This window comes from Cupressus sempervirens, chromosome 7 (assembly GCF_028749045.1).
Source record: "Cupressus sempervirens isolate cs-2001-9-10 chromosome 7, ASM2874904v1, whole genome shotgun sequence".
Classification (NCBI taxonomy): Eukaryota; Viridiplantae; Streptophyta; class Pinopsida; order Cupressales; family Cupressaceae; genus Cupressus; species Cupressus sempervirens.
Genome location: NC_143124.1, coordinates 428,024,197 through 428,096,285, shown reverse-complemented (window position 1 = coordinate 428,096,285; position 72,089 = coordinate 428,024,197). Strand labels below are relative to the sequence as shown.

Sequence of the window (72,089 nt, the reverse complement as noted above, 5' to 3'; positions counted from 1 at the left end):
GGATGATGTATGCTTCATGGTTGACTGTGATACGGTGTACATCTAGGTAGTCAGACCCCGAGTTGCATGGGTAAAACCTCTTCCCTATGGGGTAAATATTGATGAAGCTAGGGACATCATAGAAGCACTAGTAAATGAGCCAGTAGACCCAAGGCAACAAATTTTTGGAACTTATGATCAAGCAAAGGCCAAAATTGAGCTTGAAATCAAGCTACCACAGGCCATAAGCAAAGGCAAGAGGAAGATAGCAAAATTGAAAACTGCATCTGACCCTCTTATGCTAACATAAGGAAAAGGTGAGGATGAAGGAGATGATGGAGAAGGAGGAGAAGAAGAAAAATAAGAAGAAGAAACTGAAGAAGAACCTCCGAAGAAGAAGGGTAGGGTAATAATTACCAAACCTAAAAAGAAACCTACTACAATATTTACCAGAAGGACCAGAAAAGGTAAGCAAGAACCTATGTTGGTCAGGTATGCACCTACATTTGAGGAAAGGCTCAAACAATTGGAAGAAGGAGCTGGCATCACAAATTTCAAAGCATTGAAATTTGAAACTAGAACAGATGTTGAGAAGATGCAGATAGGGGAACTGGTACTAAGCAAGATGGGTAAATGGAAATACTCTCCGGACCAGCTTGCTTCCCAAATCTCAAAGGAACTATTGGAGAGATTGCAAACGAGATGGGAATCAACAACTCAAATGGTAAAAGATATCTATGAGCAATCCCTGAAGAATCTTCAACCAAGTCTCATTGAAGCAGAAGTAAAAATAGCAATGAAAAACCATGAAGGTAAAATGATGATCAGATTCCACACATCTTTAATCAAAGACATTGAGCATGTTGTAAATGATGCTACAAACATGTGGAAAAATATCTATCATCTGCATAAGCCCAGTGAAGACCCAGTGGAAATCAAAGATGATGACAGTAGTGACAGTGATGATATTGATGGCACTCCATCCATCACAGTTTCACTGGGTGAGCTTCATGCATTAATGGGAGAAGACAAGGAGGAAGAAGCTAAACAGGAATCTAAGGAGGAAGATGATCTAGTAAAAATTGCAGCAGTAGTCATTGCATCCCTTCCTCACTCTCCACCTAAAATTGTCACATCATCAAGGTTGGAGTCAGATTTAGCAGGTTTGATAGCATCCACATTAGATTTATCATCTGCACCTGCCACATCATAGCTCCAGGTATCATCAATGGAAGTGTCTACCACTTCATCTACTGAGCTGCAGCCCTCTCCTTCATCTACCGAGCCAGCCTCCTCAGCTCCATCATCTTTAGTCGGTATAGCAGTAAGTTCCACAATTTTGTCAGCTACATTAGCACCAATTTTTGCACCAGTTAGTCTTCCTATTATAAATATTCCAGCTTGTTCTATAATTTTGTCTACATTATCTGCATCTACTTCAAATCTAGTTAGATCAGATACTGCATTACCGAGTGTATCACCATTTTTGAGAAGTACTCCAGTTTTTGATCCTGTAAATACTCCTATTGGCACTCAACCCTTAAGTATACTAGTCTTCAAGTGCTGTTAGTCCTTCCATCTCCACTATTCTGCGTTTATCTCCCATTTTAGTGTTTCTATGTAAATATATATTGTTTAATTTGGCATTATTGTCAAAAAGGGGGAGATAGAGTACCAAAGAAGAGATAGAGACATATGTAAATAATGAAGCCATGTGTATAGATAAGAGATATTTGTAAATACTATGTGCATATTGTATGGGGGAGATATATGTAAATCAGGATGTCAAATTTTACACATAAGTTTTGGCTCATAAGTGTTTTTGTCACTAATGCCAAAGGGGGAGATTGTTGGAATTATGATATATTTTTCATTAGTGCAAACACTTATTCAATTCTGAATGCTTATCGAGCTCATCAATTAGTCTATAGTATATACCAAGCATTTAGTGGCTACCTTGTAAGTTCAGTAGGTAAACAGTTCTTATCAAGCATTCCAAAGGATACTGAGTGAATGGGTAGTTCAACAATGTTTACCAAGCAAAGGAAGGTAAATGAAGAACTCAGTGTTCACCAAACAAAGGAAGGTAAATGAAGAACTCAATGTTCACCAAGCAAAGCAAGGTAAATGAAGAATTCAGTGTTCACCAAGCAAAGGAAGGTAAATGAAGAACTCAGTGTTCACCGAGCAACACAAGGTAAATGAAGAACTCAGTGTTCACTGAGAAAAGCAAGGTAAATGAAGAACTTAGTGTTCACCAAGCACAGGAAGGTAAATGAAGAACTTAGTGTTCACCGAGCAAAGCAAGGTAAATGAAGAATTCAGTGTTCACCGAGAAAAGCAAGGTAAATGAAGAACTCAGTATTCACTGAGCATAGGAAGGTAAATGAAGAACTCATTGTTCACCAAACACAAGAAGGTAAACGAAGAACTTAGTGTTCACCGAGCATAGCAAGGTAAACAAAGAAGTTAGCTTTTACCGAGTGACACTATATCTATCAAGTCACCAATGGTTATCGAGTTCCAAGCAGTATTGTGTGGCTAGTAAGAACCGAGCCTCTACTTCTACCAAGTGCATGACGATGCCGGGTAATCTAGTGGATGCCGCGTATCAAAAGGTCACCGAGTCAGCTTGAGGAACCCGAGTTTTCTACTATCTGACTGACTCAGTAATGTTCTATTCACTTGTGTTTTGGCCGACCTTGTAGTTGTAAATATTGAAATGGTATATATGTAATATATTATATCATTTTGTAGCATGGTATGGTGTAAAAAAAAAGGGGGTAATTTTTGCATATGAAGAAGGTATTGATATATTTTGAGAAAAGTAAAAGCGAATCAGTAGCAGAATAAAAGGGAATACAACAAGGTCAACATAAGAGCAGAAAAGTTATACCTATCACATCAGGTAATCAATGCAACAAGGATCTTATCAGCAAACAGTTGTAAGAAGATTCACTGCTTCATCCTAATAGGTGAATCAGTTTATAAATCCTTTAACCGGGTGGACCTAATAATCTTTTTGTAAATCTCCTAACAGAGTGCATACTTCACTGTATGTTTGTAAATCCTCTAACAAGGTGGATCTAGCAGTCCTACTTGCTCCTAACAAGGCAGATTACCAGAAGTGATCACTGTAAGCCTTAATAGGCCAACCTTATACTGCAGTATTGAAGTTTTGTGGGTATCATCCCCACCCTAGTTTTACTTTCTATTTGGAAGGTTTCTGGGTCACCAAATCTCTATGTACATGTGCAATAAATGTTTGTTCCTTCAGTTATGTTGTAGATTAGATGAATGTATGATGAATGGGTAAAATGTTGAATTGTTTAAAAGTTTTATAAGTTATTGATTCACCCCTCCCCTCTCAGTAACCTACCTTGTCTTGAATATTTCCAACACTTTTTTTTTATCTCATTCAAAATGTTAGTCACTCAAGGAGGTCAATTTAATTATCAAGAGTTAACATTTTCCTTTGAATTTATGATTCTTTAATTACATCTAGATCATGAGTAACATAAACAATCATTCATATTTGTCATCTAACATGTGATTTTCACAATTGAGTTGGTGTCCACGTCAATAGCCTAGTGTTCATGATCACATAATCAAGTAATGCAATCATATTAAATCTATTTTATCATGAATCAAATCATCATGAAATACAATAAAATCTTCATTGTACTCATTTAATCATCATTATACATACAAATCTATGCAAAATTTGACATCCAAATCTATTTAAAACATAATGCATCAATTAGCTCAAAATTAGTGACATATATGTAACCAATATGATAAGAAGATAAATAATAATAAACCACATAGTCAAATATATCAAGCAACATTGACCCAAATTTGTACATCTAATTAGATCATAAAATTAAATTCAAAGCACATATATCAACCAAATGTCTAAGTTGAATACCTAATGACTAAATTTATTTCAAACAACATATAGACTAGGAGTCCAAAATAAACAACTCAAGAGCTCCAAATTGTTAGTCTATGTTCATTGACGAGGTTGAGTGAGTCAAATGTGTCAACAATGTCCCTTAAAATAGGGGTCATGCAAGGTGGATCATCACATGTAGATAGATCCAATAAAAAATATTCTTGAAAATAGATAAAAGAAGAGTCTATACAAACCTTTTTGCATTCTCATAGGAAGACTACATTTCCACAAACTTGCCACAAAGACCAAAAAGTGAAATCAAATCAAATGTTAAATGTCTATTGCACATAGTCAAATAAATAGTAAATAAAATATCTTCCAATTAATTTTGCAACTTCATTCTAGTTTTTGACCTTTATGTCAAAATGATAGATACAATTGTAATTACATTTCATATGACAATCATCGACCAAACTGATAAACAAAAGAATACACTCAAGAAGTTTACTGACACATTGAACTATATTTCACCATATGATTATATCAAACATAAATCCAAAGTGTCACACCTCAATGAAATTATAGAAAACATCATCCTACACATTAGACATGGAATAATAGGTACATCATACAAATGCAATACATTTTTCTACATAATTAAGAAAATTATCCATGTATGCTCACCAATCATCTTTAAGGATTAGTAAATGGAATTTTCTCATTCATGTGACCTAGGATCTCATGCATATCTCATTACCACATAGATAGAAATTTGAGTAAAATAATTGTTACAACTTATCATGATAAGCATTCATACTATGAAAGTATGCTTAACTAACATAAAAGCACACATTGTGATGTATGACCTCACCATTCAGTCATCACATTAAATATGGTTAAGGTGCTTGACTACCCAACAATGAATATTTACCAACCAATTGAAAAGTGGGCTACATTACATTGGATTTCCATGAGAAATTTTGGACCTAGAGGTACTTTTCCATAGTAACAATCCATGCTTTAGTGTATTCCCTAGTTGTAATGTTTGATAGAACCCATAACATGATGATTTTGTGACATTTTAATAATTGCAATTCATAAATCAAAAATTAAATTGTGAACATATCTAAAATAAGAAATGTATCCAATAGGTTAGAGTCTTAAATTTTGTTTTATTTTTGTTGAGTATTTTGTGACGAATTAATCATTGAAATTTAAATGTATATTTTGTACATGAGCATACTAAAAAATTTAGGGGTCCTTGACCTTCAATTTAGTGCATTCCTAATAAAATGGGGTTTGTGATTTAGTCTTGATCCTCATTCGCTACCACTAAATGAGTAAATTCTATACATACGCCACATGCTTCAAAGTTTCTTCACTTCCAAACTTAACTGACAATGTCCTAATAAGATCGAGAATTCCAAAATAGATGAAAAAATAAATAAAGAGAAGCTAGGTCTAAGATTATTACTTCATCCCTAAGGGCCCATTTGGCTGCAAGAATAGGAATAGGGGAATAGGAATAGCTATTTTGGAATAGAAAATGGGGTTACAATTCTTATTATGTGTTTGGTTCAACTAGAATTTGATGGGGAAATTGTGGACCCAAAAATTTATGTTTTTTAAAATAAATAAAACTAGAATAGGAATGCGTATTCCAATTGCATCTATTTAGGTGGAATTGCAAAACCTCATTTTTGGGCCAAAATTGGAATGCATATTCCTATTTTATTTCATATTCCAATTCTGATTTGCTGCATCTAAACGAAGAATTCAAAATTTTAAGAATTTACATATGCCTATTCCACTTGTATTCCCATTTCCAAACGGGCCCTAAGGAGTATGCAACATATGTATACTTGTCATTCATAATTAAAAAGTGAATTCTGAATATTACACATTTGTGTCCTAATAAATGTAGGTTGTTGATTGAGAACTTGGGACTCCTCACCTCAAATGATCAAGAATGAATCTATTAACTCCAAGGGTCTTTAGTCATGTAATTCAATAAAATTTAAATGTGTATTTTGCACATAGTGTGTGCTTCAAAATTTATGGATTCCTTAGATTCAATTCATTGTTCTCCCCATATACCAAGATTTTCCTTATATTGTCTACATTGGAAGTAACTTCCCTATTTTTGGTGGAATAGAGAAATTTAAAATATCTACTTGGGCATAGGTTCTAGCCACACTAAATGTGAATTATATAAATGCGCCCTTTTCACTTGTATTATCATGATCTGCATCACTTAGTTCCCTAGCCAAGCAATGTGTGCTCCTTTTGGTACTACCTACAACATATGGCCTTTTCTTATGCTTGGATTAGATGTACTCCACAAATCCCTTGATTCGCTAGAAGGGAAGTGAGTTCAAACCAATGACCTCTATTCCATTCCTTTTAGATACTGTAGTACCAATTTCAAAGTTCCCAATTCATCGTTAGCTTTGTTCATAATACAAAAGATTTAGAAACAAATTTTTAATGTCACTAGACATAAATAAAATCATGTAATGTTTAAGCATAACTATTAATTTGACTTCATCATCAGCCTTGCTCATAATACACAAGATTCGAAAACAAAATTTTAGTGTCATTGGACATAAACAAAATCATGTAATGTTTGAGCACAACAATTAAAAATGACTTTCTTACCATATCTCAATCCACATTATAATCCACACCCTCATTCTAAATATCCTCTAGAGCCTTTGGTCTAGAATCTTCCCCATGAAATTCATCTATTAATATCTCTTCTCCAAACAATAAGTGGCATCTATGTTGTCAATTCAACAAGCTTCCACATTCAAAATACTTTGAAAGATTTGTAGCATTCATAAGATACATGAACTTTTGAAAAGATGTTCATATGATGGAAGCATCATACATGGAAGAAGTGTCCAGGTAAATTTGTGAGAAATTAGGGAGCTACACCTATTTTCTTCAACTTTGATCGGTGCCTTGTAGGCCCAAGTCTCTCATAAATCGAGTGAGATTCATGTGTGTGGTGATGAGATCGACCAAGGCTTGTTTACATAGTAATCATTAGTTTCAATCCTATTTGGCCCCTTTCTTTATTATAGTTGGATCAGAAAATGGGGCAACATACGAGCCAGGATTAACCAATGAAGCCATGGAAAATGTATGAATCACCAGCTACTCTTTTAGATTTGATTGTATTTTTTATCCAAAAAAATTCATTTATTGGAAATAGCTCTAGTTTTTCAAAGTATTAAGGCATGGGATAAAATAAACAATCTGGTTAATAAATTGAAAATAAAAAATTACAAATACAAACAACTCACTCATTATAATGCAACATTGGGATAAATTTAATGGAATTGAGAAATTTGGAAAATACTGGAATAGACAAGGTTACACTAGCATGATAGAGCATAACAACATTTTTCGTTTCTCTAAAGAATTGAAAGATGAAATTGTATTAAGACTTATCATTCATTTCCAAGTTCTCTTTTTTATTTATTTGTATTTTTAAAAAAATCATAAAACTAAATGTTCTATTGAATCTTTTATTTGAAGACATGACACATTTTGCCAAATCTAAACTCAATATTGCACAAAAATTAAAATTTCCATTCAATTTCATTTAAATTTTAGTCGTTGTCTTCTATCATTTTCTATTCTCCTTCATAGTGTGTGAATTCAAAAGTTTTTTTGTCTTATATGGTGTGTGTTTGTACACACATGCGTGTGCATATACATATGTGTATATACATACGCAGATATATTTTTATGTATGTATGTATTTATGTACTCATTTTACTTTAAATCCATTATAGATCATTGAACTAATAAATCATTCAATTAAAGCCGACAAAAATTTCATAGCAAGTCATTCTTGCATTACAAATCACCAAATCGGTCTATCCTTTGCTCAGAATGAGCTGCAATATCATAACAAGCAATTCTAATACACACACACACACACACACACACACAGAGACACACACACATACATATAAAATTTTGATATCATCTATATAGATTTCTTCAACAAAATTACAACCTCATTAAATATATTAACAATTAGAAAGGGACATGATCAAAGAGCTTAATTTTTTGCTAGAAGAGTATAGGATCCCGAGAGGGATAGGGATGATGAGTTCATTTGGAAGGCCACCTTGGTGGGGGAATTCTTAGTTAAATCTTCCTATAAGCTAATGTTCGACAAAATTTTTGAACATAATGACTAGGGAAACATTTGGTTTAATCACTTAATCCTAAAGTTCTATATTTTCTGGTGGACCACCATTCATGGGAAAATTCTCACTATTGACAACTTGATGAAGAGGGAGTTCCAAATACCAAATAGATGCTATATGTGTAAGAGGGGGGAGGAGGGCATCAACTACCTATTCCTACATTGTATTTTTGCTTCTAAAGTGTGGGGGGAGATTCTTCAGAAGGTGGAGGTGAATTGGGTGTTTAATGTGGATATGGGGCATTTGGTGAACTAGCAGAGCCCCTTCACCCACCCCCTACTTATCAATTTGTGGAAGATCATTCCCCCCCATGTTTGTTGGGGTATTTGGAAGGAGCAAAATAATAGGGTGTTTAGAAATGAGAAGAGGGAGGTAAAGGTCATGGTGGAAAGGGTATACAAATTGATAGTAGAAAATGTTAGTTGTAGCAATTGGAGAAAACTAGTGTTCCCCCCTTCCACCATAGAGGTGAGAGTGGCCAAGTGTTGGTCATTGGTGGAAGGGATTATGGAGATTGATAACTCTAATCTTATGGCTAGAAAAAGAACCTGATGGAAACCCCCACCTACTAACTGGGTCAAACTTAATTTTGATGGAGCTTCCAGAAAGGAGGATTTGGCGAGTAGAGTGATAGTCAGGGATTGTAAGGGAAGGATGTTGTTGGCTTATACTGGTCCATTAGGGAAAGTTTCAAACAATATTGTGGAAGTGATGGCTCTATACTAGGGTATAAAGTTAGTCATTAGTGTGGGATGGAGGGATGTCCAAATTGAAGGATATTCTAAAGTTATTATTGAGACTATCAAAGGCAATATGTGGGAGGGATGGGCTACCTATTAACCTATTAACCACCGTAATTGATGATATCTAGTACCTATTAACCATCGTCGGTAAGTTCAATTTGAATCACATTTTTTTGGAGGGAAATAGTGTAGTTGATTGTATGGTGGCAATTGGTTGAAAGCTAAAGGGGCTTAAGGTTGGAGGAATTTGAATGCTCTGCCAAATTTGGTGAGGAAGTTAGTGAGTCATGAAATGAAAAATTATGGATCCTAGCTTGTTACTTTGCATTTTGTTGTTGAGATGGCAGGGTCGATATATCCTTGATGCTTATGTGGTGGGGAGTAAAGGCTTTAGTATGAGTAATAATTATTACTCGTGGCCCAAAAATTAGAAGTTTGAAATGGGGGATTTTTTATTTATTTCACTTTATGTATCATTGTACACCATGCAGAAGAAAGAAGGATTTTTTAAAGAGTTGAGGTGCGTTGGGAATGATGGAAATGATTGGGGGATAGATCGTGGTGGCCAACATGTGATCTTTCTTACTATTTCGGTAGGGTTTATTATTACAATTAATTGTGATTATCATCTCTACTTATGGGTTTTACTACCTAAGTGTGAAGTATTTTTTAGAAACTATGTCTAGGCTCTAAAGAGAAAGAGAGGAGAGGAAAAAATTGTAGAGATGGAAGGTGATTTGATGCATATTCAACTGGCTATGATCAATGATAATGTGAGGAAGCCCTTGGTGTGGTACTTACTAAAGGAGGGCAGTTTTTTCTCATTCATGAAGGCTTTCAATGGTCACGACGAGAATTTCTCTATGTAGTTTGTTAACTCATGGGAGGATCGTAGAGTGATAATATATGGTATCTCGTTTCATGTTTAAGAGGAGATTATTTTTATAGCGATGGGATTGGCTATAAAGGGTAGGGAATGGTAAAAGGTGACAAGGGTGATTGATGAAATGAGCCTGCAATGTCTCTTTGTGGAGGGGGAGGAATTGATTCGGCATAGAGGAGGTTTCATAAGGGAGAAACTCCCTGACCTATGGAATGAGGTTTGTTTGGTTCTAATGAAATATCTTACCCTAGAAGGAAGGTATGGAGTCTGCTACTACTATCACTTTCCTCTTCTTAATCATTTCTATCATCATGATTTTATTTCACTTCCTTTCTTCTTGCTACTTGATCTTGAGGATATTGTTGTTGATGTGAAAGATAGAATGAGAAAGGGGGTTAATTTTATTGTTTTACACTAGGGTCTAATTTTCAGGCCATATCAATTTCACCTCACCCTGGTCCCCCCTAGGATTGTGAAAATTAAGATTCATGTTCACCTAAACCCCCAAACCCAAATGGTCCCCATTAGGATCATAGGTCCTAGAGCCCCTATCCCACAACCCTCTCCCAGTGGGTCCCTGATGATTCCCTACCCTAGGGAGAAAAAAGGGAGATGGGATAGAGGTACCAAGAAGGTGTTGGTGGAGTCAAAGGAAGAGGGGAGAGGGGCAAGGAGGAGGTCAGGGAGGTTGGCTAAATCTAATGCTAAGAGGAAGTTGGGGGAGGGAGCCTCACAGGAGGAGGAGTCAAATTTTGAGGAATCAAGCTACCCCAAAAGAAGAATGAAGGAAAAAACTATTAATTTTGGGGTGGAAGGTATGGAGGAGATGGAAGAGGAGATTTCTTACTCCTCCACATCAGACCTGGGAGATGGCAATGAGAATAAGGAGCTATTGCATGCCTTGGCGACAGTTATATCAAGATGTGTGGACCTAACAAATGATTAGTTCCTCGATACAGTGGACAGGATGCCTTCTCCCACTACGATCTCCTCCCCTATTAAGGCAGTTTCCATAAAGGCTAATAACCCCCTAGTTGCGTAGGATACTACTCAGGATGGTATGGAAGGCCATCTGGGCGAGTTGCATAAAGCTAGTAATGAGGTGTGGGAGAGAATCCAGGTTTTGGAGGAGAGAATGCAATTGTTAACCAAGTTCACAATTAAAGTCACACCTTTTTTCATTTCATTCTACTAACCTACTAGTTTATAGACATTTTTGGTTGCGAGGCTATCACACCTTAGTTTTTTTTTAGTGACTTAAGTTTGTTAACATGCATTTTGTTTAAAGCCCATCGTTACTTTTTTAATTATGGTATAAACTTCTTCTTTTTTATTGAAAAACATTAGGGGTTAGTTATGTTCGAATGGTATTCCACTGGTAGTTGACCAGTTTGTTTGTAATGGGCCAGCCCCCTAGTTTCAATTGCATTTAATTCAAAAATAATTATTTTCTATCGTATAGGTCTAACAACATCCTTTCTGATGTAGGTGTGCATCTAAGGGTCAAGGGTGTTGACTCATATGTCAGTTTTGGTTGAAATTTACTTCCGAGGGTCATAACTTTTGACATAAAAATCATTTAATCATCATTATACATTAAAATCTATGTAGAAGTTGACATCCAAATCTATTTACATCCTAATGCATCAGTTAGCTCAAAATTAGTGGCATATATCTAACCAATATGATAAGAAGATAAATCATAAAATGCCACATAGTCGAATGTATCAAGCAACATTGACCAAAAGCTCTACGTCCAATTAGATAATAAAACTAAATTCAAATTGCACTTCTCAACGAAAGGCCTAAATTGAATACATAATGACTAAGTTTATGTCAGACAACATATTGACTAGGAGTCCAAAACAAACAACTCAAGACTTACAAAGTGTCTATCTATGTTCATTGATCAGGTTGAGTAAGTCAGACATTTTTTTTTCTCTGAAGAATTGAAGGACAAAATTATATTAAGACTTTTCATTCATTTCCAAGTTCTCTTTTTTATTTATTTGTATTATTTAAACTAATCATAAAATTGAATGTTCTAATGAATTTTTTATACGAAGACATATCACTTTTTGCTTAATCTAAACTCAATATTGCTCGAAAATTAAAATTTCTCTTCTATTTCATTTTAGTTTTAGTTATTGTCTTCTATCATTTTCTATTCTCCTTCATAGTATATAAATTCTAAATTTTGTTGTCTTGTGTGTGTGTGTGTGTGTGTGTGTGTGTGTGTGTGTGTGTGTGTGTGTGTGTGTGTGTGTGTGTGTGTGTGCATATATACATTGATATACATATGTAGATATATTTGTATAGTACGTATGTATATATGTATAAACCCATTTTTCTACGACTCCATTATAGATCACTAAATTGATAAACCAATCACTCAGAGCCAACCAAAATTTCATAGCAAGTCATTTTGGCATTACAGATCACCAAATCAGTCAACCCTTCAATCAGAATGAGCTGCAATCTCATAACAAGCAATTCTAATACACACACACATATAGACATATACATGTACAATTTTAATATGATCTATATAGATAGCTTCGACAAAATTACAACTACCTTATATATATTAACAATTATTTTCTGTCTTAAAGCTTGGACAACATCCCTTCTAAGATGCTATATAGATACATTTTCCAATTAAACTAATTTTTGATCTTTCATATGACTGAGTTTGTAGTATAATTAATACCAACAATATTTGAAACTACTAAACATTATACTTATATTTTGTATTTCCATTTTTCTTTGGATGAAATTACGGTCTTATGTACTAAATACTCAGATAAATCAAAACAACTAATTAATATTTTCCTACTTTAATTTAAAAATTGTTAAACTAAAATAGGAATCTCTTGTTTCTAGATAACATCACAAATTCATATTCTCCGAGTCACCCGGGTTGGTGGTCTTCTTTCCGTTCAAAATCACATATTCAAAATTCAACATCTCCAATAGCCGAAAAACAAGCACTTGACACGATTCTTCGCCAAACAAATTTACCTATGAATGGACTCTTCAGATGACTCTAAACATACTCTAAACATATATGAACGGAAAATTTTATTTTAGAACAACGCTGTAATTCTTTCCATTTTCTAGATGGGATAGGGCCCTTACCAGTCAGAAATGGGGTGACGCCAGCAACAACCAGTCATAGGCCTTTCGATGGAATGCAAATTCCATGCAAAACCGCGTACGGTAAAAGTCGACGTCGTCTTGACCTCTCAGGCTACAAATATGATCATCTGCCAAGCTCTTATCAACATTTAAGCTTTCCTTATCTGTTTTACATATTCTCTGTAGCTTCTTTCTGTGATTCGTCGTTCACTAGCATTAGGAGTCATGGAAATACAGAGCCCAGTTGAAATAAAAATTGCTGAAGATCGCTGGGTTATTCAAATCAAGGAAGCCATGCAAATTCAGGAGGTGGAAGAAGAAGATAATGCGATCTTCGTATCAGTTTTCGGCGTGCCCAAAGAGTTGTTGACAATGAAGCCAGAAGCATATATTCCGCAGTGCGTTTCCATTGGGCCATATCACCATTGGAAATCGCAACTGTATGAAATGGAGAGATATAAAGTGGCTGCTGCTCGAAGATTTCAGAACATGCTAACCGGTGACAGCAAGTTCGAATACGCAGTGGAAGAGGTTAAGAAGTACGACTGGCGGATCAGGAACTGTTATCATAAATATCTTGACTACAGTGGAGAATCACTGGCATGGCTCATGGCGTTGGACGCCTCCTTCTTTCTTGAGTGTTTGCAGTTCCACGTCAAACAGGCGGATATTAAGGCTTCTTATTCACAAATGCCTTCCCAGGTGAGGCGATTGGATGGAGTCTTGGATCCATCTGCTAGGAGTTCGATCCACAATGCTGTTATGAGAGATCTGATGATGCTTGAGAATCAGATACCATTGTTCCTCTTGCAGAAGCTGCTGGAAATTCAGTTGGGTTCTCGAGATAAGGCACAAGAAAGGCTCCGCGATTTGGTGACTCTCGCTTGCAAAGAATGGTCGCCATTTATGTTGAAGAAGAAGGGGGATAGCTCAAGGGTGTGTGTAAAAGAGAGGGGTCACATATTGGAGGTGCTGTACTACTCTATTGTACCTGCAGCAGCCACAGAGTTGGGCGACAGTGTTTCCGAGAAGAAGGAAAACGAGGAGGTCATGTTGCCAGATTCAAACTACGCAATGCGTGCTCTGAAAGCGTTATGGAAGGCGTTTTCCTCGTTAAACATCAGCACTGATCAAATTATCTCAGCGCTTCCTCAGCCTCTCCTCAAAGGAAGGCCTGTCCAGTTTGTGGCACAGTTGTCCACGCGTCTCATTTCCACTTTTCAAAGTCTTTCAATTAAGCGCAAAGATGGAAAGGAAGAGGAGAGGAATGAGAATAGCGGATCTTCATCCATGGAAATTCTTCCTACACGCGACGAACTGGAGGTTCCCTCCGTCTCCGATTTATACTCTGCAGGAATAAAATTATGTCCAACAGACGGAGATCTTACCAGAATCCGTTTCGACAAGGCGACTGCAACTCTTTATCTTCCCAAATTGAGGTTGGATTCCAACACAGAAGTAGTTCTCAGAAATCTGGTGGCGTTCGAAGCTTCGGCAGCGCCTGGAGAGTTGATGTTGAGTCGCTACACTGATTTCATGAACGGCATCATCGACACAGAAGAAGATGTTCGGGTGTTGAGAAACAGTGGAATTATTTACAATCGTCTGGCAGACGACAAGAAAGTCGCGAGTCTGTGGAACGGCATGGGTAAATGCGTGAAATTGACAAAAGTGGAATACTTAGACCAAGTTATAGCGGATATCAATAAGCATTATAACAATAGATGGAAAGTTGCTGCGAAGGCTCATGTAAACAGATACATATTTGGTTCATGGCAGGTCCTGACTGTTCTAGCCGCTGTCATATTTCTGCTTCTCACCTGCTTACAATCTTTTTGTTCCGTGTATGACTGTAAAGGTTGGTGAAGTGATTGTAGTCTTCTTAAGCAATAGGAGGAGAGGGAATGTTTCCGTGCCTGATGGTCGTGTCTTCCATTGATTATTGAATCATCTGATTTCCCTTTACTTTAGGTTTGGCCGTATTACACAGTTATACATTAAAGTTCTTATCTAAACTAGAAGGCCGGACTTCTATAATCACAATAAATGTTCTGTCAATACATGTATAGACATATATCTATCATTCCAAATTCAATAACTGTAATACTCTTTTCATTAGAAACTCCTGAAATTATGTCCTGTACCTACAAAAAGTATCCTATCCCTGCCGGGTTTCTCTTGTCGAATGGAATGAAATTAGACAATGTTCCGGTCTTATTTTAATGTAATACTATTGTTGATATATTGTTGTTTATCTGAATCTTTTATCAGATGTATTATTTTTAACTAAAATCCAGAAAAGATAAATTAGCATTTGCACATAATCATGACGCAGATGCACTTATAGATTAGGACCAAAGAGGATGGAAATGGGTGACTCCAATATCATCTTCTTAGTGTCTATGAAAAAAATTATATAGATCGTCATTAATTCTTTTGATAGATATGAACAATTTGAAACTCAAAGATCATATAAAGAACACACTTATGATCGAATATAATGACTGATAATATCAATGCCTAATAGAAAAATGCAAAAGGCTATGTAACAATCCAAATAAAATACAAATGATTACAACGATTCAAATGAACTCCTTTATACCCTTGACAAATATGAAGAGCGAAGGCAAAAATATTATGCCTAAAAGACAATCTCTTCGTCTCTCTGCCTTCCACAATATAGAAATTTAAAATTCTCAAAACTCTTTTCGAGTCTCACTCTTGCCTCTAACCACTTGCCATATCAGAACGTCCCAATCCTTTCACCATGTTTCCTGATCTTACATTTGAAGTCTTTTGTTTTCCTCTTTGACTTTTGAGTTTGGGCTTTTGTAATTAAATCTTGAAAATTAGTTACAATAATTAAAGATGTAATAATTCCCTTTTTGAATTGAGATTCATCATAAAAATTTATACTAAATTTGTCAAGAGATTCATAATTTTTTTCTTTGAATTGCTAACTATGTCATTCTTTTACCATAGAAAACTCTTGTCTTTATAGGTCCACACAAATCTATATGAGCAATCTCTAACTTTTTTGATGTAGTGAATAGTTTTCATGGAAATGAACTCTTCTCTTTTTATTCATCACACATTCCTTATTAACCATATCATGAGGTTTCATAATCTCTAGAAAAATCTTTACTGTATTACTCTTACTTATCTTCACAATATTATTAAAGCTTATATGATGAAACCTATTGTGCAACAATGAGCTATCATCAAGTATAAAAATTGAATAAATTATTTAAGTAGGATTCAATTGAAAGACATTACCTCTAGTTCTTGTACCTATTCCAATTAGTTAATGTTTTATGTTTGTATTCTAGATGTTGCCTCAGTGAATTTCAGAAGATATCCCTTATAAACAAGTCATCCAAGACTCAATAAGTAATTTTTTGATCCATCACCAAAATAGACATCTTCAATGTTAGTCTTACCATCAAGTGTAAAAGATCATTTTCCCTTAATAGGTTATCGAGCATTATTACAAACTCAGACTACTCCACCATCATAGCTACTAAATTTAACAAACATTTCTCGATCTCTATTCATGTGAGTGAACATCCACGATCTATAATCCAATCAGCCTTTTCCTTTACTACATTTGATACAAGTTAATAAAAATAAATCCTATCTCATCAATATTTACATATAGGAAGAATGGAAATCCCTACAGAGGGATTTAATTTTTAAATTTGAATTCTTCCTCGATGGGGTGGGGGCGGAGGGAATGATAGCTAGGTGGTTTATCTTGGTTCCCCTGTTGTCCACAAGGTTGCAAAGGTATTGTTCAATAATTTGGGGGACCCAAGAGGTGTTCTAGCTATTTTGATTCCTTTGAAGCCTTTGCCAATTATGCATCCATTGTCAAAAAAGGTTTTGAGGAATATTTTTACAGACTATGGCTCATTCCTCAAAGAATGAGGCTTCAGTCTTTCAACTATTGCAAATGGAAATGATGAGGTACCGAATGACTGGAAAGGGGTAAATAACATTTCAAAATAATGACATGGCATGTTTAGGGATCCCAAAGTCAATTCACCTCTCCCAAATGAGGATCCAATTTAGGTGGGTTGTCAAGATGGTGAGTTTTGTATCTTTTTCACAGATCCCATCCTAGACCATTTGATTGCATCAATGGCATTGACTCTGCTAGCTATATTTCTAGGTTCAAGGCTAAATATTGAAGTTATTCATAGCTTTGTTAAAAGGAAATGACATCTAAATGACCATGTGGAGATAGTTTCCTTTCCTAGGGTTTTCCTATTGTTTGATTTTACCAATAAAAAGAGTGTGACTATGTTCTATGTGGATACTCGTAGATGCTTGGAAAGATGGCACTCTCCTTTAAAAAATGGTCACCCTGGTAGAACTACAATGACTCATTTTTCTCCTCTTTTCACATGTGTGTTAGATTCTAAAGTATTCACCTAGATTTTTGGAACTTGGAATATTTTAAATGATTGGGGAGATTTTTTGGGGAACTAATTTCTATTGACCTGAAAATGTGTGCTAAATCTAGGCTCCTTTTTGCTAAGGTCATTGTCAAGATAGGTAGACTACATAACCTTCCTTTAGTGATTTCAATTAAATCGAAGCAAGTCATACTTAAACAAAAAGGGGAGTTTAAATTTTTCCCACTTTTTTATTTTTTTCATAAAAAATAGGTCACTAGAGTTTCTAATCCTCCTCAAAGTTCATTTCTATTGTCCCTATTTATAATCGTGTCTAGCTAGAAAAGGTGTATTTAGAACAAAAAATATATATTGGGGTCCATTTGGCAATGGGAATACAAGCGGAATAGGCATATGTAAATTTTTTTAATTTTAAATTCTTCATTTGGATGCATGAAATCAGAATTCAAATATGAAATAAAATAGGAATATGTATTCCAATTTTGGCCCAAAAATGAGGTCTTGAGATTCCACCCAAATAGATGGAATTGGATTATGTATTCCTATTCCAATTTTATTTATTTTAGAAAACATAAATTTTTGGGTTCATGAATTCCCCATCAAATTCTAGTTGAACCAAATAGAAAATAGGAATACGTACAACCATTCTCTATTCCAGAATAAGTATTCCATAATAGTTATTCCTATTCCCCTATTCCTATTCTGACAGTCAAATGGGCCCTTAAATATTTGGTTGGAGCCTATAGCAAGGTAGAAGTAAGGTGTTTCTCCATCCCCTTATTATTTGGATGGCTATTGCTGAGTCCTCCTTGAGATCTTCTTAGGATAAAATGGATTCCTTAGTATTTCCCTTTGTTGGTGCCTCTTTTTCTCAATAGTATAAAGATCACATTGACATAGTGGTTGTAGATTCAATAGTCCCATTGTCTTTGGAAGAAAGTGATGATTAAAATTAAAGGAAGTTGATAAGGTGTTTATAGAAAAGCTTGAGGAAGGGGAGTATAGGCATCTTTTGAATACTAATGGTCATAGTTCTCTTCTGGTTACTATTTTAGGTTTGGTTGATCCAAATGAGGGGGGTATGGTAGAGCCGCTTGAAACATCTAGATAAAGGGCAATAGAGAACACATTTTGTGACATACTAGTGCTATCAATGCCAATTAGTTTAAAACCTTAGTTTCTCTCTAGTGTTGGGAATGGTTTGGAATTGGAGGATGGTTGTCAAAGCCAATAGGTAGTAGCCAATAGGATGAAGAAGAAGTTCTTGGATAGAATGAGTATAGACCTACCAGTCTCTTATATTCAAATTAAAAATATTTCTCTAAAGAGTTTTCTACAATATTTATGACTTTTTTATAATCACTCATCTCTGTAGAGAAAAATGGATTTGTGCCTGGGCATCAAATCTTGGATTATATTATCAAAGTTCATGACATTTTATTCACTTAATTTCTTATTCTAAAACACAAGGATTCTTACTTACATTTACCTTTCAAAGTCTTATTTCCATGTGGATTGGGATTTCCTATTCAAATTCCTAAGTCATGGAGGAATCAAGAGCGCAAAAATTCTTGGGGAAGAATTTTAGTTTGTGGAAGGTACATATGTGATCATTACTGGTAAAGCATGATCTTGCAATAGCAATTGAAGGTAAAGCAAAGAAGCCTACCATCATGATAGATGAGACTTGGAATAAAACTGATGAGAAAGCAATGGTAGAGATTTTTCTCTCGATGTCTAAGAATGTGTTGTTCAATGTGAAAAATGAAAAGAGAAAAAAGGAGGTATGGGACAAGCTTCATAATATGTACCAAATGACATCTACTGCAAACAAAGTCTTTATCATGAAGAAACTTTACAAGTTGAAGATGAAGGATGGAACAATGATTTTGAATTACATAAATAAGTTAAATACTCTTTTATGTCAGGAAAAATCCATTGGTATGCCTCAAGATGAAAAAAATAAGGTTGTCATCTTATTATGTTCCTTATAGGATAGCTGTGATGGTGTAATAATAGCTGTCAATACTTTTGTTACCAGCAAAAACAAGCTGGACTATGATGAGGTGCCTTCTACATTACTTAGTGAAGACATGAGGAGGAAAAATAAAGAGTCCTCATTCGGTGATGCGCTAATGATAATTAGTACAGAAAATAGAGGAAGAACTCAACATAGAGGCAAAAATAACAATCATTGAAGGTCACAATTAGGTACAAGATCACAATGTGGTTGTTGGTTTTGTGGAAAGGTTGGTTACATTAAAAAGGACTGTAGACATTATAAAAGAGCTCAAGAAAAGGTTTTATACAATGGAGCGAACATCATTCATGATCACTGTGATGGTGTTTTGGTTCTTGCGACAAGTGACACAACTTCAAATTCATGGGTAATTGAATCTAGGGCTTCATTTCATGCATTTTCTTGCAGCAAAGCCTTCACAAACTACTAGGAAGGTAAATTTGGGAATGTTTATTTAGGTGATAACAAAGCTTCTGAAATTGTAGGAAAAAGTGATATTTTGTTATCAATAGAAAGAGGTGCTTAATTATTGCTTCAAGATGTTAGGCATATTCCTATATTGAAAAGAAATATGATTTCCATTAGTTAGTTATATACTCAAGGTTTTCTTACAATCCACGAAGTTTTTGGCTCTTCAATCAGCACTACAGGAAAGAATTGTTGAAGATTTTATTCTTATGTCTTTGTTTAATGAGAAAATTTCTTCATTAAATCTATAATCAATCCTATGATATCTACTCCTACCTCTAATTTAGCTCGATATCTTGGTATCAGCAATGATTCATCTAAAAATATCAAAGAGTCCTCTTCTACTATGTTGCTAATAGTTCAGACAGAGCCTATTTCTCTCATAAATCACTCAATACCCTATGAGAATATGGAGGGACATTTTTATGATATAACCTTTCTCTTGCCTACTGCAAATAGTAAAAATGTAGGTCATATTGGCAATAACAACAATTTGAGGGATTTTTCACCCACATCCGTGACAGACAGGTATTCATGGCAGATGGGACAAGTTGGTTTTGCTACATCCAATAAACATTTTTCTATGACACAAGATACTTTGCATGAGATGAAAAATGAATTTCCTCCATCGTATGAGCTTGGTAGATGATTTTTTGATGACTCGAGTAGTGGAAAAGAGGCAGGAGTTGTGCAGACAATAGTTGGTGGTATGGAAAATGCTATGTACAATTCATTCTAGCCTAGTGAGTACCCTGAAGGCACTGTCTTAGCACCTGTAATTCATCATTAGCCTTTGATGAATATCGAACAAGTGATGGGGGCCGCTCTATAGCATGGTTTCTTAAATCCATGTAGGTCTGAAGTTCCTTGGGGATCACATGAAGAAGTTGTAGTCAAAGTCTGGAGTAATGCTATGCCTTCCCAACACCATTATGAAGTCAAAGGAACATCTGCAAATAGTAGACACCACTTCACTAATAATATGTAGGGTATAGTTTTTCTCGATAGCCAGATGTCTCATGAAGGTGGAAACATTACTTCTCCTACTAATAGACAAGCGAAAAATCATGATTTTGGAGTTAAAGAATCAAAACCCACTCTATCTTATCTTGATGCTAGGAATAATTTGGGTAATTCAATGGATATGTTTGGTCATCAAATTCAACAGAGGATAGGAACATCTTCAAAGGGAAGTGACTATGAATTGCTAAAAATTAATTCTCAGAATGACCAACACATTCTAGACTTAAGGAAATCTAAAAGGGAGAGGAGGATGCCTACCAAGTATTCAGACTATGAGTTACTTTACTCTAAGGAGGCAGAGCTTGAGATTTTAATCTCTAATCAAAATGAACCAGCTAACTTCAAAGACACTTGTAGAAGTATTGATAAAAATTAGTGGATGATTGTGATGGAAGAAGAGATGAATTCTTTTAAAACCAATAAAACTTGGGATTTAGTTCCACTTCCACCCAATTGTAAAGATCTTAAAAAGCATTAGGTATATAAGGTGAAAGAGGAAGATTGTGGCAGAAAGAGATATCGTGCTTGGTTGGTTATCAAAGGGTATGCTGAGGAAAATGGTCTAGACTATGCAGAGATTTTCTTGCTAGTTGTGCAAATGACGACAATCTGGGTAGTTTTGGGATTGGTAGCCATTTGAGATCTTGAGCTAGAATAGCTTGATGTCAAGATGAAATTTCTACATGGTGACATCAATGAAGAATTGTACATGGAACAACCTAAAGGCATTTTTCAAAAAGGGAAGAAAATCTCTATTGTCAGTTGAAGTGAAGTTTGTATGGGCTTAAGAAGCTCCAAGATAGTGGTACATTAAGTTTGATTCGTTGATGGCTAAACACCACTTCACCTAGTGCGAATAAGATCCATGCATCTAATATAAAAGACTTCCTCATGGTGAGTTTTTTATTCTTCTACTCTATGTTGATGACATGTTAGTTGCTGGTGCTTCTCCTCAAATAGTTAGCAAGCTAAAGAAAGAGTTAGCTTCTCGGTTCACCATGAAAGATTTAGTAGTGGCCAAAAAGATTCTTGGAATGACTATCACTAGAGATAGATAGAAAAAGGTGCTTACTTTGTCACAAGAATCATACATTGACAAATTTGTAGAGCAGTTTGATATGGTTGAAGCTAAACATGTTCCTATTTCTCTTGCTCTTCACTTTTCCCTAAGTTCTGATTTGTGTACCAAAACAAAAGAAGAAAAGGATTTTATGCATAATGTTCCTTATAAATGAGCAATTGGTAGTATAATGTATGCTATGGTTTCTACACATCCTATCATTACTCATGAAGCAGGAGTAGTTAGTAGATTCATGAGCAATCTTGGGAAGCCTTGTTGGGAAGCAGTCAAGTGGATATTGCAATATCTCAAGGGCATTCTAATTATGCATTGTGTTTTGGTAGAAATCATGCTAAGACGCAAGGATTCAGTGATTCAAATCTTGTCGGAGATCAAGAAAAATGCAAGTCTACTATTGGTTATGCTTTCATATTTGGCGGGCCTACCATTAGTCTGGCCTTAAGGCTACAACATTATGTTGCACTTTCTTCTACTAAAGCCAAATACTTGGCTCTTTCCAAAGGAGCTAGAGAGATGATTTAGTTACAACACTTGTTCAGAGATCTACATTGTCAACAATATGATTATGTTTTATTTTCTAATATTCAAAGTGTAATTTTTATGCATCACAATTATTCCTCTCAGTGATGCTCCAAATATATTGACAAGCATGCTCACTATGTTTGCTATGTGGTAGAAGAAGGGACACTAAAAGTTTCCAAAATTGATACAAAGATCAATTTGGCAGACATGTTGACAAATGTTGTTTCCAAGGAGAAGTTTGAACATTCTAGGACCTCTCTTGGCCTTATTAAAAAGAACTAGGTCTATATGTAGAGCAAGGGAATGGGTGATCAACTGGTAGATCTATTGTCTTCAGGTGCAAGATTGTTGAATATTGAAGGCCAATAGTCACATGGGTGTCTTTCCCTCCACTTTTTTTGTGTCTCTTTAGTGGACCATTTGCAATCCATAAATGTTGATGGCATCTATTGTAGACTCATTCTATTTCATCAATCTAATTCCTCTGCTCTCAATGTGGATGTAGCCATGATTTGTGGTGAATCATGATAAACATCTATGTTTATGCATCTTGTTGTTCTATATTTTTCATTTTTCATTCTTAATTAACTTACATCTCCTTCACGCCAATGCGTAATCTCATGTGATACTATAGTTGACACCCGCTATCACTTGATCCAAATATTTTACTTGTATTAATTTCACACATTTTCCCAAGCCCTTCCACAAGCTTGCCACTTTCCCATCATCTTTCGCGTGATTAGATATAATCCCACTCTTCCCTAGAAGCCAAACATCTCCATCTGTGTGGATGATGTCATTCATGAAATCTGTGTAGGTAGTGAAGACAAAATCTCTCAGTTGCCGAAGTTTGGAATGTCCGTCATTTTTAAACATCATATACTAAGTAGAAAATGATGCTTGCAAAAAAAATTAAACTTGGACTATTTAACGATTTTAGTGTTAGAGTAAATCTTAGTGTGTGATGTTTAACCTTGCTATGTAGCTTGATAAGGTAAATGCTTTATAGTCGATATTCCATAGAGTGATAGGCCAATCTAATCATAATTACTTATCTAATAAAATTTTATTAAGCATTGAACAATTGCTATTGGGATTTTAGACATTTCACAGTGAAATACATTTTTCTATTTTCTGTATGGTGCATTAATTGGAATAGGGAATAGGATACATATTCCCATTTTTCGTCTAAAATAAGCCTATATCCATTCCAAAAAATACTTGTTATTAGAATAGTCATTCCTATTTCCAATATGCATTTGTATTCTCAATTCCTACACCTCCAACAAAATGAACCCTTATCTATTATTTTTCTCAGACAAACCTATTTAACCTGGAAATCTTGTCAATTACTTATGTGGACAAAGGACCATCGAAATACTTGTGGTGTTGAATTTGATTGTCCCTTGTTTTCATCAAAGAATTTTTTACTCTCTTCTTTCTTCTAATTACTTCCCGTATTTGAAAGGGGTAATGCTTGCATGAGACATTTCTATTGAAATTTTATGCAATTTTTATTTATTTTTAATGTCACTCACATTAAATGGTCTAAATATAGACTTTCTCCGAGTTTGAGGAGATAAATCTAATAATCAATTTAGATTAATAAATTGATATGAAAGGAATTTTCTAATAATAAAATATAAATATATATTGACAATAATAATTAGATATTGACAATAGTAATGGTTCGTACAATGCATTTAGTGATATAATTTACTAATCTATCATTCATTTATATTTATGATGTCGAAATGATATATTTTTGTAATTTTTAAATTATATGAGGTTGAGAGGTTGAATAAATTAAAATTAAGCCTATAAATGTATAATATTTAGTAATTAATTCTTTTATTAAATTTTACATCAAAAATGTCTTGTCTTTAGTAACAACAGCTACTAAGATTAATAGATTGTTAATACCTAACATTTAGATTAATGATAAATAAAAGATATTAATAAACATCCTTAATAGTGAATTAAATCAATTTGTCCATTGCATAATCAGAAACAAATAAAATAACTTTTAAAAGAGACAAAAACATAAGCATTATTATATTTGAAAAATCATACTTCAAATTATCGGATATTGCATACTTCAAATTATCATATAGTGAAAATTTCCCATTAATTTAAACAATTAAAAACACTTTTTAAGAATCCAATTTCAATCAATAAAATGCAGGTCTCAACCTATATTAGGTATGCACTAAAACAGTTGAGTTTCAGCCAGGCTGTCGTAGATTGAAAAGAAAATATATGATAGATTCGGCTTGAGAAGCATTCGGTAGATATAACTATCAAGTCTCTATCTGACCGTGCAATGTGGTGATTTTCAAACGGTACAACACATCTCGAAATTGACCGTGGCCTACGACAATCCATTCGTTTGTGTGAATCAAAGAATTCCATTTTAACCTTTATCTTCAACATCAACGAAGTTAATAGCACATCACTGAAAACTTGATTTGTCAAACAGTGAAGTCAGCGATGTCGTCAAACTGATAGAAATTTGTAGTTTGACTTGTGAGCCGGGTCATACTTCCTGACGCGGCTAGATATATAGTAATATATATAATCTAAAACGAGTGAGCTCTGGAATTTAGCAATTACAGTAGGTAGTAAATATAACTATGCAGCGACCTTCCTGCTTTCGTTGACTGTCGATTTAAAACTAGCTTGCATCCGAAGTAGGTGCACGGGAAGTCGATAGTTGTAGTTGTGAAAACTGTAGAAGGGTGGTTTGTATAATTTCAATTATTTCTAACACAGTAGGGAGAAAAGGATAAGAGAAACTAAGTAGGAAATTAAGGATAACGAATGAAAATAATTTGAATCTTATATAAAGGAAGCAGAATATTTGCATGATCTTATAAAGATAGAAATTATATAATCTTGTGTATTCTTGCCATGTCCTCAACAGACCTTGTCATCTAATCTTATGCAAAAGAACACTATTGTTGTTTCTTGAGCATGTACATTTTTCTTATTTTCTCATATTGCTTGGATAATTAAGCAAGCTTTTATCTTGTACTTAATTTAACATACAATAAAGTATAGAAAATTTTAATGAAAAGATTGAAAACTATACACTGGAAACTATTATACAAAGAACAAAAGAAACATATAAATAAATGCATACAACTAAAAATTAATGATGAAATTCATTTGAATATATAAAAGAGACAATTTATACAAAGAAAAAATCAAGAGTTATAGATGGTTTAAAAATATTTGCATGTCATAAAACAAGGGTCCATGTTTCAAATTATTGTTCATACTAGTTTGAATTTGCATTACTATTTTATAGATATCCATGTTAAACCAAAATTTCCTAGTATCGGTGATGTTAGCCACACCACTTGTAAACCATATTTCCTCACACTTTTCTCCTAGAATTATCCTTATTTGTGCAATATATTAAGAAATGAAGTGTGTGTTTTCATAGTGTGAGAATGTTTGATATGGAACAAGAGGAGTCAATGCCTTATATACATGGCTTTCAATCAAATTGTAGTCCTATTTATTTATAAATTATAAATTAAAATTAAAATATTTAAAAGAGATTTAAACAAAATGGTATTATCATATAAAAATTTGAATGTAGCCTTATTAATTATTGTAGTGGCAATTTTTTCACTAATAGTTTTCAACATCATGTTATGTTCATTGGTTTTATTTACTACAATTTTGTAACATATATTGGAGTTTTACTCATGCCTACTAAGATGGGATGTGTTTTTTTAGAAAGAGTAAGGATTTCAACCACTAAGCTAAGCTTTATTTGTTCTCTTTTTCTATTCTTATAGAGGTGAAAGTGCCTCCTATAAAGTTCAGCACTTCCTTTGTAAAGGAGAATGTTTTTTATTTTTTGTCTTCTTTTCTTTTCTATGAATAATGTGGGCATGGGAAGGATTTGTGGCAGGGTCTCTAGCCATCTAATATTTTCTAATTTATCTACTATTAAGGTGGGATGCCTTTTTTTGAAGCAAAAATGAATTTTACAAATGAGGGGTTGATTTTCTACTGGAAGTGATGTTGTTTTTAATAAATGATGGTTTAAGAGGCTATTGTGTTGCCCATTGTGAAGTTTGGATATCCTTATAAAATGAATTTGTTTGTCTTCCCATCTTATTCTATTGTTAGAAATATGTTTTAAATTGCCTTTTCTAACCCCACTTCTATATATATATATCAATTCATGGCCCCTCATTCCCTAAGAATCATTTTCAACAAAGGTAGGTAAATCTATTTATAGTGTTCCCTGTGTGGCCTTGACTTTAAATGATTGTACCTTTATTAATGTGTTGTTAATCTATTGATAGCCCTTGGCATGTTGTTGCGTAAGGGTGAACACCTCGCTTGTGATGTTAATTTTGATTAGAAGAAAAACACCTTCTTACCTTTTATAATTAAAAAATTACTCTTAATTTCTCTACAATTTTATTTTTTTGAGATGAATACATTAAAAATTAAATAGCTAGCTAATTTTACCATGTTTATATTTAATACTTGTAGTAATTTATTTGTTTATCGGTGTAATTTAGGAGTTTTGTTGGTCATAACACTTGTAATAATTTGAAATTTGTCCTCATATTTTTTTCTAAACTGGAAAATTGTAATAGATATATAACTATACAAAAACATTTAACTTTGATTATCACACACACACACACACAGACACACACATCAAATTTTTGTTTTCAATGAATAAGCTTGCTAATTGAAAAAGGCTAGTTGGTCATGTATGCTAAACCCACATGGTCAAATTATGATGGAGCCCCAACATTGTGTCATTCCAGTGAGTGTACATTATGAAGATCCTCCATATGACCATACAAATTCTAATTTGGCTTAAGTGCTCAGTCTAAAATTGTATTTTGACAAGTATGGTTGAATCCACTCTATTATAGATGGCTATGTTGTGGCATCATAAATATAAATACAAACTTTGAGACCTCTCTAAATAATTTTTACCCTTTAATGACTATAGAGAAAATGTCCTCCAAAGGAATATATTAGCCACTCTCCATCTTCAATGAAGATGAAGAAATCAATCAAAAACTTCACCAAAATCATACTATTAGATCATTTTAAATATTCAAATAAAGAGAAAAGAGTTATAGTCATGAGTGAAACCAACTCTTCTTCTACCATGAGATAAATCATTCTTGCATATTAGATATTATTTGAAATACTAACTTTCCTTTTTAGTAGGGTGACAAGAGTAAAGAAATACTTTATAAGTCACCACATTAAATATAAGATTACAAATATTAGAGTAGTTGAAAAACATTTAATAATTAACTACATGTTGTCTAGGAAGTAAAGTATGTACTTATTTTTATTTCCATATAATTGGTGGAGTAAATAGACCCCTTACTCTATAATACCAATAAAAAAGAACTTATACATCCATATTAAAAAAAGTCAAGTCACAAAATACAAAAGTAACTTATATTCTATATTTATGAACTAATAAAAACATATTACAACTAAGAAAAGTAATATGTGAAGGAAAGAACAATCTAGTCTTTTCTTTAAATAGATGTTGATAGTGATTGATTTTAAAATTTGGGATTGTAATTTAAAGGAATGATTTTGATTCATTTTAGAGGATATTAGAACTATCAGACTATTTTTTTAATAAAGTTATTTTATGGATAGTTTTGTCATACATTCTAAAAGTCAAAATACTAAAACAATAAATCGACATCATATTATATATTAGACAAAACAATCTCATTCTGTTTTGTCAACATATAGCTATAATTAAAAGCAAACATATAAATTGAATAGTAAAATATACTTTCATGACTTATATAATAAAAGATAATCAAAAAGTATATTAGAGATGATTGTTATTATTCAACTCAACTTGTACTAGTCTTAATTCACATTAGAATATCAACTATTCTTTATAATCATAAAGTATATTAGAGATCATTGTTATTATTCGACTCAACTCGAACTAGTCTTAATTTGCATTAGAATATCATATATTCTATAGTTATCTCTTTATTGGCATAATCAATTTAATCCAAAGGCTTGAATGTCATTGAGGAAATTTCATCCTTACCACATAATATACTAGGCTCTTAATGATGTTCTTTAGTAGTTCACAGTATTAGATAAAAAATATGCATCAAACCATAAGAAGGATAAAACTAATTAAGATATTTATACAATATTTGACCATATTCTAAAGTTGTGCTCACAAGAGTATAGATAATCTATACATTTTTTTCTTTTTTTGAATCCAACCATGTAAGGCTTATATAACTCTTTGTTATCAAGAAAAATGTCAATCATGTCTACATATTTTGTTAAACTTATGTTTACCAACACTTATTATGTCTAATCACGATACAATGATTGCTAGCATTTCACTCAACTTTAAAAAACATGTTGAGTAACCAACTGGATTAATATAAAAAAATACAATCTATTACATTTTTAATAAATGTATACATCTTTTCCTAATAACATTATTATGATAAACACTTACTTTCTATCTATCATGCTTGTAATTATTCTATAATTAGCCAATAGGCTACTTCTCTGGGGTCCCTTTTCTGGGAAGTGTCTTGTTCGGCCCGGCAAATGGTTCAACCTGAGATTTGAACGCCTAGGGTTTGACACAGAGCTGCAAATGTGAGAAGGTTTGAGTTTTGTTTCAACAGTGTTTTGGGTGAAGGTTTCCAGTTTCATAATAGCATCTGCAGTTTGTTTGAATGGCCACCGGCAACATGGCAACTCCCATACATACATAGTATCAAAGTACTTAGGTAAAACTATTCAACACCCACATGTAATAGTTTATTGCATCGAACCAAAGCATCCTTGTCTGATTCTGAGCTTACATTTTTAGTCTTGAGTCATTCATTTCATCAAACAGTTTGTCTGCAAAGTCTATTCTGAGATTTCTATAGTTCTTTAGTTTGATATGAGATTGAGTTTGCAGGTATAGCTAGAAATATTAGCTCAAGTGCACTGCTCATAGATTTGGAAAGAAAGGCATACAGTTTTTACATAGCTATTTGCATGCATATCTAATACTACCACCTAGAAATGTGACATCAAGCAATGATATTGATTTACTGCATTAAGAGAATATGCAACTTTGGAAAAACCAAGGAAATGACAACCACTAATCAATGAAAGATCTAAGCTTTACATTAGCAATCTAGAGACAATCTCTATAACCTCCAAAATATTTCATAATATGCTAATGGAATCATTCATGTGCCCAGTTGTGAGAGTATGCATTCCCAATAATACTAGACATGTTAAAAAATGTGGTAGTGTGGGTAAATAAATGATGAACATTGTTTAGGTATGTCATTTGAAATGATAGGTGTCTTTTCTCACCTATGACAATTATTGGTAGCAAGGTGTCTTGTGAAGGTATTGATTCTCATTTGATTCCATATTTCTCTTTGGTCTATGTTTTTATATTGAAGTGAATGGAGATGAGACTAATATTTGATGGTCCGAGGCTCCAATTTGATAGCCTTAGTTATTGGAAGAAGGCATCAATTAGGGAACTAGGTGTTAGCATTTAATTTTCCATTTTTTGAACAACTTAAACCAGAACAATGTCTATGGAAGTGCTCTCATGACTGTAGCAGAAGCTGCTTGGTCTAATCTACTCCTAAAATCTTAACAATGAACACGCTTGCTACTTATGTATACCTTACAAAAAATCCTTAGAGGTTCTACAGGAAAGTAAAAGAGTGTTGAAAGCAAACTTGTCCTATTTCCTTTGGTCTAGGAGGTTTGGATACAAGACTGAAAGTATTGTATCTCACCATAAGCATTTTTGTTTCAATGGTAAACAGTTAAACTATAACATGAGCCAAAAATCAATGTTATCCACTGATTAAAATAGAGATCGATGAATTCACACAAAATGGATCCATTGAACCAAAAATTAAAAAAAAAGAGCAATGGCAGGGACAAAGCATGAGATCAACAAGGAATAATATCCCTGAAACATAAAATGCTACTCCAAATGACGAGGATAGATGTTATGCAAAGGTAAGCATAAATCTTCTCTATTGTTAAGTCGTCAAATTCTCGCAACAACAAAATAATGGTGTAAATTCTTGGTTTGAATGAAAACTTGTGTAGCATAAGTCTAAACAATCATTTCTTCTCAGTTCTCACAATCTATTTGTTCAGGGCACTTATTTATAAGCTCACAGTGATAGCTTTAGGGGTCAAATAATAATGAAGTAATGTCTTTAAAGCTTCTTTAAACCTAGCCTACTCTTTTGATCACAAAGAGGAATAAAATGCTAAAACCTCCTAAAACAGGGTCCTTTGCATTTTAACTGCTTTCTCTTTGAAATATGCATTGTTTGGGATTAATGGCACTTTCAATTAAATGAACTTTTCTTTAATACTATATATATATAGTTTTATATTTATATTCCAATATAGGATAAAATCAAATACCTATATTATCAGATGTAGTAGGTAGCTTGGCTTCTTGAAAATTAAATGTGCTGATAGATCCCATTCCAAATCAATGATGGTTGTCCACCTTCCCTTCCTGAGAAATTTGTTTCCCAAATGGTTACTTTATGCAACCCTACTATATTTCGCAAACAAGACAGAGATTCAAGTCGGTGATAACATCAATTTAGACTGAGCTTAACATCAAGAAATGAGAGTTTTTTGGTGAAAGTAAGCGAAAAAAAGAAAGTAGGCGAAGAAAAGAAACCAAACAAACTCTTAAAAATCTGAGAGAGAAACAAGAAATGCCCCTGCATCCTACGAGGGCAATCGACATGAAGGGGATTGCAAAATATGAATTTGGAACTGGAAAGAATCACAGGGAGTAAAGAAACACAACCTAGCCTTAACAGGGGAAAACACAGCATACTGAAATTTGTAGCATACTCACGTCTCTCCCATTATCTAAATTGCCAAAAATAGGGGAAAACACAGCATACTGAAATTTGTAGCATACTATGTTTCAGACATAGAGAGGATTGTCTTTAACTTAACTGTTTCACTCTCTTGCAAGACTAAAGTAGATGAAAACCCACTGTCCTAAAATCACGCATTACAACAAAGAGTTGCATGACAAGAAATTGGTCAAAGAAGCAGATAAACTTCTGATGCATTAGAGTTTCATGGGATTCCCTTCCTCCAAATGCCAAGCATAGAGACAACCAATTTTCTATCCAAGTTCATCTGGCAAACCAAAATTAATTTTAGAAATTAACAATTATTGATGAATTGGTTTTCATGTTACACAATTGTTTGATTGCTGCAATGTTCAATTTTGAGTGAGCAAATATGAAATTTGGCATCTGCTGTTGCAATAATTTAATTTTTTCACAGAGATGATTACAACCAAATTTTTCACAAATATGATTACAACCAAATCAATAATATCTATCCAACTGTAAACACAATCTTCAACATAACAATCGGCATAATCTTGGACCTGCAGGTACAAGTGCTAGTATATAGTACTTCTAAAATATTTCAATAATCCATCTTAATTGTTTTAACTAACTTTATACCTCAACATAGTAATATTTGGACAACTAATGATTAATAAATAAAAATGGATAATATCTATCTTCATGAAGGTCTCCAATCCATTATACCAGGCAGATTTTTAAAAAGCATGAATGAAAATGCGATTACAATTCAATGACATTTAAGTACTCTTATTAGGCATACAATGCAGTCTAAATTGTACTAGTATCAAATGCCAGCATGGAAGAACCAAACAGATAGTCTTCCAGATTTAAAAAGATGGATAGGTTCTCAAATGAGATTAATCGTAGCAAAGACGATGATTGAATAATTATTTATTAAGTTTAATCATAGCAAAGATGACGATTAGAAAGTACGTATAAATTTCTACTAAAAATTTATATAAATTAAATAAACACCGCAATATTTCAAATGTGTGCAAGGGCAGTATAGTTGACAGAATCATCAGAAGTAGCTCGATGGTGTTGGATTCCATTGTCACCGCATGATTTCTGATGTGTTTTCTGAGGGCAGTATACTTGAGGACGGCAGCACACCTGAAAGCAAAGTTGAATCCACCATGCCAAAAATGTAACTTTTGTACCCCGTTAGAGCAAATATCAAAGAGAAGAAATCGCTGTCACCATCCAGAATTAAGGGTCCGTTTGGTTTCTGAAGATGGAAAGAATTGATTTTTTCAAGATCTGGATTTGAAAATTTGTGCGTTTGTTTCAAAATTTGCAAAATGGAATTAGCATATGATTTTGCCTCATAACCAGATTTTCCAACTTCCTACTAGCAAGTAGGAATTGATAATCAAAATCTGGTTTTGTTTTTTAAGGAGTGTAAAAACAATAAGATTAGACTACTTTTTGAAATTTGCCTTCAACTCCAAGCTTACACACTTCACACCGTCTTTCGAGTGAAACAAACATTTTCAATAAAATTCTAAAAATCGGAATAAAGATATGCAAAACCTTGATTTGGCTTTTTTAGACCAGGATTAAACTCTTCCTTGACCTAGCCGTGAAAAATATCCCTGTCGCTCACGAGCGCTTACAGTCGTACACAGAACAAAAAGTCTGGAATAATGTGATAAGCAAAAATTTCCCGGTGGCCAGAGCAGTAAGGAGCTGCCACGTATTAAATATGTACTTGTTTGCACGTTTCTTCACAGCCACGCTCCACCTGTTGTTATAATGCCTGTTGACGTCCGCTATAACTCGGTCCAGATACTTAACTCGAGTCAATTTGACACATCTACCCATTCCGTTGCAGAAGCTTGCCACTTTCCCGTCGTCTGCCAGCTGGTTGTAGATAATCCCTCCTCTACTTAGCAGCCGAACATCTTCTTCTGTGTCGATGATTCCGTTCATGAAATCGGTGTAGTGACTGAAGACCAAATCACCAGGCGCTGCCGAAGCTTCAAAGGCCACCATATTTCTCAGAACATCTTCTGTGTTGGAATCCAACCTCAATATGGGAAGATAAAGAGTTGCAGTGCTTGGTTCGAATCGAACTGTGCTAAGGTCTCCCTCGGTTGGAAGGAATCTTACTCCCGCCGAGCATAAATCGGAGACAGACGGAATTTCCAGCTCATCGCGTGAAGGAGGGATTTCCGGAGAGGAATATTGTCCTCCCTCTTCACTTTTTTCCTCATCTCTCTCAACATTACGCTTAATTGAAAGAGTTTCTAACGCAGAAGGGAGATTCCTCGCCAACTGTGTCGCAAATTGGGCAGCCCTTCCTTTAAAGACACGGTTAGAGATAAGGGAGACAAGTTGAACAAGACTGATTGTTAATGAGGAGAGAACCCTCCATAAAGCTTTCACAGCACGCTTTATGTATGCTGAATCAGTCTCCGGGACCTGATTCCCGTCATCATTCTTCTCAGTGAAGGTGTTGTCCAGGAATGCCGAAGGGACAATAGAGTGGTAGAGCACCTCCAGTAGGTGACCCCTCGTTTTTACGCACAGCCTTGAACTATCCACCGTCTTCAACATAAATGGCGAAAATTCTTCACAGGCCAACGTCACCAGATTACTCAGCCTTTCTTCTGCCTTATCTTGACAACCCAGCTGGATTTCCAGCAGCTTCTGCAGAAGGAACAAAGGGATCTGATTCTCAACCATCCTGAGATCTCTCACAATGGCATCATGGATTGCACTTCTGCAAGCTGGGTCTAAAACATGGCCCAGCCGTTTCAGCTGGGATGATAGTTGCGAAGAAGAACAATCCACCCCTTTCATGTAGAACTGCAAACACTCGAGCACGAAGGACGCGTCCAGAGCCATAAGCCATGCAAGCGCTTCCTCATTGTAGTCGAGAATTTTTTGGTAGCAGTTCCTAATTTGAAGGCAAAAAGAGACAAATACACAGAGATAATAACTGATTTTATTGCCTTACTGCCTTGCTCAAATGCATTACATAAGGCCTCTATTTATAGAGGTATGAGAACTCTCTACACACAACACATTTTACACATGTTACACTATATTAAATATAATATTACATATATTAAAAACATGGGCGGCTAGAATGGCAGAGTGTCTGCTATGTAATTCATTATGGACGGTAGATAGACGGCTGAGTTGTGGGCTGGACGTGGGCTGGTTGTCTGCTTTTAATGACAGAAGTTAATACTACTAACTACCGCCAACACTCCCCTTTAATTTTTGTCATTAACAAATTTTGCATCACTAATACCTAATTTCTTTTGCAAATATTCAAAGTTATTCATTGGCAATGGCTTAGTGAATATATCTGCCAATTGATCTTCAAATTTGCAGAACTCAAGGTGGATTTCTCCATTATTGACCAATTCTCTGATGAAGTGATACCTTGTATCAATATGTTTTCTCCTCTTATGAAATACATGAGTTTTAGATAATGCTATTGCTGATTTGTTATCACAAAGAATTGGTGTTGGTTCCTCCTGATGATGGTGAAGATCAAGAAAAATTCGGTGCATCCATACTGCTTGACATGTTGTGGAAGTGGCAGCTACATATTCTGCTTTAGCTGATGAGATTGTCACTATAGGTTGCTTCTTTGATGCCCATGATACAACTCCTGATCCAAGGTGAAAGATATATCCAGAAGTGCTCTTCTTGTCATCAATGCTACCTACAAAATCACTATCAGTATAACCCATCAAATCAAAATTGTTAGCTTTGGAATATAGAATTCCATATCCCATTGTTCCTGCAATATATCTTAATATCCTTTTTCCAACTTGCCAATGAGAATTTTTTGGTGATTCCATGAACCTTGAGATTAAACTGACACTATACATGATGTCTGGCCTTGTAGCTATCATATACGTTAAACTTCCAACAAGTCTTTTAAACATAGTTGGATCAACATTTGAGCCCTTTTCTTCCTTGCTAGGTTTTGTTCCTGTTGCAATTGGAGTTGACACTGGATTGCAATTCGTCATTTTAAATCTCTTTAAAACATCCTTTATATACTTGGATTGACAAATGAAGATACCTTTGTCACATTGAATAACTTCAATACCTAAGAAATATCTCATCAACCCCAAATCTGTCATTTCAAATTCTTTCATCATTTTTGACTTGAACATGTCTACTGATAGATTTCCAGTGAATATTAAGTCATCAACATACAAGCATACAATCAAAATTTGACCTTCCTTATTAGTCTTAACATATAACGTGGGCTCATTGTTACTTCTATTGAATTTATTACTTATCATGTATGAATCAATCCTCTTATACCAAGCCCTAGGAGCTTGTTTCAAACCATAAAGTGCCTTGTTTAGTTTATATACCTTGTTTTCATGCCCACTAACCTCATAACCAAGTGGTTGTTTAATATATACCTCTTCATCAAGAAAACTATTCAAAAAAGCTGATTTTACATCCATTTGATACACTTTTCAATCATTTTGTGCTACTATTGCTAAAATAGTTCGAACTATGTCAAGTCTAGCAACTGGAGCAAATGTTTCATTATAATCAACTCCATATTATTGTGAAAAACCTTTAGCAACTAGTCTTGCCTTGTGCTTAACAATTTCACCTTTTTCATCAAATTTAGTTTTGTAAACCCATTTGACTCCTATACATTCTTTTCCTTTAGGTAAATCCATTAATTCCCATGTGTTATTTCTTTCAATAGAGTTAATTTCTTCATCCATTTCCTGGATCCATTTATCTTCTTTAATTGCTTCATCAATATACAATGGATCACAAGAAAATAAAGCAAAATTTGAGTGAATATCTACATTTTCTTCTTCTTGATCATATATTTCTTTTAAGCTTCTTGTCTTCTTACGTTTGTAACCTGGTGTTGAGAATGTTGAATCAGATTTATCATTTACATTTGAACTTGGAGGTGAGGTACCTTGCACAAAGTTCCTTGGTGGAGTATTGGGTGTTGATTAAGTCCCTTGTCCCTTTAATTCATCATCACCTTGTAATATTGGTGTTCCTCTTGTAACTTGTTTGTTATCATTTTCATGCCATGAATCTTCTTCTTCAAATTTAACATCCCTGCTAATGATCAATTTCTTTGAAACAGGATTATATAATCTATAAGCCTTTGATTCTTCACTATAGCCAATAAAGATGCATTTTTCACTTTTATCATCCAATTTCTTTCTCAATTCAGATGGAACTAATGCATAAGCAACACAACCAAAAACTCTAAAATGGGATACTGTACGTTTCTTACCATTCCATGCTTCTTGTGGAATTGTGTTCTTAACACTCTTTGTAGGACTCCTATTCAAAATGTATACAGCACATGCTACTGGTTTTGCCCAAAACTCATTGGATAGATTTTTGGCCTTCAACATACTCCTTGCCATTTCCATTATGGTTCTATTCTTCCTTTCTACTACACCATTTTGTTTTGGTGTGTACCTTGTGGTAAACTGCTTCTTAATTCCATGAAATCTGCAAAATTCTAGAAAATCATTAGAACTGAATTCACCACCTCTATCAGATCGCAATACCTTGATGTAGTAACCACATTGTTTTTCAACCAAATTTTTGAAATCCTTGAACTTTTCAAATGCTTCACTTTTTTGTGTGAGAAAGTATATCCAAATCTTCCTACTAAAATCATCAATAAATGTTAGGAAATATATACTTCCTCCTAAAGACGGAGTTTGCATAGGTCCACATATATCAGTGTGAACTAATTCCAATGGTGCTCTTGCTCTATATGAACCTCCTACTGTGAAGCTTTCTCTATGTTGTTTTGCCAAAATACAACTTTCACATGAACTTGGTGGTTTCAATATTTGAGGTAATCCTCTCACCATATTGTTCTTTTATAATAAGCTTAAAGCATCAAAATGAAGATGACCATACCTCAAATGCTATAGCCATGACTGATCTGAGTATACTGTCTTCAAACTAACTTCTTTTCCTCCTTGAATGCAATGAATCTGAAGGGGGAACATTCGATTTTGTGTCATGTTGACCCTTGCAATTAACCTGCCACTAGGATTTCTATCCAAGATTGTGCAAACATCATTATCAAAAGAAACTTTGTAACCCTTTTGTACTAGTTGACCAACACTCATGAGATTGTGTTTTAATCCAGGCACAAAATACACATCAGGAATATATCTTTTTCCTCCATTTTTTGTTAAGACATTTATAACACCTTCTCCCATTACAGAGACTTTACTATCATTTCCTAGCTTTACTTCAGATTTTACAGAATCATCCAAGCTAGCAAACAAATCTTTATTTCTAGTCATATGGTTACTACATCCACTATCTAGGAAGCATATATCACTAGAGCTTTCTTGAGCAACATTACAAGTTATAAATAAACTTCCTGAATTGTTATCAGATACATCTGAGTAATTAGCACCATTCTTTTCAATATCCTCTTGTTTCTTTCTACATTCACTTACAATATGACATAATCTCTTACAATAATGACACTAAATTCAAGATTTATCAAACCTTGATGATGGGTGTTGGAATGAACTTCTGCCATGTCCTCTATTAGAACTTTGAATGGATTGATTTGTTCTCTCTTCTTGATTTGGACTTCCACATCCATCTATGCTTCTACCTCTTCCTCTTCCTCTGCCAAAAGATACCTGTGATCTAAATGCATTCTCCAAAGAAGAATTGTTATTTCTGTTCATTCTTGATACATGAGATAAAAGTGAGCCCATCAATTCATCAATAGATAGTATTGTCAAATCTTTAGATTCTTCAATGGCAACAACAATGGCATCAAATTTTCTAGGCAAACAACGAAGTATGGGTATGTGCAGGATCATGGTGTACCAAACTATGGCCTTAAGTGGCAGTGAAAAACCAGAAAATTAGGGTTATGTAAACTTGACACATAATTTTAGAGTGGTTCTAGACTTTATATCAAAAAGTTGTAAGAATATAATCTGTAGGAAATTGAATCTAGTTTCTAAACTTCAAGGCCTTATCTAGAGAAAACATTATTTGATTGGTCAAAAGTTTGGATTTTAATGCAATAATACAAAAATTTTAGGGCGAAAATAAAAAGTAAGTGTATGTCTGACCACCTTAATCATAATTAAATGATAATATTTTTAAATATAATTTTAGATATAAAAAGTAGACTCATGCCTGGATGTGATGCATATTTTTGGCAATTTTAATTCCAAATAAATAATTAATTATCAATTTTCTACTATACTATTTTTAGAATTAAAAAAATCTCGTGTCTGACCACCTTAACTAGTTCAAAAAAAATCAAAATTAAGTTTTTTTATTTTTTTTTCTTATACTAGTTGAAGCATAGAATGTGACGCATCTCTTGGATTTCACAAATCTTATACGGTTTGAAAGTTATAGCTATTTTTCAACTAGTATGTCAATCAGCACTTTGTAGCTAACTCCATTAGAAAATAAGTAATAATTACTTACTAAACTCATAATTTGACAAACCTTACATTTATGAAAAGCTATGAACATTCTTAAGAAACCCTTTTCATTACATCAAATTTTGGTTGAAAAAAAGTCGTCAGCTACATGCTTGAAGTAAAAAACACATAAGAACATGCGAAAAACACATTTTCGGGATGTTTTAAAGATGACCATATAAGGTTGGTATCGAAAGATATAGTAGGAATTATAAAGGTATTAATTTTTTTCATTTAGTATCAGGATGGGTGGTAAAAAAGTTGGAATAGATTTTGAAATTCTTTGAGGCATTTCAGAACTACATATTTTTCAGATCGCCACTTTTTGGCACACCATGATCCTGCACATACCCGTATCTTTTCAACAACTTTTTGATCTATCAAATCATCACCATATGATCTAATTTGATTAACCACATTCATTACTTGATTTAGAAATTGATCAACTGAGTCTGAATCTTTCATACACAAATTTTCAAAATCATGCCTTAAAGTTTTCAATTTAGCAATCTTAACTTTTGATGTCCCTTGATATGCTGTTTCTAAAATATCCCATGCAATTTTAAACATTTTAGCAGCACAAACCTTAGGAAAAATTGATTCATCTAAAGATTGTTGAATTAGAAACAACGCTTTAGCATCCTTTTTCCTGTTATCTTGTAATTTATCCTTTTCATCTTGTGTTAATGTAGACTCATCTTGTGGTTCAATAAAACCCTTTTCAATAAGATCCCATATGCCTTGAGAACAAAATAGTGTCTTCAGTTTTATAGCCCAAAATTCATAATTTTTACCAGAAAATATTGGAATTTGTAGTTGAGCTATACTACTTCCTGAAGCCATATTAATACACAGTTACAACTGCACCTTACAATTTTAAACTTTTCTTTACAAAGAAAATCCACCAAACAAGTCTAAGCCAATGACATATAGCTTAAACAAACAACATTATAATGCTTATTTTCCCCTTTTAACAATTTCTTTTTTAACATTAGACTTCACTCCAAGAAATCAGCTCATACCTTCTTCAACCATTAAACTGGGATCTTTTCTTCTCTCAATCTTGGCAGCCACTAGTCTCCAAGTTTAGAAGCTGATAATGATCTGCAATCAAGAAAACATTAGAAGCTTCATTCACTGCTACAACAGTTATATATATCAACACATAATTCTTTTGCTCCTAGGCCCAGCTCTTCATGCTCTGATACCAATTTGAAGGCAAAGAGAGACAAATACACAGAGATAATAACTGATTTAATTGCCTTACTGCCTTGCTCAAATGCATAACATAAGGCCTCTATTTATAGAGGGTATGAGAACTCTCTACACACAACACATTTTACACATGTTACACTATATTAAATATAATATTACATATATTAAAAACATGGGCGGCTAGAACAGCAGAGTGTCTACTATGTAATTCATTATGGACGGTGGATAGAGGGTTGAGTTGTGGGCTGGACGTGGGTTGGTTGTCTACTTTTAATGACAGAAGTTAATACTACTAACTACCGCCAACATAATTTGCCAGTAGTACTTCTTCACTTCTTCCACTGCATAGTCGAACTTGCACTCACCGATTAGCCTGTTCTAAAATCTTCACGCAGCAGCCACTTTATATCTCTCCGTTTCACATGGTTGGGATCTCTAATGGTCATAGGGTCCAATGGAGACGCACTGCGGAACATATGCTTCTAGCTTCATTGTGAAGAGCTCTTTGGGAACACCAAAAATGGATGCCATCATTTCCTTCTCTTCTTCTTGCTTCAAATATGTTTGGACGCTTTCCTTAACCTAAATAACCCAAAGATTTTGATTAGTGTTTACTTCGTCTGGATTCATTACTTCCGTTGTCTCAGTAGTTTTTGAAGATATGGGATTTATCAAAGCAACTAGCTAGGCAGGGGATGGAAATTAGATAATCGAAAGACAAAATTTGACAAGCAACTAGGGCAAGGGTCATATATATATAACCTCATCGTCGGCTTCAGCATAAGTCACCAGAAATTTCTCTACTTCCAACAAGAATCGAAAAGGCATTTCTTTTTTCCTCGCATGATAAATGGGTCACAGAGAGAGTTCTATTCAAACTGCAAGGGTACTTATTTTCTCAGATGCTATTGCAGGTGGTAGCAGAGGGCCCTCTAATCGGAGTGAATCCAAGATGACATGTGTGAGCATTTTTTAGTCTTATTCAAGAGTTTAAAGGTACAAGTACGCATTCACATTTAGCACAATTGTCTTATGTTTGGCATTTCAAACATCGAGAACATTTTTTGGAGGACATTTGAAAGGACGGTGTTTACACGCGTCAGATTAGTTCTTTTGCTTCATTTTTTAATCCGATTTTGTAGAATTAATCTTCTCAACTATTTCTCAAAATAAAAAACTTCTCTTTTGTGTGGAGGTCATCTTCAAACAAAGTAATATTCTCAACTATTTTCTTGAAATATATATTTGTTCTTTCAATTTTTTTAAATAAATTTTTTATTGAGGTCATCCATGAACAAGTTTTAAGTATTTGATATAGGCCAACGCATGCCTAAAACCTCTTTAGCTAAGAGGATTAAGGAGCATCTTCGTTGCCTCTTCCCTTATAATGTCTTCGAGCCTTGCACTCAGCAAGACTTGATCCCTGGGGGCTCTTTGTGAGCTATTCAACTTCACCAATAGATGAAGGGCCCATTGACAAAAAAAAAAAACTTCTTTTAAAAATTATAAATATTTTTTAAATTAATGATTTTGTCAAAAGGCTCTTGGTCTACTGGTGAAATTGAAAGATTCAGAAAAAGCCCACAAGGGATCAAGTCTTATTCAATGCAAGGCCCCCAACATCTAAAATCGATGAGGTTGGGATCGTGCCTTGCACAAATTTGGTAGAATGGACACCCCTCAGTCATTGGTTTTTAACCAAAGAGGCTAGGCAAATTGCTAAACCTCCATTAATAAAAATTAATAATTATTAATTTTTTATATAGTTTTTAAATTTTTTTAAAAGCAAGTATTACACATAATATTTTTGTGGGTAAATAAATAAACTATTTCTAATGGTTTTTGAAATTGAAAGCAACCAAAAATAGGGGTTGACTTGAATAAAAAAGAGTTGCAAAATAGCTAATAGTCAGGAAAATCCAGAATTGTCAAAGCCCCCTTTTTAATTTGAAAAAAATCCCCCACTAAAGTGTCCCAACTACGATAAATAAAACTACAACCAATATACATCATCGAAATACAAACAATATAGTAAATATGAGTCCATAAAGGCCCCATTAACAAAACCCTCATGGGTCAGGTGCTGAAACAATAAGTATAACAGAAACCTAAATCTTAAACTAAAAGGCGAACTAATTCCCCTTGTTCTTCTCCCTCCACTAAGGTTTATCCAATAGCAACTAGAGTCAATGATCTGACAAGAACCTATACAATGAACTCGAGGTGTCCACTCCTATTGTAGCATTCATACCCCCTTTCTCTGTATGTAGAAGGTGAAGGGTGGAGGCCATTGAATGCATCACCCTTAGAGAAAATCTTGTGACCTCATCAAACCTTTGTTCTAGGATCTCCTGCATTTCCCACAACGTTTTAAAGATTTTGTTAGTGGCCCTCAAATCTTCATTTTCAACACCAAATAGGGACTATGGGGTATCCCTCTCAAGGCCCTGATCACCTTTCTTTAGTAGCAAGCTAGGGGAGGTGAGAGTATCCCCCTTCTCACCCCCTAACATATCATGGTTACTATTCTTATGAGTATTTGAGACATGCGATGGAAGGGGGCTCAACTGACTATATTATCCTCACCTTTATCCTCGCTAATAGTTTGTTCTTCCTCTTCTCTAACATATTTTCTCTGTGAGATCTTGCTAATTCTATTTTTTCTGTGGTGGTTTGAACATTCCACTAATAGTGGATTCGAAGCTACGAGGCTCTAAAGTTTAGTTCCAATGAAAACATTGACCCTCTTCTTCATATTTCTCAAGGATTGCCTCCTTACACCTTCAATTTCAACATTTGAGTCCAAAACATGGATATCCTTCTCCTTTTAGATTTGCTTCATGAGATTGTGTTTTAGGGTTTTGGTTTCCACAATGGACAACACCTTAGTAGCGATTTGTAGGGTAGAAGTAGAAAGAGATGGATTAGGAAGAACCACTTGAAAAATTATAGGTTGAATTTGTTAGAAGTTCTCATGAAAATCATGCAATTTATACATAAAAAGCCAAGTGCAGGATAATGTAGGGTTTCCCTTTTTTAATCTTCTCCCTAACCCTAAAGATATTATCTTCCATAGAATGCAGAAGAAAAAATGGGAAGGATGTGAGGTCCTGATTCTGAAAAATATTTAATATGGGGAAATGGTAATAGTAGAAAATTTGAGATCTATCCTCAAGTGTGGGATATCACATAATAACATAGCATACCTTCTTCCATAGCTTTAGAAGCTCTATTTTAAGAAACCCACCATGGTCATACATACGAGCTTCTCCAAATTAGAATAATTAATTGAAACTCATTTCATTAGCGACATAGGTTTTCTTCCTCTATTTTCTTCCCTATAGGGATAAACCAACTAGCCTTGGCTACGACAGCTTCATTAATCTCTAGCGAGGTCCCATTTGTGAATACCCTCTTGTTAGTCGAAGAGTTCATGATCTATATAGACATTGCTTCATCATATCCTTCAATGCATTGTATCCTTCAAGAAAGGAGTAGAAGGAAAAAAAGATTGATGGATTTGTTGAATTTGAACTAGCCCTAAGATCTACATTGATGTTTAAGTGAAAAAAGATCAAAGCTTCATATTTAAGGAGGCATAAGAGATAGTTTTTGAAGATTTTTTCATTGGTTATTGGAGATTTTATGGATAACTTTTGAAGAATAGAGTATTAGAGGAGAAGTGAGAAGATTGGTGAAGTCTGATTGATTGAAGGCTTGCCAAGAAGATCAATCATGGAAATGTTAATGAAGTAGAGTCAATAAACCAACAAATGAGAAAATTTTTTATAGATAAAACACGTTGTTAGTTTCAAACTATTGTGGCAGTCAAAATCCTTTAATCAAGGTTTCCCTAATAGCCATTTTCAAAATACTTTAATCAAGGTGACATTCTAATGGAATGATCCAAAGTCCCATAACTAGGCCACCCATTATAGGGTAATTAGATCCTTTAATAAGATCACACCTAACAATATGTTTTATAACCTTTAATAGGGTTGCCTCTTCACTGATCTTACTTTAGATGAGTGAAAAGTGGTAGTAGGTTACTTGGCAATTTTTCCCAAATTGGGTTTCATGCTATATCTCATTGTCATATATGTGTGATGCATTCTATTAACTATTATTTATTTACTATTGGTCCATATATACTGAATAGAGGGTCAAGTAATGAGTAGAATGTTAATTCGTTGATCATATGGTATATGGACCTAGTAGTTTGATGAAATTGTTTTGCTTTTTTGATGTTAGTATAAGGTGAATTAGTACATTTGGACCTAAGGAAAAATGATTCACCTCCCCTCTTAGTTATTCTAAACATTTTAACAATCGACCTATCCAAGATTATTGTTCTTGTAAGGATTATTTTAAGAATTTAAGCTAAAGACCAAGATATACAAAAGAGTGTTACCTAAGTTGAACAAGGAGAACTTCCCAACCTAAAAAAAAATGATGAAATCATATCTATCTAGAGTTGGAGATTCTATATTGTATTACCTAGAAAATAAATACATTGAAGTTTGTAGACCCATGACTATTAAACAAATGGACAAGATGAAGAAGCATAATCAAATGATGATAGACTTGAATTTTTTTTTGAGTTATGTTAAATTTGATTATTTGATAGTATTTACTGGTAAAAAGAAAATATGGGAGAGAACATCAATTGAAACTAGTTACTGATCTTAGAAGTGGCCTTGTTAGAGGTCTTTAGACACTTCAATCTAGAACTTCCACCTTGTTAGAGGATTTGGAAAATAGTTATTAAGCTAACTCTATTAAGAGATTGGATACACTACTATAATTATTAGAGTGTAACAATGATGTGACTTGATTGCTCATACAACTATATTGCTGATTTGAAATCTCTATTCTAGCTTAAATACTTGATCCTCCTTGATCAAATAAAACTTTGTAGCTTTGACAACTGAGGATACTCTTCTATCGTTCAAATTTTCTTCCTTGGTTTATCTTTTCAATCCCACGCTTCTCCTCATTCGGTCTCACAACTAGACTTTGTACTTATATCTTTTGCATAGTTAGGTCGGCTAGAATACACTTACAAATATTCAATGCTTATCCCTTATGTCTAATAGAGTTAAAAAATAAATTCATTAAACTAAATATTCCTAGTTAAGAAAATCCTTCGTTACCTAACCTAGCTCGGTAGACACTAACTCTTAAATGATTTTCCTATGTTAACCAATTGAACTCAATTAACATTGCAACTTCACAAACTTCCTTTGGTAACCGAGTGAGCTTAGTTAACACTGGTTCCATGTCAACTTTCTTTTGTCAACTGAGTGAGCTCGGTTAATACTAAACTTCTATGAACTTCTCTTTGGTGCCTAAGTGAACTTAGTAGACATTATCCTCTAAACTTACTTAACTTTGGAATACTTGAAAGACACTGGAAACTATCTTCATCGCTCGAGTGAGCTCGATAAACACTTACTGGTAAAGAAATGACATCTTGTGTAATATCATAGACAATATAAAATTGATCAATAGTTTTCAACACTATTAGAGTGAAAGGATATTGTGGTGACAAATATTTCTTTCTATCTATTGATGACTTTTGCAGAATGATGACTATGATATTTCTAATGGAAACATACAATGCATTTCAAATGTTTAAGTGTTATTTGGATAGAGTTGAAAAGAAAATGTGAAAAAGTATAAAGTGGTTGAGATTAGATAGAGGAGGTGAATTCATATCAGATGAGCTCAACATATTATACAACGATAGAATAATCTAGAGAAAAATGAGTACACCAAGGACTCTACCATGAGAGAAGCTATAAGTACTACAATCTACACTTATAACTAAGTTTAAGTGAAAAAGGGTACAAGAAAAGCACCTTTCAAACTTTGGTATGCATTGTTGACTACAATTTGATGTAAGAGCATCATGGGCGTAAGAGCAATCTTGCATCACCAAAAATATTTTTTTTTTAAATCTTTTCTATTTTAATAAGGACTAGTAGACAAGGTGGTTACTATTTATGGGAGCTTTCTATTTTTAGTAAGTTCATCATACAAGCTTGGAATGTTCTTCTTTATTATATGAAGCTTCATCTTAGAGTTATAAGCCTACCATAAAAATCTCATTGCTCCAACATAAGTATCAGAGATATTATTATAGATTTTTGGTGGAAAAATTTGCAAAAAAATCTTCAGGCTCACTATTGGAGGTCCTAGAGTGCCTACATGAAGTCTGAAAACTTGATGGAAGAGTTCTAGTGCCATTCCAAGTCTGTAGATTAGTAGTTGACATTTCCAAAATGTGGTTATAATAGCCAATCAGAGAAACGGTTCGAGAGTTATGGCCTTACAAAGCTGGGCTACTCCAAATTTCTAAAATAATTTGTCAAAGATGTATTTAGCTAACTCTATATGTATTGTTAGGATTTGTCGACCCTAGGTATTAAGTTTGAGCATCTAGAACCTTCCCAAGCGGCATAAATTGCCTATTTAAGAAAGGCTCAAACATTGTCTAGAACAACTCTGGGTAGTAGTTTGCAGCTAGGGTAAACTTTAAGAAACCACCATTCAAAAATAAAAATAAATTATTAGCGAATCTTTCATTATTTTGAAAAACCAAATTATTTTTATTGGTGAATCTCTCAATTTTCTTTATTTCAAATATTATTTACATTGACGATTATTTTGGAATCATAAGTTTTAGAAAATATTGATGAATCTCAATAATAATAGGAAGTTTGCTAATCTCATGGAATATTACAAATCAAAATTGAACATGGTTTACCTCATGGAAATTATAAGGATAATTACATTATATTTTCAATCAATAGTGAAAACTAAATATTGGTAATATATCCCTAAAGTAATTAATAATTATGATAGTTATTAATGAATTAATCTTAATTTCTTTGATAATATATAGTATTTAGATGAATCAACTCTAATCATGTATCAAATATTGTGGTGAACATTTGAGTTTAAATTTTATAATAAAATAAATTATTGAGCGATTTTAAATATTTTGGAACTAAATTTAATAAAAATGTGGTGATTTATGTGGCATTAAATCTTAAATTAGTAGCAAAATTAATAGCAATTTTTTTCTAAAACTCACAAAATTACAAATATTCGCCACTAAAAATAATCTATTCTTACCATAGTCTTGCAAATTACTATAATGAAGGTGGCCATGTGGGTTAGCATATTGTACTTGTGAATTTTGTAATTTTGTATTTGTGGCAATAATAAGAAGTCTATATTTTGTTCTCACATTTGTTTTTGTTTCTATGTTTCTATTATGGATTTATGATATCAAGGGGAGTACACTTCATCAAGTGAGAATGTGGCAGAAGAGATGTAAGTATTACACTTGAGGGTTTTAGAGCCCTCCAAATACAAAAGGAAGAATTGGAAGAACAAATGCACAGAAAAATAAATCTTCTCGTAAGAGGATGAGGACGAAGAAGAAAATGTCAAAGTAGAGGCAATTCTAAACCCAGAGGAAGAGAGGCTTTTTAAGACCGTCTCCAAGATTGGAAAAAGACCTAAGTTTGAGGTTCCAACATTTTCAAAAAATCTTAACCGAGAGGAGCTTATCAATTGGATCAATGAATTGGAGGAGTACTTTGAGTATGAACATATTGAGGATCTTGATACGGCCAAGTTTGTGAAGGTGAAATTGAAGGGACATGCAAAGATCTAGTGGTAGGAGGTTCAGTTGGAGAAGGATAGGAAGGGAAAGGACAAAATCACCAAATGGGATTGGATGATAGCTAAACTAAAGCAAAAATTTATTCACATGGATTATGAGCTTGATCTATTGAAAAAAATTCAAGGGTTGAAGTAAGTGGGAAAATCTATTCAAGACTGTACCGAAGAGTTCCATCGAGTTCTCATTAGAACCAACCATGTAGAAGCTGATAAGGAGAAAGTTGTTCATTATCTTAATGAGTTGAGGCCAAGCATTTAGGATGAGATGAGTCTTGTTTGATGTGGAAGCCATGATTGAAGAACTGCATATATATGTTCCTTATTTGAATATGATAAGATTTAATAACCATCAATCCAAAGAGATTTGATTAATTAAGGACTGATCAATAATAATAGTAAAGAGGACAATGACTATGAAGGAGGAATCAAAACATTTGAAAGACATCATCAATTAAATTATGCTAGTTGAAATATATTATTTTTAAAATATCATATGCAAGAATCACTAACTCAAATAATGAATTGAAAAAATATTGTCATTCACAAAGGCATCATGTGAGAAGTTATTATGGGAAAATCTATTCCTTCAGATGCATACTCTTTGTCTCTAGATCTTTGTGTATGAATGTATTTTCTATCTGGCTGTAACCTAGAAGGCATTACAATTGGGCATGTATGTTGAATATTTGAAGAATCAATGAAAGTATTTTCCTCTTCTTCCTCCTTTGATTGTTGTTCTTTGTGTTTTTCTTACGTTGTGCTAACTCTTACAAGGCGGTTCAGAGAGCAGGTTGTGCCACTGGCCCTAGTTTTCCATATCATTCCTTGCATCATAGGCATACACTAAGTTTTGCTTGGTCACTTTTGTCACCTTTGATGCTCAACACACTAAGATCTCCTTACACTGCACCTACTAGATTTTTCTTTGATCGACACATACTGAACTTATTGCTCTGCATCAACTAACATTCTGCTTGGCCCCTACTAAATTACTCGACATCTATTGTTTTCTTGGACAGGCTTGGCAGACACATTTCTATGCTTAGGATTATCCTATTCTTTTCTTGCATATCCTTTCATTATAGCCTTGTGTAGGTAAACAATACACTATATCATCAAAGACTTTCTTGGTCTTAGTGCTTCTTTTATACACCATATAACCCAACCTTTCTCTAGGTTCTCTTGTTATTCTTTCTTTTCAAATCCTCTTCATCAATCAATCAAATGATAGCATTCAGACCAAATTCAGCAATTATCTCACCAATAAGTGGGTATCTGGAGGATCATAGTCAACCAAACTATGCCCTTAAGTGGCAATAAAAAAAGAGGGTTATGTCAACTTGACGTGCAATTTTCAACTTGTTATGAACTTTCTATTAAAATTTTGAGAGAAAAGAATCTCTAGGAAATTGAATTTAGTTTCTAAAATACTAGACCTTAAATTGAATTTAGTTTCTAAAATACTAGACCTTATCTACAAAAATATAATTTCATTCATATTTTTTTTGAATTTCATAAATTTTAGGACAAAAATAAGAAGTAGATGTATGGCTGACCACCGTAACCAAACTCAAATGATAATATTTTTTAATAAGATTCTAAATATAAGAAGTAGACTCATACTCAGATGTGACACATACTTTTGGGTATTCTTATTCTAAATAATTAGTTAATTATGAATTTTCTACTATATTATTTTTGGAATTAGAAAAATCTTGTGTCTAACCACCTGAACTAATTCAAAAATCTACAAAATTAAACTTTTCTTTCTTTTTACTTATATTAGAAGAAGTATAGAATTTGATGGATTTTTTTGATTTTAAAAATGTTATGTCATTTGAAAGTTATAGTTCTTTTTCTATCAATGTGTCAATTAACAGTTTATACATAACCCCATTTGAAAATAAGTAATAATTACTTACTAAACTCATAATTTGAAAAAGAAAAAAAGGGAATTATGGAAACCTAAGAGAATTCTTAAGAAACCATTTTCTATTTATCAAATTTGGGTGAGAAAAAAGTCGTCAGATACATGTTTTAAGTAAAAACACACACAAGAACAGGTTAAAAACACATTTTCAAGAAATTTTTTAAGTTGTAGGGTTGGTATCCAAAAATATACTAGGCTTTATAAAGGGATTAATTTTCTATTTTGGTGTCATGATGGGTGGGAGAAAAGCTAGAATAAATTTGGAAATGCTTTAAGGCATTTTAGAACTACATATTTTTCACATTGGCACTTTTTGGCACACCATGATCCTGAACATATCCAAGTAGCAGGTTTAACATCAATGACAAAATATTGATTGTTCCATGATAGGTTTCAACAATCTTCTTCATTTCAACAATTTCCCTCTTTAGCATTTATGGAAAACCAATACCAAATAGAAACTTAATAAATTTTATTGAAATCTTTCCCTCTATCAATATCACTCTATAAATATGTGTGACTTCCTTTGTATACTCTGATCTCTTCCTCAAATTTATCCCTCATTTGGTCTTGTCCCTCTTTGACAATCATTCTACTTCCTTCTTTTATCTCTTTGATCTCTCATGGATTTCTCTGATATCTCCTTGTTTGACAACAATGCCAAAGACTTGTCATCTACATATGAAAATATAATCAATTAAGGTTCTCCCTCTATCGCCTTGTATGTGATTGTAAATATTCTATTTTTAGCTCCTTCTTTAGTTTAGGCAAGTCCTAAAGTAAGATACATTGCATCAAATTACAAAATATGTCATTCAACTCGGTTGATGCAAGGCACTACTCTTACTTCTTAAGTAGTTTTGGATAGGGGCATCACCCCTAGTTTAACTCTAAAATATTCATGTGCATCCTTAGGTAAAAACATTGTGAATATATTAGCTATCTATTATTTTGTATTCACGTATTCCATTCTAACTTCTTTGTCTTGAACTAATAATCTCATGTAATGATACTTGATTATAGTGCGCTTTGTCTTTGTGATGCACATGATTCTTAGATATCTTTATAGCACTTGTATTTTAATAATAGAGTACCATAGGTTCAGTAATTTCTTCCTTCATTCCTTTGACTTACTATTTGATCCACTCCACATTTGTGCAATTCACTATAGTAGCCACATAGTCAGCTTTAGTAGTAGATTGTGAAATAAAATTTTGTTTCTTCCTAGTCTAGGAGACTAATCTTTTTCCTAAGAAAATCCCTCTTCTAGTTCTACTTTTTATGTCATCAATGTGTCTAGCCCAATCAACATCTATATAGGCTCTCAATTCAAACTTTTCATTCTTCTTGTAGTATAGACCATAGTCTTTTGTACCTTTCAAGTATCTCATAATCCTTTTAATACCCATTAAGTGATTCTCCTTAGGATTTGTAGAAAATATTGTAGCAATCCCAACAACTAGTGTAATGTTAAGTCTGCTATGAACTACATATTGCAATTTTCCAATCATAGACTTGTACAATGTTTGATTTACTTTAGAAGAACCATCGGTTTTGGATAGTTTATGTCCTATCACTATAAAATACTAACTGGTCTTGAATCTTACATACCAAAAGTTTTCAAGATTTCCTTCAAATACTTGGACTAAGTGATGTAAACACCATATTTCATCTGATATACTTACAATCCAATAAAGAACTTTATTTCTCCAAACATAGACATCTCAAGCTCTTTCATCATTTCATTTGCAAATGTCTTATACAATGTATTTTTTCCTCCACATATGATATTATCAAAAAATATTTCAGCTAGTAAGATTCATTTACCTCCTTTTGTCTCTAAGTACACATTGTTGTTGTGACCAATCTTCACTTACCATATTTCATCTAATATACTTACAATCTAACAAAGAACTTTATTTCTCCAAGCATAGACATCTCAAAATATTTCATCATTTCATTTGCAAATGTCTTATGCAATGCATTTTATCCTCCAAATATGATATTATCGACAAATATTTCAGCTAGTAAGATTCATTTACCCTCTTCTATCTCCAAGTATAGATTTTTTTTGTGATCAGTCTTCTAGAAACCAATCTTCACAAAATAGTTACGTAATATATCATACCATTCTCTAGGAGCTTGCTTCAAACCATATAAAGCTTTGTGCAATCTACAAACCATGTTCTTGTTGTTACCTCCTCTTCCAGTATGGCATTCAGAAATGTTGACTTAACATCCATTTGATAAAATTTTAATTTCTTTGTAAGTAGAGTAAGTGAGAAAAATTCTTACTCCTTACAATTTTACAACTGGGGCAAATGTCTCTCCATATTCAGTTCCCTTTTCTTGTGCATATCCTTTGCAAACTAATCTTTCCTTACTCCTTCTAACTTCACTCTTCTCATCTAGTTTGTTTTTTTACACCACTTGGTTCTAATAACATTCTTGTTCTCTAGTCTTGGTACTAGTGTCCATGATTTTTTCTTATTAATTTGATCAATTTCTTCTTTCATGGCTTGATTCATGTCTTCAATTTCTAATGCATTCTTCACTAATTTATGCTCATGCATGCTTAACAAACATGTTTCATTTCTCAACCTATTCCTTGTCATTGTTCTATCTTCTTAATCTCTAATGATTTTCTCAATAGAATGATGTCTTCTAACATACTTGGACAACCTTAGCTCAATTCTCCTTTCTACAATGGGTCTTTCATGAAATTCAATTTCAAATTCACTATGTACTTCACTATTAAGTAGCTCGGCATTCCTTTCTTGTAAAGTAATATGAATATTAGAGTGTACCTTAGCTTTTGATTACAACTCAACTCGTGAATGCAACTCCTCTCCTAAATGGAACTTGGCATCCATTGTACGTGACTCAACAATCATTGATACTAGTTGATTAGAAAGTTGGTTTGTAGAATTATCAACATTATTAGACATGTCTTCATAGTAGTACGTAAAGGTTCTATAATTTTCAATTTCCTTCTTTGGTTCATCTTCATGTACTTCTATATATTTATCAAACTTTACATTTTCACTTTCTACAACTTTTTTAGTGTTAGTATTTAAACAATTATAAACTTTACTTCTTGTGGATTAACCTAGGAATATACCTTCTTCACATTTTACATCAAGTTTACAATTTATTTTCACCTTAAGAATGTAACACTTTCTTCCAAATACCTTAAAATATTTGAAATTGGGTGAGTATGCATAACATAATTCAAAAGGTGTTGAATTTGTACCTTTCTTCATGTGTACTCAACTTAAGGTATAGACAGCCGTAATGATTGCTTCTCTCGAGTATTTCAAAGCAACATTCTTCTCCATCATCAATGTTCTAGCATAATCCATTACAGATCTATTCCTCCTTTTACTTATCTCATTTTGTGGAGGGGTCCTAGGTGCAAACATTTATCTTTTGATTCCTCTATCATTGCATAAATTTTTGAACTCATTTGATGTAAACTCTCCCCCTATGCTAGATCTCAGACATTATCTTTTACCAATTTCATTTTCAGATCTTGGAAGATACAACTTAAACATTTGAAAAGCATCAAATATTTTATCTTTAAAACATTATTTTCATCATTCTTATGCAACCATCAACAAATAGTATAATTTAATTGTCACCTTTTAGCTTTGTAGATCAATTGGTCCACATAAATCGGTATGAACTATTTCTATAATTTCTATTGAAGTATGAGTCTTAATTTTAAAACTAGAGTTTGGTATCTTTCCTAACTAACATTGTTTATAAATCACATTATCAAGTTTCTTTAGTTTTTTCAAACCTTTGACTCTTTCCATCTTTCAAAATTTGCATGACATAACCTTTTGTGCCATAGCCACACATCATGAAATTGTAGAACACGACAAGTAGCATCATTCATGTCAACATAGCATGGATTACCTCTAGAATAATCTCCACTTCCAATTATTTTTCCATTAGTATCATAGATCTAAGCCTTCCTATTATCAAATTTAAATTTGTATCCTGAACTATTCAATTGTGACACACTCAATAGATTATAGTTAAGTCCTTCAACATAGTTTGCATTGTCACACATTATCTTGTCTGTCAATCTTATTAATCTTTTTATTTTTATCAGACAAGGTACACCATTGCAAAATCTTATATTATTTCCATTGTGATACTCAAGGGTGATAAATTTAATTTTTTCTATAGTCATTTGAAGAGAACATCCACTATCAATGATCAATTTGCCACTTTTGTTCACATAAGATATCAATCCACTTGCCTCATCAGAATCAGAATCATCTTTCATAGCAACATAGAAAAATTCATCATCATGATCATTAGATTCACCATTGGATTCTTCTTTAGCAATGTAACAAGCCTTCTTTCCCTTATCCTTATGGCCTTTGTTATTGTCATCTTTTCTACCCCTGTATTTATCTTCATTCTTTCTATTTGACTCTTCAATACATCTTGCTACAATATGATCAACATCATTACAATTAAAACATATGATAGGTAACTTACCTTTGTATTTTCCTTTGCCTCTATGAAATTTCTTATCCAACAGTGCTTCCATTTCTTCTAGCTCTTCATAATCTGTATCACTATCATTAGTAGCACGTTTGACCTTTTCTTTTTCTTATCTTTTGGTTCTTTTAGTGTTAGCTTAGCCTTGAAAGAATATTAAACATTCTCACATTTGAGATTATCAAAATTTGAAAGTTTGAAAGCAATGATTCTACCAACTAGTCCTTCAAGAGTCATATTACTACCAGGAGTACACCTTATTTCTTCTATATAAGAGACTCTAATAGCATAGATAGGCAATAGGGTTCCCAATAATTTTTTTTATCACAATTTCATATTCAATATGTCCATCAGATCCTCAAATTCAATTAACAATATCTTTGATTCTTGCACAATACTAAATTATATCCTCACATTCTTTCATTCTCTTTTCATCAAATTTTCCTCTAAGACTTCTAGCTTTGGCTCTTAGCACATTCTTGTCTCCTCCATATGTCTTTTGTAGGGCATACCACATCTTCTTATTAGAATTGCATACGTTGATGTCATCAAACTCTAAAGTAGCTTAGGGTAGATGCAATTTCCAACATTGTCATATTGTGTTCCTTCTTATATTTCAATTCCTTAGTAGCGTGGGCTCCAACTACATCAACATGTTCAATGGTAATAGTTAACTATGCATAATCTTCAAGTCCTCCTAAATGTAGCTTCATCAAATTTTTTCATGCAGGAAAGTTTTCCTTGTTTAACTTGGGTACCTCCTTCTTGTATATCCTGATCTTTAGCTTTAAGTACCTTCAAACATTTTATGTACAAGTACTTTATGCTCTGATACTAATTTTTGGAATGTTTACAATAATTAGGGGGCATTAAATCAATTATCCAAGGTCCAAATTTACAAGTAGACCTTTTCATTACTTCAACTTATACTTATGCATGCATCGATCATTCAATATCTTAAACTTTTGCTTTTTGTTGTGCTAGGTTAAAATAAATTTGCATAAATGTAAACATGAAATGCATCAAAATCAATCACACATTTTGACACAAGGATTTAATATGAAAACCCAATTTGGGAGAAAATACTTGTAATATGCTACCAATTTTCACTCTTCTAAAGTGATCCCTATGAGGAGCCAACCCTGTTAAAGGTTACAATGCACACTGTTAAATGTGACCTTGATTAAAGGATTTCAATCACCCTATTAGGAGTGAGCCTTTTTAGAGGAAATTAGAAAATTCTATTAGAATGTCAACTTGTTGAAGGATTTACTCATGATCATTAGGTCAACCTTAGTCCAAAGGATTTATCTAGACAAATACAATTATTATAAATTAACAACAAGACTTGATCTAATAAGTAAACAACTCACTTTTAGATTATAGATATCATATTCAGTCCTCCATTCCCCTTGGTATTTGTACTCTTCACCTTTAATAGCCTATTCACCTTCAACCCCTCATCACCTTAAGGCTTCTTTCTTAGTATTCCAACTGCAAACTCTTCATTCGACCACCATATGAATTAACACCACAAGACACCTTGTCTTTCTCTGGTTCACACTATGAGAAATTGCTTTTGGCCTATTATCTCCTTATATAGAGAATTTAGATATTTTCCCGCTTAATACAATCATCCATTTTAGGATTAGGTCATATTCATTGAATCTTTCGATGTTTCCATTTTGTTCCCTCTATAAAATTCCTTTACAATCCTCTTTTAATTCATCTCAAAATGGTTTATCTTGAATTATGTGCCGCTAGCTCGTCACACTTATCTTCCACACACTTCACACAATTCAAGAAATCAACTTTGTCAGCTCAGATTCATGAAATCTTTGATCAAACTCAATTTACTATCACTCAATAACAACATGGTAGTTTCTTGGCAAACACTATCTTCTGATGCTCGGTTAACACTAGGTTACTTGGGATAAACTAAGTTTTTTTTGGTTGATACTACCATCTTCTAATGCTCAGTACATAGTACAATTTCTTCACTTGACACCTACTAGATTTCTCTTTTCTTGGCACATATGAACTTACTACTCCACTTCAACTAACTTTCTACTTGGCCTACACTAAATTACTTAGCTTCCACTTTTTTCTTGGTCAAGCTTGGTAGACACATTTCTTTGCTTAGGCTTCTCCTAGTCTTTGCACAAGTATCCTTTCATTATAGCCTTAGGTAGATAAATGATATACTATATCATACAAGTCTTTCTTGGTCTTAGTGCTCCTTTTATAGACCATATAACCCAACTTTTCTCTAAGTTCTCTTTTTATCATTTATTTTCAATTCATCTTCATTAATTAATCAAATGATAGCATTGAGACCAAAGTAAGAAATTTTCTCAACAATAAGTAGCAGGTTTGATATCAGTCACAAAAAAAATGATTGTTCCATGATAGGTTTCAACAATATTCTTCATTTGAACAATGTCTTCTTCTTTAACTAATCCAATATGGAAATATTTGACTACATATTCTAAGTTTAGGCAAGTTAGAAAATTAAATTTTGCAATTAAAAATAGCATGTAGCATTAAAATCTTTCTATTAAAAAAGGTTTAAAGTTTAAATAATTAATGATTTTATGTGTTATATGGTTGATGCATTTACTTTTGATTTTGATGATACTTCCATCTCCATATTTCAATTTCCTATTAGACAATGTTCACTTTTGATGCTTTGAAGTAGATTGTTAATAAGAAAATCAAAAGGATAAATTTTATTGGTTTAACTGATTAAATTTTATTTTGGTGCTATTTTCATTTACTATGTCCAAGTAACTAGCTTTTAAGTTGTGTGTGATTTTCTTCAAATGAAGTATGTGCTATAAATTTAAAATCTACTTTGGGTAGGATCATAAATAACTATGTTGAAACTAACATTTGAAGCTACTATTAGTTTGTTTACATTAAAACGGTTTTATATAACCAATGATTATTAAGACTTTAGTTTTGACAAGTTGATTTTAATACAAATGTTAGAAAATTATTTGTTGAGACCTATATAGGAGATATAACTTCCTTAATCAATAACTAACACTATATATTTCTACCATGTGTGAAAAAAATAGAATAGGGAGCTTTATGGTCTCTCTAATTATCCTAGATTATTTGAAATACATTCCTCATGACATTACATCCATAAACTTTTAGCTCTACTGAAATATAATTATATCATCTAAATTTTATATAACTTTTTTCTTTATTATTCTATTTACTCTTATTCTTTAAAAAAAAAATTCCTAAATATATATTTTCATTACCTCTATGTACCTTCATATTACTTATATAATGTTCTAGAAAATTCCATGCATCTTATTAGTTCCTCATGTGCAATAGGATGCTATCACATCCATGAAATGCAATAAAAAAATTCTGCTAACCAATCAAATTGAAATATTTTTTATTGAAATTTTGGTTAACTATAACTTTTTTTTTATAATAAAAAATCAAATTTAAACATTTTTATATAAATTTTGGGTAGATGTAGTTTGTTAATTTAAATGTATTTAAAAAATTATAAAACTATGATATATCATTGCTCTAATCGGCCCCTCTTAATTTTTGTACAAATGAAAAATACTTTTGTAGACAATATTTATTAAACAATAAGAAAAAATATTGTCTTGATTAATTTTAGCTAAAATTACTTAATGAAAGTAGTGCAATTGTAGTAAGTCTAGTACATTTATTGTCTATGTAGTCCTTCACAAAGAGCTCATTGTCTTTTTCATTATTAACACATTTTGTTTCTCCAAAATTTGGAAATCCTAGTCTTGAGAAAGCTCTTAGAAACCTCCTACAATCTACAAATGAACAATGGACAATAGGGTAAACAACACAGGTTGAGTGAAATCTTGGAATAATTTAGATGATAAATATAGGTATGGGTGATTTTACTCTAGCACATAGGCCTTTGGAAGCATAAATATGTCCTCAATGGCTTCCACATAAGCATTGTGGGAGAAGAGTTTCTATAAGGACACCCCCTACGAAATAGGAGCCACATAAAAGCTCTACATAAAAGGTTGAAAAGTCAAAAAGAGTCAAGGTCAATATGCACATTGACTACTCAAGATTAATTTTTAACTACCATTAATTTTTTTTTAAAAATAAAACATATACACTTACAAGTATGAAGATAAGAGATTAAAAAATATTTCTAAAAGAAACCATAACCTACCTTCCAAGTTGATCTAAAGACTCCATAACCTATCCAAAGACAAAAGGGAAAGAATATTGTAGGAGTTATTTAGAACCTTACCATGAAGTTGTTAACCTTCCCCAGAATCTTTCTTGACAAGAAAGATACCCATCCTAACAATGAGGGAGTTTAACCAATCAAAACTAAAGGAATAATGGAATTGTGAACCAACAACTAATCTAGTCTGTCTCACATAGCCCAAAACCCTCCTCTTTTAGTTAACCCTTTGGCCTTGGTCAACCCACAAGTCTCCTTAGACCCAAGCCCTTGCCCTAGCCACAAGAAGTTCAAGAAAATCCCTAGCCTAGAAGTTGAAATTAACTCTGAGGTCAAAATTAGCCCCATAGAGTCATAATTAGATACTATGAAGGGTTCACAAAGCAGTAGAAGAATTAGTAAATTCCTCAATTTTAAAAAAATTCAAGTCCCCCCAAGAAGGACTCCACCTCTAAGTCTTACGACAATGATCTCAAACCTATGAGAAAGAATAGATTACCTCAGGGTAATAAGCCTATCCAAAGTCCCCTTAGCCCTTGCCACATCTATGACACCTTAGAGGCTACAACAACTAAGTGCGGGGGAGGATATCACTTCCCCTAGGAATCGAGCACATAAAGACAATGGGAAGAAATGGAAGCACAGTCATAGCAAGGCAAGACTAGAAAGGCTAGAGTGGTTTATGAAGGACCTGGTTGATAATCAAATTGGAATATACTAGAGATTTGATACTTTGGAGGAGTTCTCCACCAAGGTCATGCACTACATGATGAAAATTTTATATTTCTTGTAGGATAATAAGGAGGAGAAGGACCTTGGAAAAGCTACTAAGACCACTCATTCCATCTATAGGTTCCTTGCAAAGGACTAGCTCAAGACCATCCTAGATAAACAAGTCAAAGTGGATGGAAGGATGCAGACAAGGATGTTCCTAAGGAAAAGTAGGACAAGAAATGGTAGGAAGATAGTAGCTAGCGCTAGTTCTAGTTTCTTTTTCTTTGAATTTTTTTATATGCTCAATACTTTGAACTTGGTACACCCCAGGGGTTTAATTTTTATGTTTATGTTGATTAATAACATCTTTTTTTTTACAAGTTGCTCATTATTTTGCAGTATGTTATGCACATTAGACTAAGGACTCATAGTATAGTCAATTATGCTATCAGTTCATTTTTTTTTTTTTTGAAGTATAAAGATGGCATAAGTTAGATAACTGGGAGGTTATCTCTGACTGAATCTTCAGCCTTTTATTTACTTTGGGTCAGCCCCTCGTCTCTTTTGGCTACTATCTAATACTTCCAAAATAAATAATATACTCCAACAATGTAATAATATCACATCACAAACTCAACTTCCTCTTAAGAAAGGATAAGCATATCATAGCTCTTATTAAAAGACATTGTGTAAACAAGATGCATTTCAAAGCAACATAAGCATCATTATTTCAGTTCAATGAAGTTTATTATGAATTATATTCTACTTTAAATTCCCTAATATGAGATTTTATAGAATACAACACATGCAACATATATTAATTATATCTATGTTTACATAAAAGCTTCCTTGATATATTCACCCATTATGATAGTATCTAATACACCATTACCTTTTCTAATGGTTTACAAATCGTGAAATATTTCACAATGGATTAAAAATAACTTAGCTCTATCCCATTAGAAAATATTCACAAACATCACTTTATTACAAGGAGACGAAGTAATGGAATGCACTCCCACAAAACAATAATAGAAATAAATTCACTATGTGAATAAAGGATGTCATTCACAACCATGTCCTAGTAAAAAGAAATAAATTATTTAAAATAGCTTCCTTTCTTTCAAAGAGTTATAAAATTAAATTTAAAATTTGAGAGTCTAATTTTTTCATAAATCATTTATATAGAAAGAAGTAAACTATACACTTCTTTGCTAATCATTAGCACTACATTTAATGAAATAAATAGTAACTGAAAAAAAAAACTCCAACATTTTACCTAAGATGATATATTTTGGGTGTTCTATTGTAACTAAAAATAAAACATGTTTTGATAGTAAGTCTATTGTCCACATGTTCCTACACATTATTTTCAATCATATAGTATAATAGAATATGCAACAATTGAACAGATAAACTTTTCTTAGGTTTATGACCACAACATTTTAAGTAATATTTAAAGAGTTATATTTTGTAAGGAAATGTGCCCTTAATCTCCTATTGATATTAAAACCAACCTTTTATATTTGAAATGAAGTCCTAACTTGACCATCCAATGAAATGAGTCAAAATGATAACTAAAATTACCATTTGAACATACAACAATGAAGTAAAATCTACTCCACCTATTACATTACAAGTCATTGATTTTATATGTGTGCGTTAAATTCCTGAGTTAGAAAAAAGTGTTTGCCTAGAATTCAATTCTATGAAACAACATAAAAATTATAGGCCCATATGACAAATTATACTTTTTTGGAAAGTTATATAGATCAACTTTATTTATCCTATTTATTTAGATTCTCAACTAAATAAATGTATAGATAAAAAAGAACATTATTGAAATAACCACCCATATATATATATATATATATATATATATATATATATATATATATATATATATATATATTTGCATGTATGTATGTATGTATGTAGTTAGAGAAAAAAAAAACATTACTATTTTACATGATATCTGATCAGCCTTAAATGTATTGTCAAATTATCCAAAGGTATAATTTGTTCTTAGACTCTTGTACATAGTAAATAGATTCAAGAAAAACAAAAAAACAAAATTGTAAAGAAAAATTGCTTGTGCCTATGTAGAACAAAATGGGCAATTCCACATATGACAATGAAAGGTAATTCCATTAGGGATCAATTTCCAATCAAATCTTATTCTAAATAGAAAATAGCATGAGAAAGATCAAAGCGACATCAACTAACTATGCAAACAGGAATGAAGCTATACCAGGGTAAAAGCACAAACCTGTGTCACCAGTTTGTAAAGGAAAAGGCTAACAACAACATAACTGTTGACCTTCAATGACATAAAACTAATGTTTTTATTTATAATTTTAAAATGAAGTAAACTAATTAAATGTGTAGAAATAGATGAAGTTTGGGATTACAATTTTTAATAATTATTTGTAATAAGAATTGATATATTTTGTTAATTTTTATAGATAATTTTTTAGCTACTAAAAAATGCTAAAAATTAACGGTCTAGTTCCCACCACAAAACTATATGGAAATAAGGTTATTTAACTTTGATCTCAGACTATGTTATAGATAACATATATAGATAGAACAATAAAAAAAAAACTTTAGACCTATGTTTTCTCTTTTATAATGATTCAAATTTCAACTCACCTAAAATTGATAGTTTTCATCGCCCACCACCTTTTTCAAAACAAATCTATTCTAACCAGAAGAAAAATTATACATTTTAGAAGAAGACTCTCTCCTCCAAAATGTCATATAAATTTTAAATTTTTTTATATCATTTAATATTTTTCTTGTTCTCCAAATCAACATCCTTTCGAGTGTTAAAAGATGTGCTTGTATAATTTTTTAATTACAATATACTCTATCTAATTAAAATACTATAGAATCTATATGAGAATATTCTTGACTTTGAGCTCTATAAAATAATGTTTATATGTTATTAGAAATATATCACAAAAATAGTAAGATTTATTGAAGTGTCATTTTTCTGAAATAATTTTATTTCTTTAGTAATTAGATACACACTAGTATAAAACATGCATTTAATAGACATTTCCAATTGGAAAAGTGTGAAACTATTTATAATTTAGCTGGAATGAATTTATCTAGATCATAGGTTTGAAAAAAAATGACTTTTAGATAGAAATAATCAAATTCAATTGTTCTAATAAGTTAGCCTGAAATGTGACATAGCTTTGTAATTTTACCCAGGAGGCTATATGCAATGTGAATGAATAGACAGATTTGCATGTTTTAATGATGAGATTGATATGGAAAATAGTTGCAGAAAGAAGAGTAAAATTTGTAAACCAATCATGAGTTGATGTAGCGATCTAAAAAATGATTCGATACTATCTCTAAGAAAGGAATGTTTCAATTATTTTTTGAACAAAATAGGCTTAAGAAAAAATAAAATAAAACAATCAAATGATTTTCATGGGAGCAATACTCATAAGAAAAAACTAAAACAAATGATCTAATAATTTTAAATTCTTTCAAATTAATTTTAACAGAGGGAAATACTGACATCCAATAACTTGTACAGCCATCCAAAAATTCATAAAACATATATAAAAAATACTAAAAGAAGAACCTAGTGGATCAATTTTATGTTGTCTCCCCAATTCTTTGTATATTTTCTGAGTTCTCTCTTTCTTCTTCTATAATTTTCCCAAAAAATATTCCTTTTCAAAACTTGCTAAAAACTCCCATAGTTTCCTAATTAAATTTTTTTAATTTCATATAAAGAAATAAAGTTTCTAAATTTTCTAAATTTTGAAATTTTATGCAAGTGTCACTAATCTACGTGAAAATAAAAATATCGCTTTGTTTGAGATATCTAAAATTGGGTTGTAACATCCTTCCGTCTTAGAAAATCCATTGTCCCCAATGCAATAATTTAAGGTTGCAATCATAACCTAGGAAAGTCAACAAGTTCATATAGATAACAATCTTAATCTAACTCTAAATATCAAAAAGTGCATGAAACAATATTCACATTCAATCAAAATTCAACAATATTGTCCTCCATCTATTTAAGAAAAGTGAATTTTATTTTATTGAATGAAACCTATTTTTTTATTTAAATGCATTTGATGTACACACTAATTTTGATGATGATAATACACATAAACTTAGGAAAAGAAGAAAAAACACCCATTTACGAATAATTCTACATGTTCTATTACAATGTGTGAATTCCATAACTACTCTATAGTTTTAAAATGTTGGAGTACCTCTCTCCAACAATATTCCCCCTTTCTTATGGTGTGTCATTCCCAACCTATTACATTCATAGGAACAACATCAAAATATTAGTCCATGTTATCTCATAAATTAAATCAAATATTTCCCTTTTTAATTGATTCTCAAAATTAAGTTTCATACTACCTTAAAAGCACATGATATCACACACATAAATGTGCTTACTTACCATACCTTAGACTCACATTTATTTGATCTTGCTAGTACAAACATCATATCCACTTCATGCCATACTCATATATATACACTCACTGCGTGTTGGAATTATGATATATTTTTCATTAGCGCAAACACTTATTCGATTCTGAATGCTTACCGAGCTCATCAATTAGTCTATAGTATATACCAAGCATTTAGTGGCTACCTTATAAGTTCAACAAGTAAACAGTTCTTATCAAGCATTCCAAAGGATACTGAGTGAATAGGCAGTTCAGCAGTGTTTACCAAGAAAAGGAAGGTAAATGAAGAACTCAGTGTTCACGAAGAAAAGGAAGGTAAATGAAGAACTCAGTGTTCACCGAGCAAAGCAAGGTAAATGAAAAACTTAGTGTTCACCGAGAAAAGGAAGGTAAATGAAGAACTCGGTGTTCAATGAGCAAAGCAAGGTAAATGAAGAACTCAGTGTTCATTGAGCAAAGCAAGGTAAATGAAGAACTCAGTGTTCACCGAGCACAAGAAGGTAAATGAAGAACTCAGTGTCCACTGAGCTAAGTAAGGTAAATGAAGAACTCAGTGTTCACCGAGAAAAGCAAGGTAAATGAAGAACTCAGTGTTCACTGAGCACAGGAAGGTAAATGAAGAACTCAGTGTTCACCGAGCACAGGAAGGTAAATGAAGAACTTAGTGTTCACCAAGCACAGCAAGGTAAACAAAGAAGTTAGCTTTTACCGAGTGACACTATATCTACCAAGTCACCAATGGTTACCGAGTTCCAAGCAATATTGTGTGGCTAGTATGAAACTAGCCTCTACTTTTACCGAGTGCATGACGATGCCAAGTAATCTAGTGGATGTCGAGTATCAGAAGGTCACCGAGTTAGCTTGAGGAACCTAAGTTTTCTACTATCTAGCCAACTCAGTAATGTTATGTTCACTTGTGTTTGCGCCGACCTTGTAGTTGTAAATATTGAAATGGTATATATGTAATATATGATATCATTTGTAGCATGGTATGGTGTAAAAAAAAAGGGGTAATTTTTGCATATGAAGAAGGTATTGATATATTTTGAGAAAAGTAAAAGCGAATCAGTAGCAGAATAAAAGGGAATACAACAAGGTCAACATAGGAGCAGAAAAGTTATACCTATCACATCAGGTGATCAATGCAACAAGGATCTTATCAGCAAATAGTTGTAAGTAGATCCACTGCTTCATCCTAATAGGTGAATCAGTTTATAAATCCTTTAACCGAGTGGACCTAACAATCTTTTTGTAAATCTCCTAACAGAGTGCATACTTCACTGTATGTTTGTAAATCCTCTAATAAGTTGGATCTAGCAGTCCTACTTGCTCCTAACAGGGTAGATTACCAGAAGTGATCATTGTAAGCCTTAACAGGCCAACTTTATACTGCAGTATTGAAGTTTTGTGGGTATCATCCCCACCCCAGTTTTAGTTTCTATTTGGAAAGTTTTTTGGTCACCAAATCTCTGTGTATATGTGCAATAAATGTTTGTTCCTTTAGTTATGCAGTAGATTAGATGAATGTATGATGAATGGGTAAAATGTTGAATTGTTTAAAAGTTTTATAAGTTACTTATTCACCCCTCCCCTCTCAGTAACCTACCTTGTCTTGAATATTTCCAACAATTGGTATCAGAGCTTTGTGGCTCTCAGGATAATGTTTGACAACTTGAGAAAAGATCAAGCACAATAGAGATATTCAGACTTGACAAATCTATTGATAATGAAAAGCCAGATCTGAAAATGGTCATGGCTCAACTCAAAGAAGCAAAGGAGCATCTTTCTCAATCTCTAAAAAGAAGGAAGGAACTTGCAAGACAAATGAATGATCATCAATATGTTGAAGAAAAGATTGAAGACCTTTTACCATCAAGCAGTTCAAATGAAGCTAATGAAGCAATCAAGGAACTCTTAGCTAAAAATGGTTCTCTATAGGAAGAAGTAAGGAAGCTTAAAAGATAACAAGAAATCCAATCCATCAAGTTATGTGAAGTTTTGGAACAGAGAAACAAGGCAAATGAAGACCTAGAGGTAAGAAATAATCAATCCCTTCAGCATGAAAATCTTATAGGTCAACTATCTAATGCAAATGAAGAAATTATGAATCTAAGATCTGAGAATGAAAGTTTGAGAAATGATTTAATTACTAAAATAAAAATCAATGCAAGCTTACAAAGTGATCTAAGATTTGAAAGACAAATCAATGAAAGTTTGGAAAATGACTTGATCATTGAAAGGCAAGTCAATGAGAGAATGATGAAATCTCAAGTAGACATGATTCAATTAAATCAGCAAAGTGAGCAAAATTTTCATAAACAAAAAGGTAAAGCCAGTCTTGGATATAAGGAAGAAGGTAAATCCTCCAGACAAGGTGCCCAAAGGAATCAAAGACCCACTTGCGATCACTGTGGCAAGATAGGTCATACATCAAACAAATGTTGGGGTAATGAAAAGCCAAAATTCAATGGTAAATGCTTCAACTACAATATGCATGGTCACAAAGCTAATGAATGCAAAGAAAAACCAAAATTTGAATGCAAATGTCAAAAATGCAAGAAACATGGTCACAAGGCATTCCAATGTAGATCCAAATCATTCAATCCAGCTAAACAACTTGTCAATGCAATCTTTGGATGGGACTACAATACTTGGTGTAGATGTCATTATTGTGGAGAATATGGACATGTTGGCAAAGACTGTTCAAGGCATCATTTAAAGAAAAGAGACACAACAGTAAGATGCTATACATGTACAGAACTTGGTCATATAGCCAAGAATTGCATTAATACTGAAAGAATTGAAGATGAAAAGAAAGCTAAAGTTGATAACATTCGAAAGCAGATGAGACAACAATGGATTCCTAAATATATTGAGCAAGATAGTTCAAATGATGGTTATGTCACTCAAGAAATAGGTGACTCCACCATTTCCAATTAAATTTAAGAAATATCAAGAACGACATCATCAAGCCTTATCTTAAGTAGTTCTAGAATGAAAAAGTGCAAATGATCAAATTAGTATTTCAAGTTCAAGAACCAAAGGAAAGTTATCATTCACCATGTTGCATTTACTGAGCAAGGTTGGTTAAAGAGTTTACCAAGCTAGGTCGGGAGTATCAAATATTTGTTTGATCACCGAGTTGCAAAGCTTTACCGAGTAGAGCGACGATAGACCGGCAAGCACTATCTCATCTCATCTACCTTTGTATCGAGAATTAATGATAGTCTTTCCATCAAAAGGGAAGAATTTGATTTCATTTTTCACTATGACTTAAGAATACTCAGAGCTAAAAGATTTTTAGTGAATCCTGAGCAAATTCCAAGCGATTTGAAGCAAATTTCCTATGAAGAATTTGTTCAAGATTTTGTTATATTTACCAAGCAGTAATGGCATCTGCAAGCACCAGCAGCAGCAAGGCAAAAAGAGGTTCAAAGATGTTAATAAAGGGTACAGAATGGAAAGCGCCCAATTTCTAGATTATTTCGGCCATTGTTGAATCACTCGACCCAACTGGAGCTCAATCACAAATACCCCCCAAGGTACTTCTTATCAATGATATTCGTACTCATTTCAAATGTTCTATTCAAGAAATCAAAAACCTAGAAATGGATGGTGCCCTAGGTGAAATGAGTGTAGATGGCTCTCTAAAACTTGAGTTCAAGCATCTTGAAACCAAAGGCTTGACATATATCTCGCATATACCTAGAAACTTCCAAAAAAAATGGATTAGATATATCCTGAGTCGGGTACATAATGGACAATTTTGGTTAGAGCAACCAGTGCTAATCACTAAGAAAATGATTCACAAAATCATGGGTCTCCTTATGCTCAACAAAGCCAAAACCACCAAAACCCTAAGTCGGGAGGAGTTACAAAGGAAAAACCTAACCGAATGGGATGGTAGAGGTTTAAAGGTAAACACTGTATCTGATGTCGAACTAAGATTCGGCATTGATGTAATTGCATATAAGTTATACAGTTCCAATAGACTGAATAGTATACCTTATGAAGCTATGGATTTGGCCCTCAAGGTTGTGAAGAAAAACCTTGAACTTGATCTGTCTGAAGTATTGCTGAAACAATTGAATAAAAATATGGATAGTATAAGGACTTACAAGAATAACCCTTGTAAATTTGGTTCTCTATTGATTTGTTTATTTTTCTATATTCAAAAATTCTTTTCATCAAAAGGAACTATCGTATGGAGAAAAAAAATTCCAATTTTGTATCAAATAAATGAGTTTGTAGTAGAGATGGGTGAGAATTTTGATAGCATCATGGACAACTATTTTGAAGATTTCAAGGAAATAATGAATAATAGTTTTCAAATTCCTCCTAAGCTTGTTGAAGATTATAAGGATGATGTATGCTTCATGGTTGACTGTGATACGGTGTACATCTAGGCAGTCAGACCCCGAGTTGCATGGGTAAAACCTCTTCCCTATGGGGTAAATATTGATGAAGCTAGGGACATCATAGAAGCACTGGTAAATGAGCCTGTAGACCCAAGGCAACAAATTTTTGGAACCTATGATGAAGCAAAGGCCAGAATTGAGCTTTAAATCAAGCTACCATAGCCCATAAGCAAAGGCAAGAGGAAGATAGCAAAATTGAAAACTGCATTTGGCCCTCTTATGCTAACAGAAGGAAAAGGTGAGGATGAAGGAGATGATGAAGAAGGAGGAGAAGAAGAAAAAGAAGAAGAAGAAACTAAAGAAGAACCTCCGAAGAAGAAGGGTAGGGTAATAATTACAAAACCTAAAAAGAAACCTACTACAGTATTTACCAGAATGACCAGAAAAGGTAAGCAGCAACCTATGTTGTTCAAGTCTGCACCTACATTTGAGGAAAGGCTCAAACAATTGGAAGAAGGAGCTGGCATCACAAATTTCAAAGCATTGAAATTTGAAACTAGAACAGATGTTGAGAAGATGCAGATAGAGGAACTAGTACTAAGCAAGATGGGTAAATGGAAATACTCTCTGGACCAGCTTGCTTCCCAAATCTCAAAGGAACTATTGGAGAGATTGCAACCAAGATGGGAATCAACAACCCAAATGGTAAAAGATATCTATGAGCAATCCCTGAAGAATCTTCAACCAAGTCTCACTGGAGCAGAAGTAAAAATAGCAATGAAAAACCATGAAGGTAAAATGATGATCAGATTCCACACATGTTTAATCAAAGACATTGAGCATGTTGTAAATGATGCTACAAACATGTGGAAAAACATCTATCATCTGCATAAGCCCAGTGAAGACCCAGTGGAAATCAAAGATGATGACAGTAGTGATAGTGATGATATTGATGGCACTCCATCCATCACAGTTTCACTAGGTGAGCTTCATGCATTAATGGGAGAAGACAAGGAGGAAGAAGCTGAAGAGGAAGCTAAGGAGGAAGATGATCCAGTAAAAATTGCAGCAGTAATCATTGCATCCCTTCCTCACTCTCCACCTAAAACTATCACATCACCAAGGTTGGAGTCAGATTCAACAGGTTTGATAGCATCCACATCAGATTTATCATCTACACCTGCCACATCATAGCTCTAGGTATCATCAATGGAAGTTTCTACCACTTCATCTACCGAGCTGCAGCCCTCTCCTTCATCTACCGAGCTAGCCTCCTCAGCTCCATCATCTTTAGTCGGTATAGCAGTAAGTTCCACAATTTTGGCAGTTACATTAGCACCAATTTTTGCACCAGTTAGTCTTCCCGTTATAAATATTCCAGCTTGTTCTATAATTTTGTCTACATTATCTGCATCTACTTCAAATCTAGTTAGATCAGATACTACATTACCCAGTGTATCACCATTTTTGAGAAATACTCTAGTTTTTGATCTAGTAAATGTACACTCGAAAGTGTCCCACTCTAAACCCTTCTATCCAAACGATTCCATGAGATTGGAATGCTTGGATGCCGGCTTAGAGCTCCCTATCCACGGAGTGCAAGAGAGTATATTTCAAGTTCAAGAGCTCTCAAATGAGCCTTAGAGATACTCTTCTTGCTAGTAAACCATGCAATGGGAGGTTCCAAAGACAAGATGCAAGAATGCAAATGTCCCAAGGAGTTCCTCAAGAATACAATGCAAATGAAGATTAAGCTAGAATGAATATGAAAAATGCAGCTATTCTAAGCATGGATGAGAGTGTTACAATCCAAATATTAAGCTATGTGAGATAGATTATTGCAAAATAGAAGCTAAACTAACATGCAACATGAATCTAAGCTAAAATGCCATGGATGAGAGAATGTAGACAAGGAAGAGAAGTTCTCCACAAAGCTCCAAAGAAAACCTGTTAGAAAACTTGCAGCATAACAATATTCAAAATGAGGATTGGATGCTTTGAGGGGGAAAGCTCTCTCCCTTTTAAAGATGTATGGACGGTAGAGATCAAGATGAAGATGGTGGATGATCAACGGTGGAATTTGAAAAGAGGAGTGATCCATGTGCACACACAAATCAACCAATAGAATATAAGTTGACTTGTCATTTAAGACAAAAGTCACAAAACCTTTTCTTTTAATTGCAAAATAGAAAAAAGACTTTATGTGTGCACTTTAAGTGGGTTAGAAGAATGGGTTCTTTTATTTAATTAAAAGGGGACATGTTCTTTTAATCAAATAATGAACTTAGGATAGCATAGTCAAACTATAGGTTATAATCAAATAAATTGATTATTAGCAATTTGGTCTAGGTAAATGATTAAATTAATTTAGCCAAAATGCTGAGAAGGGGGCTAATAGTCTAGATGACCATTTTTAGGTGATTACATTTGCCCCTCTTTGACTAATGCATGATCGATCTGGGAACACATTATGTCAAAGAAAATAGAAAGCCAAGTAGGCGGTGATAGATATAGATATCTGATTTTGAAGAACGAAATGTAGAAAAAGATAGCAAGTCCTAAATGTACAGCCTGATAGCAGTAGTACTGAACACTAGGAAGATGATGTTAGAATTCAAGAAGAATGCTAACACTTAGCAAAGTAGATAGATTGAGAACAAGTGAGAAGATCAAACAAATGCTCCTAAGCAGTGATAGAGTATTTCTGCCCCCTCGGGATCGAAATTGAAATGAGGTAAGGGGATGCAAAAATTGGCTAGAAATGAGAAAAATAGAATATAGCAATGTCCAAGATGACAGATAGATGATTAGAACCCAAGAATGACTATAAGAAATTGATAAAATGCCCCAGTTTGGCTAGAGTTGACCTTGAAGGATATAGCATAAAAATTAGGTCAAATCTAGTAGAGAGGTGATTTAGATGTGAAAAAGTGAATAGAAGGAGATATGAAGTATAGAAATGATGAAGACATGAAGAAATAAAGATGCCCCAATGATGATTCGAAGATTAGACCTCAAAAGGTCAGCTAACTGCTCAGAAGAAAGTAGAATTTTAAAAGACAATTTTGACCATCAAGATGAACTCGAATTTGGATTTCGATCCCGAAAATGAATCTAGGACATTGAAATTATTTAAGAGGTCAAAACTTTATATAATGTGATGATAAGATAGAAAAGAGATGAAGCGAAAGATTAAGAAGGTGAAAAGACATGAACAAGAAGAAAGTAAAGAAATATATGAAAGGAGTTAGCTGATATGTCCACAAAAAGATGAAGAGAGAGCTCTCCCCATATGCAAGAATGCAAGACTAAGCTAGAAAATGAACCTAAAATGCAAGCTAACATGCAAAGTGGTTTACCAGCAAGAAGTGCATAACATTTAGACTCTTAATTTCATCATTGAGCATTTATTAGGGACATCATGAGATCATACAACCATCACTAGTATAACTATGAGGATATGAATATGATCGATATCAGATAGGTATGTGGAAATCCAATCTAAGCATCAGAGACATGTAAGTCAAGATAACTACGTGATTAGATTCCCTAAGTTTAATTTAGCAAGATTACACCTGTATCAAGGCATAAGCGCCAGGATAAACCCTGAGTGCGGTCTTGCAAAACAGTCAAGGATGATACATTTGTAAGTCAATGTGTTGAATAGGACCAGCATAAATGCTTACAACACTATAGACAAACAAAGTATACCCACAAGCAGAAATCAAGAAGACATGCCCCATGCCCCCAGTCTTCTAGTCAATGACATCCTTGAAAGACTATTAGGGAGGGAACACATGGCAAAGAAATCATCATAGATAGCACACAAAGTAGATAAATGTCAGCATAGCTCAGTCGTTTAAGTGTTAAAGTGCGTGTGTGTAAGTCACTTGGCCATTTCTTCCAGACTTGATTCTGATAGTGAGAAATATCGCGACATCGGAGACTGTAGGTAAACTATCTGAAAAGTGTTGAAAAACACTTGATGTCAAGGTGGGGGAAGTGTTGAGAAACACTATTTTGTGAGTTGTCAAAGAAACCCTAATGCACAAGAATACCTCAATAGGCTAAGTAGCTATGCCCCCAAGATGAGGACAAGAAACAATTCCAAGCCAGGAAATGTGTAGCGAAGTGGATGATTGAGACTGATAGACATAGGTGCAAGGGTCTCAAGTAGCACCTGTTTCCAGATTTTCACCACTTGACAGA

At 33.4% G+C, this 72,089-nt stretch overlaps 2 pseudogenes; one reads left to right on the top strand and one right to left on the bottom strand.

The window, feature by feature from the left end:
* Window positions 1-13,031: 13,031 nt before the first annotated feature.
* LOC149547363 (putative UPF0481 protein At3g02645 pseudogene) lies at window positions 13,032-15,116 on the top strand (annotated as a pseudogene).
* A 17,618-nt stretch (window positions 15,117-32,734) lies between these two features.
* On the bottom strand, window positions 32,735-40,634 carry LOC149547362 (putative UPF0481 protein At3g02645; annotated as a pseudogene).
* Between the last annotated feature and the right edge of the window lie 31,455 nt (window positions 40,635-72,089).